A 72,089-nucleotide genomic window follows, 5' to 3' on the forward strand; every position below is an offset into this window, starting at 1 on the left:
TCGCCTCCAACACTACTGCTGCACGTTTGGCCTCTTCTTTTTGTCTGACTTTGGTGCTAAAAAATCAATTTTGCTCCTTTCAAAATAATTTTTTTAATAAAGTACAAGGTAGCTATAGAAATGAGTGATGACAAACTATTTAAAGATCTTTTTTTGTGTGCATATAATACTAGACAGAAATCTAGAATTACTCTGTCTTTTAAAAAAAATTTACTGGAAATTGTTGATTTACCATGTTATGTTAGTTTCAGGTGTACAGCAAAGTGAATCTGTTACAGACGTATATAGACAAATTTTTATTGCAAAAAAATTTAAGGCCTGGAAGAAACTCAAAATGCATTTGGTAAGGGCTGGGCTAGCCTGACTTTTGATAGTTATTTAAGACTAGACTATTCACTCAGTTGTGTCCGACTCTTTGCGACCCCGTGGACTGTAGCCCACCAGGCTCCTCCATCCGTGGGATTCTCCAGGCAAGAATACTGGAATTGGTTGCCATTTCCTTCTCCAGGGGATCTTCCCAACCCAGGGATAGAACCCAGGTCTCCCGCATTGCAGGCAGATGCTTTAACCTCTGAGCCACAGATAAATAGTGGGAAAGTACTTGTCATAATATAAAAGGGACTATTTTGCTATGTGTTTAACTCAACAGCTGCCTGTTCATACGCAACTAGTCCATCCAGATGATTCCACTTGGTTTTTCAGTTTGTTAAGTTTGTCTCTGTTACCTGTAGAGATTATAATTCTTACAAAAAAACAGATGCAGGCTAAGCACATAGTCTAAACCTTGCTCTGTCCAGTATAGACAGACGTAGGTGCTAACAAAAATGGGAAATCAAATGCTCTAGGAAAACATTGTTCCAGCCCATCACTTCAAGAGATTCTAGCATCTTACTTTCTTGCAGAATCTGTCTGGATCTGGTGGAAAATCAGGCAGTGAGCGATGAATGTGTCAGTTCCACCAGTCTGCTAGTTCTCAGTCCCTAGTCTCTCTCTAGCTCTCCATCTGATGAGGAACTGTTACTTTTCATGTCGCTAAGTATAACATAGATAACTAGTGAGAACATGCTGTATAGCACACTGGGAGCTCTGCTTAATGCGCTGTGGTGACCTGAATGGGAAGGACATCCAAAGGGAGGCGATATATGTATATGCAGGGCTTCCAAGGTGGCACTAGTGGTCAAGAATCCACCTGCCAATGCAGGAGAAGTAAGAGACATGGGTTTGATGCAGGTGACTTAAGAGATGTATATTCAGTCCCTGAGTTAGGAAGATCCCTTAGAGGAGGACATGGTAACCCACTCCAGTATTCTTGCCTGGAGAATTCCTTGGGTCACAAAGAGTTGGATATGACTGAAGTAACTTTGCATGTACACATGCATTTGTATATGTATGGCTGCTTCATTTTGCTCTACAGTAGAAACTAGCACAACACTGTAAAGCAAAGCCAATACAAGCTAATTAAAAAAAAGTGTTCTGTTTCAGCATTAAAAATGGATATGTCAGGGGAGTGTGTAATTTCCTCGGTTCTGTCTCGCTGCAGCAAATATTTTAAATAGTGTACCAGTGTTACAGCTCAGTTACACCTCAGGGTTTTATTCGGCACGCAAAGGAAAGTACATCCTTGAGGCGTGAGGGCGGGCCGGCTCCAAAGGAGAGGCCTCAATGTGTCTTGACTTCCTCTTTTATATGTTTTGTCTCCTTCCCGCTAAGCCTGCCTTATACAAATTGGGCTAGCCAAGAAGGGGCGTGTTTGTTTCACCCGAAGTTCTCTCTCAGGTCCTCGGATTTTCTTTTCTTCCGTTTTCACGGGCTTTTTCCCTTCTTTGTCATTTAGCCACTGTCATTTTGGACTCCTTTTTCCTATTCTAACTACCTAACAATTACATAATGTAAATACAGCTGGATTAAATGTTTATATAGATGTACAAAAATATTAAATATAGCAATAAATATCAAAAAGTTTTCTTTAAAAAAAAACCCTGTCTATGTTGTTGATGTGTTATTGCTCTTGTAATCTCATGTTCTTCTTCCATTATTCTTTATAAATGAATGACATGATGGTTTACCGTAGATATAAACTTCTAGGCAGGATAATGCCTACCTAATCATTTATACTCAGTGTCAATCCAAGCATCACAAAAACTTATACGCTAAAAGAAAAAAATCACTTTTTCCTGCTGCTGCTGGATGAGAGGAGCTTCAAACTGCAGCAGAAGGAACATCTCTTTTTTAAAACTGACATCTGTGAAATGGTCATGTCCATGGAAAAAGTTTAAATATTTTGCAGATGCAGAGTAAGGAAAATAAAGGCAGGAATCTGGTGTTTAGTAAATAGTGCAGCTCCTTCTGCAAACACGCTGAGCCTGGAAAAGGTAGAGTTTTATATGTAACCAAGCAGGACCCTAAGGAGCCTTCCCAAGATAGGCCTTCCCTCATACCCTCTGCTTCAGCTCCTCTCTGAAGTACCCAGATAATAGTATCTGATTCACACTTCCTGAGTTGTTTTACAGATATGAACCCTGCCCCCGGCCCCCTGCCGCGCCCCACCCCCCCCCTCCCGCCCCCCGCACCATGCTCAGATAAAGATGTTAACTACTTGATGATGAAGAACACATAGCCCCAGGTCCCCTGGAGCCTAAGGACTGATAATGTTAAGCTCTGTCACACCACCATGCAACCTCATCACCACCCAGATAATTGTGCCTGAGCTGATCAGACACCCTGTGACCTCCCATCCCCTACCCCACCCTCACACCAACCTGGCTTTTAAAAGCACTTTGCTGAAACACTTCAGGGAGCTCAAGGCTTTTGAGGTCATGAGCCACCAAGTCTCCTTGCATGACCTTGCAATAACCTTTCTCTGCTTCAAACTCTGACATTGCATTTTGTTTGGCCTCACTGTGAGTTGGGCACATGAACATGCATTAACAAAAGAGGAGAGGCAAATACCAGAAAGTGGGGCTCCTGCCTTCATTCCCTTTGAAGTTACTTTCCTGTCAAGGAGTAATTCAGGGCTGTATATTGTCACTCTGCTTATATAACTTATATGCAGAGTACATCAGGAGAAATGCCAGACTGGATGAAGCACAAGCTGGAATCAAGATAAATGGGAGAGTTTTTATCATAAATGGATGTTGAATTTTGTCAAAGGCCTTCTCTGCATCTATTGAGATAATCATATGGTTTTTATTTTTCAATTTGTTAATGTGGTAAATTACATTGATTGATTTGCGGATATTGAAGAATCCTTGCATCCCTGGGATAAAGCCCACTTGGTCATGGTGTATGATCTTTTTAATGTGTTGTTGGATTCTGATTGCTAGAATTTTGTTGAGGATTTTTGCATCTATGTTCATCAGTGATATTGGCCTGTAGTTTTCTTTTTTTGTGACATCTTTGTCAGGTTTTGGTATTAGGGTGATGGTGGCCTCATAGAATGAGTTTGGAAGTTTACCTTCCTCTGCAATTTTCTGGAAGAGTTTGAGGAGGATAGGTGTTAGCTCTTCTCGAAATTTTTGGTAGAATTCAGCTGTGAAGCCGTCTGGACCTGGGCTTTTGTTTGCTGGAAGATTTCTGATTACAGTTTCAATTTCCGTGCTTGTGATGGGTCTGCACTTTCACCGCTACTATTCAACATAGTTCTGGAAGTTTTGGCCACAGCAATCAGAGCAGAAAAAGAAATAAAAGGAATCCAAATTGGAAAAGAAGTAAAACTCTCACTGTTTGCAGATGACATGATCCTCTACATGGAAAACCCTAAAGACTCCACCAGAAAATTACTAGAGCTCATCAATGAATATAGTCAAGTTGCAGGATATAAAATCAACACACAGAAATCCCTTGCATTCCTATACACTAATAATGAGAAAGTAGAAAAAGAAATTAAGGAAACAATTCCATTCACCATTGCAATGAAAAGAATAAAATACTTAGGAATATATCTACCTAAAGAAACTAAAGACCTATATATAGAAAACTATAAAACACTGATGAAAGAAATCAAAGAGGACACTAATAGATGGAGAAATATACCATGTTCATGGATCGGAAGAATCAATATAGTGAAAATGAGTATACTACCCAAAGCAATTTACAAATTCAATGCAATCCCTATCAAGCTACCAGCCATATTTTTCACAGAACTAGAACAAATAATTTCAAGATTTGTATGGAAATACAAAAAACCTCGAATTGCCAAAGCAATCTTGAGAAATAAGAATGGAACTGGAGGAATCAACTTGCCTGACTTCAGGCTCTACTACAAAGCCACAGTCATCAAGACAGTATGGTACTGGCACAAAGACAGACATATAGATCAATGGAACAAAATAGAAAGCCCAGAGATAAATCCACACACATATGGACACCTAATCTTTGACAAAGGAGGCAAGAATATACAATGGAATAAAGACAATCTCTTTAACAAGTGGTGCTGGGAAAACTGGTCAACCACTTGTAAAAGAATGAAACTAGATCACTTTCTAACACCCCACACAAAAATAAACTCAAAATGGATTAAAGATTTAAATGTAAGATCAGAAACTATAAAACTCCTAGAGGAGAACATAGGCAAAACACTCTCAGACATAAATCACAGCAGGATCCTCTATGATCCACCTCCCAGAATTCTGGAAATAAAAGCAAAAATAAACAAATGGAATCTAATTAAAATTAAAAGCTTCTGCACAACAAAGGAAAATATAAGCAAGGTGAAAAGACAGCCTTCTGAATGGGAGAAAATAATAGCAAATGAAACAACTGACAAACAACTCATCTCAAAAATATACAAGCAACTTATGCAGCTCAATTCCAGAAAAATAAACAACCCAATCAAAAAATGGGCCAAAGAACTAAATAGACATTTCTCCAAAGAAGACATACGGATGGCTAACAAACACATGAAAAGATGCTCAACATCACTCATTATTAGAGAAATGCAAATCAAAACCACAATGAGGTACCACTTCACACCAGTCAGAATGGCTGTGATCCAAAAATCTGCAAGCAATAAATGCTGGAGAGGGTGTGGAGAAAAGGGAACCCTCCTACACTGTTGGTGGGAATGCAAACTAGTACAGCCACTATGGAGAACAGCGTGGAGATTCCTTAAAAAATTGCAAATAGAACTACCTTATGACCCAGCAATCCCACTTCTGGGCATACACACCGAGGAAACCAGAATTGAAAGAGACACATGTACCCCAATGTTCATTGCAGCACTGTTTATAATAGCCAGGACATGGAAACAACCTAGATGTCCATCAGCAGATGAATGGATAAGAAAGCTGTGGTACATATACACAATGGAGTATTACTCAGCCATTAAAAAGAATTCATTTGAATCCGTTCTGATGAGATGGATGAAACTGGAGCCGATTATACAGAGTGAAGTAAGCCAGAAAGAAAAACACCAATACAGTATACTAACACATATATATGGAATTTAGAAAGATGGCAATGACGACCCTGTATGCAAGACAGGAAAAAAGACACAGATGTGTATAATGGACTTTTGGACTCAGAGGGAGAGGGAGAGGGTGGGATGATTTGGGAGAATGACATTCTAACATGTATACCATCATGTAAGAATTGAATCGCCAGTCTATGTCTGAAGGAGGATACAGCATACTTGGGGCTGATGCATGGGGATGACCCACAGAGATGTTATGGGGAGGGCGGTGGGAGGGGGGTTCATGTTTGGGAACGCATTTAAGAATTAAAGATTTTAAAATAAAAAAAAAAAGATAAATGGGAGAAACGTCAGTAACCTCAGATATGCAGATGACGCCATCCTTATGGGAGAAAACAAAGAACTAAAGAGCCTCTTGATGAAAGTGAAAGAGAGTGAAAAAGTTGGCATAAAACTCAACATTCAGAAAACTAAGATCATGGCATCTGGTCCCAATGCTTCATGGCAAATAGATGGGGAAGCAATGAAACAGTGAAACTTCATTTTTTGGGCTCCCAAATCACTGCAGATGGTGACTGCAGCCATGAAATTAAAAGATGCTTGCTCCTTGGAAGAAAAGTTATAATCAACCTAGACAGCATATTAAAAAGCAGAGACACTACATTGTCAACAAGGGTCTGTCTAGTCAAGGCTATGGTTTTTCCAGTAGTCATGTATGGATGTGTAAGTTGGACTATAAAGAAAGCTGAGCACCAAAAATTGATGTTTTTGAACTGTGGTGTTGGAAAAAACTCTTGAGAGTCCCTTGGACTGCAAGGAGATCCAAGTAGTCCATCCTAAAGAAGGTCAGTCCTGAATATTCATTGGAAGGACTGATGCTGTAGCTGAAACTCCAATACTTTTACCACCTGATGAGAAGGACTGACTCATTGGAAAAGACCCTGATGCTGGGAAAGATTGAAGGCCAGAGTAGAAGGGGACGACAGAGGATGAGATGGTTGGATGGCATCACTCGCTCAATGGACATGAGTTTGAGCAAGCTTCAGGAGTTGGTAATGGACAGGGAGGCCTGGCATGCTGCAGTCCATGGGGTCACAAAGAGTTGGACACAACTGAGAGACTGAACTGAACTGAACTGAAGTAATCCGAAAATCTAATATTTGTAATCTGAACTCTTTGGTTTACCATGGTGTGTATTACTCTGTATTTCATTTTCACTGTATCATTATAAAACTGATATCATGTGTTGGTTTTTTCAAATTGTGAATATGATATAGGGGTTAAAAATGAAAACTGAACTAAAATGTTTTTAAAATAATTCAGATCCACATTTTTATGTTTTGTGAAGCACTCCAAGTTTTTCTCTTTTCAGTTCAGTTCAGTCTTCCTCCTTGGACGTCAATGAACCCAAGTTTTGGAAACTAGCAGACAACTCCCACTTTGGGATTAATAAAATAAGTGAAAATGAATGTTCTTGCTACTCCGTTTACGAAAATAAGTGTTACATTGGATCTTGCCTTATTATTCTGTTTTTAGACTTTTTCCTATTTTTTAAAATTTCCTTCTATAGTTCCAAGAACACATTCCAAGTGGCCAAATTGTTATTTTTGAAATTGTTTTGGCTTAATAGACATGTTTAGATGTTTATTCTTTCTAGAGATGAGGCAGCCTAAGATCTTGGAACTGACTTGTTAGGAGAGAAGTAGAAATGAGTGATCACGGCCAGAGCTGCCTCTGCTCCACAGTGAAGCCAAGAGGGCCTGTGTCCGGGGGCATCTGGTGATCAGTTGCAGACCCTGTGAAAGGGAGATATGAGCGGTTATCCTAAAAGGGATCTCACTGAAGAGTGCTGATTGGAGGGGAGCTGTGACCCCAAGATGCAGTCATGGCCAGAGCCCAGCTCCTGAGAAAGCAGAAAGCTGCCATTGCAGACACATCACCCTGAGGAGGATAACACCTCGCCCCTGACCAGCAGCTGTCTGTGCTTAGTCGCTCAGTCTTGTCTGACTCCCATTAGTGTCTGCAGTGGTGGCTTTCTGCTTCTTTGTTCCAAGCTTATTTTCATCTCCTCAGCCTCAATCATATGGTTCTACTGTTTGCATTGGGGAAACTGAGTTGTCAGGGCAAAAGTAGCATCTTGTAAAGTTTGTGGAATTGTGTCTAAGGGCTGGTGGCCTCTCAAGTCTTTCTTTGATGGGATATTCTTACAAGTTTATACAAAATACTTTGAGACACTGACTAATTTTGATGTTCAAATGTTTTTTAATCTCGACTATCAGTGAGAACTATGTTAAACTGCATGGATCTGTTTATTCAGCATTGAATTTTTGCAATACCAACAATCAACTAGTCACTGAAGATACAGAAAGTATAAAGAAAATTATTATAGAAAAATTATTTTTGCAAAGGAGTAGTAAAGCTGATGATTGCAATGCTTTTAAAACTATTCTGGAAATGGAAAAAATAATGAATATTTAAAATATTTCTGTATAATTAGAAAACATTGCTACTAAAGCCCAATAAAAAGACAACCCAAACAGAAGTAGAGTCCAGTTTCCTTATACATATTAATGTAAAAACTCTAAGTATTTGCAAACAATTCATCAACATATTAAAAGAATTTTACAGCATGAATAGGTCCATTATAGAACTGATAAGAAGGTTTGATATCAAAAATAAATTTTAAAATGTCATATTAATTGATATGGAAATATGGAAATATCTGTTAGAGAATAAACATCTATTAGGAAAAACAGAGATATATAAAATTTGTTAGAATTGGAATGCTTATTAACATGATTATTCATGCTTTATTTAATTTATTGAAATTGTGCATGCATGCGTGTATGTTTGTATGTGTGCATATATTGATCTATCTAAATTTATACTTGTTTTGTGGTTTACTGAATAGACTAAACTCAAAGAGATACAAATAGGAAATGTGTTTCTCTCTTGATCTTCAAACAAACATGTTCCATTACATCTTCTTTCCTCATTTTTTAATAATTCAGGCAGGTCCATCCACTTTCAGGTATTAAGGATTCCAATCAAATTTGAATGTTAAAAGTTCAGTCTTGCATACAGTGCAAAAACTTCCCCTTTCTTTCCAGCTCACACCCACCTATCACTCTCAGGCCTGCAAGAAAAAGGTAAGGAGGAAGCTGGTTTGTTCTTTCACTCTTTTTTCAATTTCACTTCTGCTTTCTTATCACTTTGATGCTTCTGAGTTTTCCTTTTTTTCTTAGTTAACATCAGTTCCCCAGATTCAGGGCATGCAAATTGATCTCTCTTAAGAACTTTTAACAATTTGATTTTGGTGCACTGGCATGAGGCTAAACTTTTCAGCAAATCAGTAAGTATCAAAGCTAGGGACTGAGGGGCCCATCTACCTTTCCTGCAGAAAACTTATGTCTTTGCAAGTGCATCTCTTGGAATGTCACTCTCTCACCACTCACTGGGCAATATTTATCCCCTTATCTTCTATCTGAGGCTGATACGAGTTGGAAAGGATGACAACCAGTTGCCATCCCCGGGCAATCCCTAGAGAAAGAGGTCTGGCAGCTTCTTGACCGTTTTGTTTAGAATGCAATGGTGGTGGTTAAGTCGCTAAGTCCTGTCCGACTCTTTTGACACTATAGACTATAGCCCTCCAGAGCCTTCCTCTGTCCATGGGATTCTCCAGGCAAGAATACTGGAGTGCGTTGCCATCTCCTTCTCCAGGGGATCTTCCCAACCCACGAACTGAACCCAGGTCTCCTACATTGCAGGCAGATTTTTTATCGACTGAGTTTACAAGGGATGCAGAGTTCTTGTCTGCTGTCCTCTGCTTTGAGGCCTTTCATCAAAATTCTAGGAACAAGAAGAGTCTCATTCTCTATCTTGTTATGTAAATGTGTTCCTAGCTTTTCCAGACTTTGGCCACCTGATACGAAGAACTGACTCATTGGAAAAGACCCTAACGCCGGGAAAGACTGAAGGCAGGAGGAGAAGGGGATGACAGAGGATGAGATGGTTGGGTGGCATCACCGACTCCATGGACATGAGTTTGAGCAAACTCCGGGAGTTGGTGATGGACAGGGAAACATGGTGTGCTGCAGTCCATGGGGTTGAAAAGAGTCGGACACAACTGAGCGACGGAACTGAACTGACTGAAACAGATATCAGCTTTATCTTTCTTTTTTTTCAAACTGGATCTGTGAGTTATTTCTTTTCTAGATCATGGGAAAATGCTTAGGCAGGAGGTCTCATGGGTTTTCCTGTCATTTTAAGATGACTCTCCTCCCCCCGCCCCGGTTTAATAATTACTTATTACTTATTTACTTAAATATTACTTATTTCTTATTACTTATTACTTATTTCTTATTTCTCATAGTTCGAACGTTATCCCATTTACAACTTCCTTTAGCCAGAGCATGAGCAGATTTAGAGCTCAAACATGCATGGCATTCAAAATGATGGGGCGGGGGAGGGGGGAGGGCATCCACTGCTATAGGCCCCATCTCCTCATTCTGCTGAAGCAGGTTGCTTCAGTCAAAGAGCAGGTGGATGGCATGGAAGGTAATGATCTTTGAGAAGCCCCACAAGAAAGGCAACCTGCTGGGAGGACCTCTAACACTAAGATGATATGGGTTGGACTGCCAGAGCCTTGAACTTGGGGGCCAGCTACAGGAGCACAGTGCCTCACATCAGGGATCTCTGCCGGGCAGAGATAGTTTGAAGAGGTCTTCAGGAATTCAAATTCAGTTGTAAACCACTAACAAAAATTACTGCTCACTGCCAGGCATTTGGAAGTTAAACAAATAAAACCAGTCATAGAAATACTTTCAGAATTTAGAAAATATACGGAACTAAATATAGCAAAACATTGTGTATCAAAACTTATGGATGTAGTTAAAACAATACAGGAAAATTTATAGTCTTAAATATTTATTTTAGAAAAGTCTTCTTAAGGACAGATGGAGTGCATAAAGAATAACGATACTAAACTTATAGTTGAGAGAACCAAAAAAATAAAAATAAAAAAGCAAAAGAGTCTTAAAGAAAAGCAGATTTAACAAACTTTTGGCAAGATTGATCAAAATAACAAGAGAAAAGTAAGAAATATTTTTTAAAAGAATGATAAAAGGGTCATTAGTTTAGATGCAGGGCATATTAAAAGATAACATAGGATGTCATAATAACTTTATTGCTGAAAATGGAAAATTTAGAGTAAGTAAACATATATTGGGAAAAACTGCTGCCAAAACTGATTCAGGAGGAAAAAGAAAGCTAAATATTTTTTATAATATTAAAGAAACTTAATTATTATTTAAATGTTTACAATTATGTGTAAATATTTGGGTGTTCATTTGAACATGGAATGATGTATACCGTTTGTTATCCTTAGTTAGCTGAGGGCTCTAAGGCTTGAGGGGGCTCCAAACTTGACTCTTCTCTTAGTTTATCATTAGAGTTACCTTCCTTTTATCCTCAGCATGTAAATAAAGACCAGAATTGCACATAAATTTATTTCCAAGCTTATATTCTCTGAGCCTGCATAAGATGCAAATACGATTTTTTACAGCCTTGAGGAAGAAACCACTAGTATTTTTTTACACTCCCCCACACAAATTTTTAAAAATTAATTCGTATTGGCAATGTAGTTACATTACAATGTTGCATTAGTATCTGCTGTGCAGTAAAGTGAATCAGCTACACATATACATATATCCCCTTTGCTTTGGATTTCCTTCCCATTTAGGTCACCACAGAGTGCTGAGTGGAGAAAGCAATGGCACCCCGCTCCTGTACTCTTGCCTGGAAAATCCCATGGACGGAGGTGCCTGGTAGGCTGCAGTCCATGGGGTCGCTGAGAGTCGGACATGACTGACCGGCTTCACTTTCATGCATTGGAGAAGGAAATGGCAGCCCACTTCAGCGTTCTTGCCTGGAGAATCCCAGGGCTGAGGGAGCCTGGTGGGCTGCCATCTCTGGGATCGTACAGAGTCGGACATGACTGAAGCGACTTAGCAGAGCGCTGAGTGGGCATCCCTGGTGGCTCAGCTGTAAAGAATCCACCCACAATGCGGGAGACTCAGGGAACTTGGGTTCAATCCCTAAGTCGGGAAGATCCCCTGGAAGAGGAAATGGCAACCCACTCCAGGATTCTTGCCTGGAGAATCCCATGAACAGAGGAGCATGATAAGCCACAATCCATGAGGTCACAGAGTCGGATACACCTGAAGCGACTTAGCACCATACAATAGGGCACAGCAGAGCACTGAGTAGAGTCCCCTGTGCTATACAGTAGGTTCTTGTTGTCTATTTTACATATAGTATCGGTAGTGTATGTATGTCCATGTCAATCTCCCAATTCATCCTGCCCTCTCTTCCCTGCCCTGGTGTCCATATGTTTGCTATCTATGTCTGTGCCTCTATTTCTGTTTTGCAAATAAGATCATCTATATGTGGAATATACCCCCAATTTTTTCTTACCTTCTTCTTTGCTAATGTAATTTAATAAAGGTATGAAAAGGTACCACCAAATAATATATTTTGTTTCCTTTCCCTTATAGCTAGATAGTAGCCTTTTAACTAATTCTTGGTAAATGAGAGGCAAGTGAAAGTATCACAGGGCTAGCACTGCCCCTCTTTCCTCGCCTTCATTCTGCTGCTTTGAACAAGGAAAAGGCTGAGACATCCTTCTGAAGGTCATTGTAGAACAACCAACACTAGTACTGCCTAATTTTGGACCTTTTTCATATCAGCTAGAAATAAAACTATATTTTCTGTAAGCCCATATTATATTCTTGAAATTTTTATTGTATGTAATCAAACCTTCCCCTAACACAAGGCAGACAACATGCAGTTGGTTCTTCCCAGTGGAACAGGAAACCAGAATGCTGTCTCCCAGGTCACTGGCATTCAACTTCTAAGTTTAGTGTCTCTATGGCAGTATTAGCCCAGTCATAGTCTATTTCAGCAAGACAGATCTTAGCAGCAAGTCAACCCTGTGGCTTGCAAAAAGAACCTTGTTTTTAGTTCCAGTGGTCATGTGTGGATGTGAGAGTTGGACTGTGAAGAAAGCTGAGCACCAAAGAATTGATGCTTTTGAACTGTGGTGTTGGAGAAGACTCTTGAGAGTCCCTTGGACTGCAAGGAGACCCAACCAGTCCATTCTAAAGGAGATCAGTCCTGGGTGTTCTTTGGAAGGACTGATGCTAAAGCTGAAACTCCAGTACTTTGGTCACCTCATGTGAAGAGTTGACTCATTGGAAAAGACTCTGATGCTGGGAGGGATTGGGGGCAGGAGGAGAAGGGGATGACAGAGGATGAGATGGCTGGATGGCATCACGGACTCAATGGACATGAGTTTGCGTGAACTCTGGGTGTTGGTGATGGACAGGGAGGCCTGGCGTGCTGTGATTCATGAGGCTGCAAAGAGTTGGACACAACTGAGTGACTGAACTGAACTGAACTGAAGAGGCTATGTCCACAAGAATATATTGCATGGAGCCAGGCAGAAACTGTACCAGCCCTGAGAAGTCTGGCATCTTTGTAAGAAATTTGGTGTCAACTTAAGAATCCAGTTCTTGGTCATATTCACTGGGAAATTTCAAGCATTTTCTTAATTTAGTCAGTTGACATAACATTGTACAAGTCTGGTTTTCTGCCTGGAACATCCAGTACCAAACCATGCATTCTCCTCAAATTGAAATTCCAATCTAGTGTGGTCGCTACAAGATCTCTTTTACTTTCTGGGGGTAGTCCAAAAACCATCTCTGCTTCTGCTTTGTTCAGATTTTCCCTCTCCTCCTGTCTTTGGAATCTAGGCAGACAACAAGACTGCACATGCGACTCAGGTGAAGATTTAAGTCTGAAATCCAGCTGGTACAACACCTTGGCTTTAAAACTCCATTTTTACTCCTGTCACTACTATCAACTACAACACTTTAAAACATTGACCTGGGTGACTCAACCCCACCATTAGAAGAAAAATGTCCTGGAAAGCAAGAGTAATTCCAAAATGATGCACAAAGGAACAATCAGTCCCCCCGAAACTTGAACTCTGTGTTTCCCATTTACCAAAGCAGCTTGCATTCCCAGTGTGCCCCAGACGACAGTTTTTTTCTGTAGGTGTCACCTTTGTACGTCTTGTTTCCTTAGACCCTCTTGCCTGTCTCCATTTCTCTCAAAGGAAGCCAAAATATTTGGGCTAATAAGAAAGCTCTTCCATAGAACAACAGGGGTAAAAAGAGGAAAAGAAGGCTGGAACACTTGTAGGTCTTATAGGTTTATCTTGACTTAGAACCAACTGAATATTTATTTTTCTCATGTTAGATTGAGAGTATATTTAGCTGATCAATTTTGAAGTCTGTGGATTTGAAGGCACTAGCAGATTCCTTGATTATCTAACCATCTATGACAATTATTTACCTAAATTACAGGCATCATGTTTCTATATACCAGAAAGGGAAAAAAATCCCCACATTTCTCCTACAGAGAAGCTAGAGTCAGGGTGATAGCTATACAGCTATAAATATTTATTACCCATGTTCCTTCTTTAATGCCTGTGATGAATAGACTCAGAAACTTCACTTTCCACTGACACAGTGTAGGTGGTGACAGGAAAAAAATACTTTACATCAGATATAAAATCAGCAGATAAAAATGGATAGGCCAGGAAAGTTCATGGAGGAGGTATTGTCTGCTTTTTTCTTTTCTTGTGTACTTTTTTGAAAAGAAAAATGACTGAATTGTTTATGCATTCAAGAGTAAACTCCAATGATCATAATCAGATGATAAAATACTAGAAACCGTTGGATTCCTTTTCAGTCTTTCAGTTTCACTCTCAATGGAAGTAAAAAACTGAAAGTTCCATTAGAATCAGTGTACATCATCCAGACCTCCAGGCTGGGGGATGAGAGGGGGACTATGAAAGCAACCAGATGAACAGTGAAGGGACTGGGGATAATACATAGAACTTTTATTTTGTAACTTAGCAGCTTTCCATATGATAAAAGATAAAGCAATAAGTTGGACTGGCTGTGGGTAAAACTGGGTCTTGCTCTAATGAGCAGGGCCGTACTCAGTTCAGTTTAGTTGCTCAGTGGTTTTTGACTCTTTGCAACCCCATGGACAGCAGGACACCTTTTATTTTTCTCTCTCTGTTTTGTTTTCTGCAGTTTCATCAAAAATTTCAGTCCAGTTCAGTTGCTCAGTCATGTCCGATTCTTTGCGACCCCATGGACTGCAGCACATCAGGCTTCCCTGTCCATCACTAACTCCTGGAGCTTGCTCAGACTCATGTCCATCAAGTCCGTGATGCCATCCAACCATCTCATCCTCTGTCATCCCCTTCTCCTCCCACCTTCAATCTTTCCCAGCATCAGGGTCTTTTTCCAGTGAGTCAGTTCTTCCCATCAGGTGGCCAAAGGATTGGAATTTAAGCTTCAGTAACAGTCCTTCCAATGAGTATTCAGGACTGATTTCCTTTAGGATGGATTGGTTTGATCACCTTGCAGGCCGAGGGACTCTCAAGAGTCTTCTCCAACACCACTGATCAAAAGCATCAATTCTTTCGTGCTCAGCTTTCTTTATGGTCCCGCTTTCACATCCATGCTGGAAAAACCATTTTGCATGATGTACTCTGCATATAAGTTAAATAAACATGATGAAAATATACAGCCTTGACGTACTCCTTTCCCAATTTGGAACCAGTCCATGCCCAGTGCAGATTGCTGCTTCTTGACCTGCACATAGATTTCCAGGAGGCAGATAAGGTGGTCTGGTATTCCCATATCTTTCAGAATTTTCCACAGTTTGTTGTGATCCACACCATCAAAGGCTTTGGCTGTAGTCAATAAGGCAGAAGTAGATGTTTTTCTGGAATTCTCTTGCATTTTCTATGATCCAACAGATGTTGGCAATTGGATCTCTTGTTCCTCTGCCTTTTTAAATCCAGCTTGAATATCTGTAAGTTCTCCGTTCATGTACTATTGAAGACTAGCTTGGAGAATTTTGAGCATTGCTTTGCTAGCATGTGAGATGAATGCAATTGTGTGGTAGTTTGAACATTCTTTGGCATTGCCTTTCTTTGGGATTGGAATGAAAACTGACCTTTTCCAGTCCTGTGGCCACTGTTGAGTTTTCCAAATTTGCTGGCATATTGAGTGCAGAACTTTAACAGCATTCTCTTTTTGTATTTAAAACAGCTCAGCTGGAATTCCATCACCTCCACTAGCTTTGTTCCTAGTGATGCCCTAAGGCCCACTTGGCTTCGCATTTCAGAATGTCTGGCTCTAGGTGAGTGATCACACCATAGTGGTTATCTGAGTCATTAGCATCTTTTTTCTACAGTTCTTCTGTGTATTCTTGCCACTTGTTCTTAGTATCTTCTGCTACTGTTAGGTCCATACCATTTTTGTCCTTTATTGTGCCTATCTTTGCATGAAATATTTCCTTGCTATCTCTAATTTTCTTGAAGAGATCTCTAGTCTTTCCCATTCTATTGTTTTCCTCTATTTCTTTGCATTGATCACTTTGGAAGACTTTCTTATCTCTCCTTGCTATTATTTGGAACTCTGCATTTATTCAGATGGGTATATCTTTCCTTTTCTCCTTTGCCTTTCACTTCTTATGGACCATTTACTGGGCCATTCTCAGTAAATGACATTTGGTCCCATCGCTTCAAGACAAATAGATGGGGAAACAAGGGAAACAATGAGAGACTTTATTTTGGGGGGCTCCAAAATCACTGCAGATGGTGACTGCAGCCATGAAATTAAAAGACGCTTGCACTTCAGAAGAAAAGCTATGACCAACCTAGACAGCATATTAAGAAGCAGAGACATTACTTTGCCAACAAAGGTCCATCTAGTCAAAGCTATGGTTTTTCCAGTAGTCATGTATGGATGTGAAAGTTGGACTATAAAGAAAGCTGAGTGCCAAAGAATTGATGCTTTTGAACTGTGGTGTTGGAGAAGACTCTTGAGAGTCCCTTGGACTTCAGGGAGATCCAACCAGTCAATCCCGAAGGAAATCAGTCCTGATTACTCATTGGAAGGACTGATGCTGAAGCTGAAACTCCAATCCTTTGGCAACCTGATGTGAAGAACTGATTGGGAAAGACCCTGGTGCTACGGAAAGATTGAAGGTGGGAGAAGGGGATGACAGAGGATGAGATGTTTGGATGGCATCACTAACTTGACGGACATGAGTTTGAGCAAGCTCCGGGAGTGGGTGATGGACAGGAAAGCCTGGCGTGCTACAGTCCAAGGGGTCGCAAAGAGTGGAACAGGACTAAGTGACAAAACTGAACTGAACTCTCAGTAAATCTTTAATCCAATTTTCTCCTGATGGGTGGGGCTGTGTTCCCTCCCTGAAGGTTAGCCTGAGCCTAAACCATGGTAGGGGTAATGGCTGCAATGGCAATCTCTTTCAAAAGGACTCCTTCAAAGGCAACCTATTTCAAAAGGCCTGACTCCCAGGACTGTTGTAATTAGTGTCCCTGACCCAGCGCCAGGCCACTGTCAACCCATACCTCCACCAGAGACTCTGGGACACTCACAGGCAAGTCTGGCTCAGTCACATTGGTATCTCTGCTCCTTTCTCCTGGGTCCTGGTGCACACAAAAGTTTTGTTGTGGCCTCCAAGCATCTATTTCCCTGGAGATTCTCGGTCCTTTTACCGGATCCCCAGACTGGGAAATCTGTTGTGGGCCCTAGAATTTTTGCATCAGTGCGAGAACTTCATCAGTGTAATTGTTCTCCAGTTTGTGGGTTGTCTGCTCAGTGGCTCTATAGGGGGGCTGAAGGTGCCCTCTGCCAGGAGGACTTATCCCACGAGCTGTACCTCCCTGGTCTGCTGCAACCAAAGCCTGTGTCCCCACGGCAGGTCAGTGCTGGCCCATGCCTCTGTAGGAAACACTCATGCAGGTCTGCCTCTGTCTCTTGTGGGAGTCACTGCTCCTTTCCCTTGGTCCTGGTGTGCACAAGGTTTTGTTTTATGCACTGAAGCTCCAATACTTTGGCCATTTAATGCAAAAAGCCAACTCATTAGAAAAGACCCTGATGCTGGGAAAGATTGCAGGCAGGAGGAGAAGGGGACGACAGAGGATCAGATGATTGGATGGCATCACTAACTCAATGAACATGAGTTTGAGCAAGCTCAGGGAAATGGTGATAGACAGGGAAGCCTGGCATGCTGCAGTCCATTGGGTGATAAAGATCTGGGCATGACCGACTGACTGAACAATAAAAAGGCTGCAGTAAAACCAACCAAGAAGATATAATAGAGAGATTCTGTAAAATGGAAGATAACGATTACAGCAGAAAAATGATATTTTTACAAAAAAACTTAAGGAATACAATTTAAAAGGTGCCTTTTCCCCCTCAGAAACACATAAACTATACAAAATTAGAAATAAAAAACAAGATAATGAAACAACACAAGAAGGAGCTGTTCAGTTCAGTTCAGTTCGGTTGCTCAGTCGTGTCTGACTCTTTGTGACCCCATGAATTGCAGCATGCCAGGCCTCCCTGTCCATCACCATCTCCCAGAGTTCACTCAGACTCATGTCCATCGAGTCCGTGATGCCATCCAGCCATCTCATCCTGGGTCGTCCCCTTCTCCTCCTGCCCCCAGTCTCTCCCAGCATCAGAGTCTTTTCCAATGAGTCAACTCTTCGCATGAGGTAGCCAAAGTATTGGAGTTTCAGCTTTAGCATCATTCCTTCCAAAGAGCACCCAGGAGCTGAGGCACATATAAATTTAAAAAGAGAAAAGTCAGCTGAGGTGAACAAATATTTCTATTTAATCTAATATACTCACAGAGTTTACATAAGCACCTTGTAATGGACTGAGTTGTGCCCTCTCAAAATCCTTACATTGAATCCATAACCTTTGGGGTGACTGTATTTGGTGATGAAGACTTTCAGGAGGTAAATAAGGCTACATGAGATGACAAGGGTTGGGCCCTGATACAACTGGTGTCCTAATCAGAGGAAAAGATAGCAAGAGTGTGTGTGCACAGAAGAACGTGAGGTCACAGTGGAAAGGCAGCTGTCTGCAAGCCAGGTAGAAATTTACAAATATTTGGAGAGTACATCTAAGTGGTAACTTTTACTGATAAAAAATTGTTTCACATAAACAAAATTATTTAATTATGAGACTAAATCTTTCATTTAATATCATAATATTGGATAATTTCAAGATTAAAGAAAAAAATCTTTTAACCCCAGGTTTCCCAAACTTTGTTCTGAGATGCATTTGGGCATGACCATAAGCTCACAATGGGCTATTCTCCATTTTGTAGGGGAAACACAGGCAGATATTTGGATATCTTTCAGATGGTGTATCTGTAGCTTAATAATTCATAATTTCAATGTTAGATTGCACTACATTCCTTTCTATAATGTCATAACTATGGGAAACTGAGTTTTTTGGTAGGTGCTTTGATAAAAACATGTAAAAGTCAAGGTGGAATGAGAAATGAGGTTGCAAGTGTGCAATCTGATTCCAGGGTTTGAGAAGGGGTGCTGTGATCAACGGGAACACACACATTCCCTTATTACATCATTTTGTGATAATTAAATGATTGAAGGGGTAATTGAGAAATAGTAAATTACTTAAGGGTGCCATGAACCACAAAGCTTTGGGAACCTTAAATCAATCAGAAAGGCATTTGAGCAGGAAAAGCAAGAGAAGGAAACATTATTTTTATTATAAAAATAATGCGAATTACCTTGTCTCAGATTCTCTCATAAAAGTAAACTTCAACTGGCTCAAACTCCTTTTAGCTTAGCCCGAAAGATATATATTCAAATCTTTTTGTGAGGATATGCACATTATGCATATTTTATTAGCTCTTAAATGTTTTCTATTGTCATTTAAATGAAAGGAGTTCCTACAAGATACTAAACATGGGAATGATAAACAAGAATGTACTTAACACTAAACATGAGACAAATAAAAATTACTAAGCAGTAGGGGATTTCATGATATAAATGTACTGAAAACCAGTACTTTTAATAAAGTACAATTATTTGTACATATGGCTTCAAATCAATTTAAAGAACAAGAAATTATTTTTTTAAAGAAAAAAATTTAAAATACATTAAGAAATAAAAATCTACAACTAAAATCCTACATTTTTGGTTAAGAAACACTAATGCAATTAATACTAATATTTTATTTAATTAAATGTTTTTTAGAATCTATTTTTCATGCTTTGTTGAGAGAATTCCATGTGCCAATTGCTTCTGAGGTTTTGACCCAGTTTCCCAGTATGTAAAGATTTCCTGTGATATTTTATTTACACTCTAGGTTATTTAGAGAATGAATCTTTAGAACTTACATAAAAATAATTTTCAGTGACATAATATGATTAATCATAAATTGAAGGGAAAATAATCAAATAAATGTGATTTTGAGTTTTGAGATTCCAAAGCCAGTATTAGCAGAAAAGCAAATGAACACTTTATTTTCATTCTTTTAGTGTTGATTTTAGTAACAGAATTTATGGAGTAAAGATATTAACAAAAATGCAAGCAAAAATGAATATACTTCCCAGCTACTTCAAAAATGCTACATTTATCTACATATATTTATAACATGATTTTAATGGTTTTATAATAGAAACTATAACTGGTTAGGCATATACGCTTGGTCTTTATTATAGAATTCACTTTTTTGTTTTTTAATTTCTAGGTAATTCCTATCCATGCTTCAGTGAAATAGTACTATGAGCTAAACAAATTAATCCCAATTGTACACATTTGTTATACAAATGCTAAAATTTATTTACTTTGGCCATCTGATTCAAAGAGCTGACTCATTGGGAAAAACTCTGATGCTGGGGAAGATTGATGGCAAGAGGAGAAGGGGGTGAAGAGGATGAGATGGTTGGATGGCATCATCAGCTGGATGGACATGAGTTTGAGCAAACTCGAGGAGACAGTGAAGGACAAGGAAGCCTGGAATACTGTAGTCCATGGGGTGGCAAATTTGGACACTACTGAAGCGATTGAGCACGCATGCACGCAGTAATGATTACTTTGAGTTTTTCTTAATTATAAGCTAAAAAATTTTACATTTTATGATCTAATTCAAGAAGCATTATTCATGTTTGGGAACGCATGTAAGAAGAAAAAAAAAAAAAAAATGTTCAATTTAAATCCAAACAGCTTATTAGAGAAAGCTAAGAAATGATCTTCCTAGCACGATGGTGGCTATATTATCATTATTATGCTTATTTTACATGGTGAAAGTGAAAGTGTTAGTCGCTCAGTTATGTCCAATTCTTTGCAACCCTGTGGACTGTAGCCCGCCTGACTCCTCTGTCCATGGGATTTTCCAGGCAAGAATACTGGAGTCAGTTGCCATTCCCTTCTCCAGGGGATCTTCCCAACTCAGGGATTGAACTCAAGTCTCCTGCATTGCAGACAGATTCTTTACCACATGAGCCACCAGGGAAGAAGTATTTTACATGGTAAAGGTAAATTATTTTACTTGTGAAAGAGAACATAATGTCTAGGGATATTAAACTTTTTCATATTTCTTAAATTTAACAGCTGGATTATAGACTGGGTGCTGTCTTAAATTATTTTCTTTCTGAAGCATGTTCAGTTCAGTTCAGTTCAGTTCAGTCGCTCAGTCGTGTCTGACTCTTTGCGACCCCATGAATCGAAGCACGCCAGGCCTCCCTGTCCATCACCATCTCCCGAAGTTCACTCAGACTCACGTCCATCGAGTCCGTGATGCCATCCAGCCATCTCATCCTGGGTCGTCCCCTTCTCCTCCTGCCCCCAATCTCTCCCAGCATCAGAGTCTTTTCCAATGAGTCAACTCTTTGCATGAGGTGTCCAAAGTACTAGAGCTTCAGCTTTAACATCATTCCTTCCAAAGAAGTCCCAGGGTTGATCTCCTTCAAAATGGACTGGACTGGTTGTATCTCCTTGCAGTCCAAGGGACCCTCAAGAGTCTTCTCCGTTTGGATAATTCTTCCATTATGGAGAGTTTTAAATGTTTTAAAATATTTTCCAGGAGAAATTGGTTTGCTGTGTCTTTCTCTCTGTGTAGGACTTAAATTTTTACAGAGGAAGAGATGGTCCTAATGATACATGAGAAGTATGGATCAGTGGCTCTTTGGGGAGTTTTTAAGACTATTCCTTAGCAAATGGAAAAACTCATTTGCTAAATGGGCCCTTACTGTACTAGGAAATGTTGACTTTGCTCTTTTATGTCAGCTCAGCTTGTTTAGTTCCAGTATTAACCTGATTTTAATAATTTCTGCTAATCTCTCTTTTCATAGCATAAAAATATTTATTCAGGATTCTGCAAAAACACAGCTCAAACTACTTTCAAGGTATTGTTATTTTAGTATTTTATTTTAAAATCTGATCTGCTGAGAGTCTTTTTTCTTATCTGTGAAATAGGAGTTACTCTGTGGAAAAATAATTTTTAAAAAATGAGTGAAGTAGTTCCCGCCACCTTCCTCCCCTTATTATTTATGGTTAATTTTTTTCTTATACAATTCAAAATATAAAAGAAACTCAGATAAATTGGGATTTTCTCTATATTGACTTAACTAGTGTATTTATAGAGAGAGCATGCTCTTTCCTGTTATTCAAAATCTTTTCTCTTGAGAAATAATGACATCTAATAGAAATAAAATCATGCAGAATTTAAAAGGCTGAAATGGTATTTTCTTTCAACAATTGATAAATACACCTTTACATTGAGATAGTTTTGTCAACTTCAGTAGAAAATGCCTGGTAAACATGAGGAAGATCAGTACATGTAGCATATTAAAATGGTGTAAATTATGCCAACTGCGTTTCTAGGCATCAACACCAGAAGGCACTAAAACACTGCAGTTAGTGGTCTGCTGCCGGTCGAGGTGGTGTTCACGGCGTATTCTGCACGTAGGGATAAACTGAAGCATTGGCAGTGAGGGGCACGTTGTGACTACATGGGATTTTAGGTAATATTTAAATGCAGGGTGTTTTCTGTTTTCTTTCTGTACATGAGTGCTCAAGAATGCATTTCATTCCCCTTTGTCTCTTTCATTTTGATGGCAAAAATTAGTGTGTCAGTCCCTGGGATGAAAGGAAAGACCTAGCTGGCTGTGTCTGTTTAAATTTACCAGTGGTCACGAACACTAGCGACAGGAGGGAAAAGATCCTTAGGCAGAAGCTCAAGGATAATTTATAAAGGATTAGAAGTGTATTCGCTGTCAGGCAAAAAAACAGAGCATTTCTGTTGGAAACCATGTGAAAATCTCTATCTGGTCATAAGCAGTAACAGAGTTATTTTGCTTCTGATATCAAATGATGCCCTATCATTGGAAATTTTTCAAAAGACATCAGTGGCCATAGATCATTGGTGTTAGTGGGCTAGGCTCAGGTCATGAGTAGAGTTGGACTCCCCATTCTCTGAGGTTTTCTAGAATTCTGTGATCATATAATTCCATGACAGTGAAAATCGTTTGACAGCAGTAGTGGAGATGCCATCAGGAATATTGATTCATTTCATTGTGTGAAGATGTGAACACCTGTAGCTTTGTCTGTTAATGACCATACTGAGGGCAGGAGAAGAAGGGGGCAACAGAGGTTGAGATGTTTGGATAGCATCACTGACTCAATGAACATGAATTTGAGCAAACTCTGGGAGATGGTGAAGGACAGGGAAGCCTGGCATGCTGCAGTCCATGGAGTCACAATGAGTCGGACACGACTTAGCGACTGAACAACAAAAATGAGCATATTGTATTGAACATTCTCAGAAAAAGTTTGTTAAAGAATAAGGTAAAGCACAAGATCTCAAAAGTGAATTTACTGTTCTATTTCCTGGTCATTAAATAAAATAAGAGAAAATGAAACAATAAATTTTGACCACAAAATTAAATTAGTGGATTTAATGAAGTGATTTATTCTTTAAGAAATGTGACAGTTGAGGATCCCTAAAGAAAACTACATATAATAGATAATATATTTTGAATTTCTTTTGGAGAAGATTCTAATGCCTATTACTTCTAAGTTTATTGTGTATGATTTTATTCACACTTATCTCTAATAATCTGAAAAAGAAAATATTTTGGAGTCTCTCTCTGTATTTCTACAAATAATAACAGAAAAAATAAATATTTAATTAAGAATAGAAAAACATATTGTTGTGGTTAGGCAATACAAGCTCTGTAGATTTTCTTGAGAAGGTAGTTGCACTGCAATTACTTTTATTAAGATTAAAACAACACAATTGCTACTTGATGGTGAAGAGATATTCAAATTTATTTCTCAGTTCTTTTTTCTGAAAATTAAAAGTTCATAACCACTTAATCTGTCAATTTTCAAGAGATAAAATTCAATAAAATCTTTAGTATGCCACTGATAAAAAGAAAAAAAAATCATTATTAATATTTTTAAATCTTTTTTTGGCTGATTTCTAATGAAAAGGCTTTGAAAAGACCAAGACTTTTTGAAATGGTTTCAAGCTCATTAACTTGTAGTTATTCTTGTAAACAGAAATAAAAATGTGAAAATAATGAGCTTTAACAGTCAAGCTAGATTGCACAATTACAACTTATTCTTTTTATACTGTACATAGTTTTAGTGGTTTTATATATAGTTAATAGTTTTATATATAGTCTCATTAGTTTTATGAGTATATAAATTATGGAAAATATCTTCTATTTTAATAAATCATGGATGGACTTTTGGGCCAAGTAAAAGATACCAAAGGTAAACATTTGTTATATTTTATTTTTCATTACTATTGTTGCATATCATGGTTTCAAGATTTGAACTATCTTGTTATTTTATACCTTTATCAGAACAAAAAGTAATGTGAGCTTTATATACATTTAACCTTAAATTTTCGTGCTCAGATAAGGGAGACACTGATGAGTATCTGAGGTTGTCTGGTTCTTAAAATATCTAGAAGGTTATGAGTTTTGAGAATATGACAATGAAACTTATACATGTGGAATTATAAGGAGGGAAATTGAAATGGTAATTATTAAATGGAAGGCTAAAACAATCTGACCCCAGAGAGTTTAAGTATCTTTGTATTAAGACTCTCCTTAGTTTGAGTAAGTGATTTAAGAATAGCTTGTGAACTACAAAGATGGATGTTAATAGAAAAAGATTCTTCAGAAAAGATGCATAATATAACACAATGAAAATCTGGAAAACAAGCTAAGATTTATGATAGAATCCTAATGCACTGAGCTTCCCAGGTGGGCTGAAACTGTTCAATCTGAGATTCATTTTTGCTAACTCTGCTAACACTGTGAAGCAAATATACATGTTAATGACAAGATCACAAAAAGTAATACTAAAAGTAGTAACATATCTTTAATAACCTCTTATAAGAAATGATAGATTACATTCTTTTTAAACCAAATTTAGTAACTACTGTTTGTGAAGATGCCCTTTAGTGAAAGCTTGACCACAAAATTAAAAGAAAAATGGTAGAAACCACAAGTAAAAACTACACATTGAAATACTTCCTGATTTTCAATACTGCCAGTGTTTTATATTATTAATTTTTTTTGACAAACCACAAAAGCACAATCTCTAGAGCAGGGACAGAATGAAATTTATAGTTTTGATAGACTGCTAATATTTTCAATTCTAGCTTTCTGTTTATGTGAAGAAATCTCATCAAAGTCTATGACAGGGACTTCCCTGGTGGTCCAGTGGCTAAGACTCTGCATTCCCAATGCAGGGGATCCAAGTTTGATCCCTGGTCAGTGAACTAGATCCCATATACTGCACCTAAAAGATCCCACATGCTACAACTAAGACTTACAGCCAAATACACAAATAAATAAAAATAAATATTAAAAAAGCCTATGGCAGCATAGGATTTTGATAAGGGGATGACAGAGGGTGAGATGGCTGGATGGCATCACCGACTAGATAGACTTGAGTCTGAGTGAACTCTGGGAGTTGGTGATGGACAGGGAGGCCTGGCATGCTGTGATTCATGGGGTCACAAAGAGTTGGACATGACTGAGCAACTGAACTGAACTGAACTGATAGAAGGGTCATTTCAAGTCATCATGCTTCCTTTCAGATATTACCACAAGTAATTTAAAATTGTAAAATTATTACTATTATATGTGTTATCATAAAGTAACAAGTCAGATTTCCATAATTACATAAGTTCAGTAATGAACTGATATTAAATATTATGCAATTTTTACTCACCTATGCGAAAATGTACTTAATGTATCCTTTGATAAATTTTAAGTGGGTTGCAAGCTTTAACACATTACCTTTTTAATTGAAATTCATTTAATACTTCCTTCAGTTGCAACATTCATAGCAACTAGCTATGCAACACTCAAAATCATTCATTCTTAGGGGTGGAGTTAATCAATACTATCTTAATAATAATCTTTAGATTCTTATCATTAACAAAGAGGAAAAGAGCATCTGTCTTAGAATTTGAAGTAGGAAGAGATATAGTTTGAAAGGCTAAGATTAATAATCTCTGTATAATGGGGCTTATTCTGTAAGTAGAGAAGTTGGAATATTTCTGAGTTTTTCCTCAGTTGGCTTACATTCTAATCTCAAATAACCTTTGCTTTTTAAAAGGAAGGCAATGATTTCTTATAAGAGATTTTTTGAGATATGGTGATATTTCAGCTTTATGGTTTTGTTAGCTTTTCATCAATATATAAATTGGCTTCTCACTTGTTAGCAGAGTTAGCAAAAATGGATCTCAGATCAAACAATTCCTCATTGTGAAACCCCCAAGAGACATCCCATTCACTCAGAGTAAAATCCAAAGCTCTCACAGTTGCCTTTCAGACACGACAGGGTCTCTGAATATGCTCTGATGTCTAATCTCTTTCACGCTCATGTCACCCCTCCCACACTGCTCACCTTGCCTGTGGTCTTGTGCCCAGGACACTCTCCTTTGCATTGATTGGCTATTACAATGGGGAGCTTTAGACAGCAAAGGATTGGTTAAAAGTAGTTATCTTATACCATTTTTGGGAAAATGACAAGTTATTTTTTATGATTATCAGAGGCATTTATAAGAAATAACCTGCTTTGCTAATGTTCATGAAATAAACTAGATTTAGTTTTTGCTTAGGTGGCTTACATGATTTTTGCCTGTTTGGAGGGTTTTCAAGCCAAGTCTCCCCTTTATTTTAACATTCAGTGTAGTTTCTTTGCTGAGACATCCTTCATTTTCCTTTGTTTCAAGAGTTTTGTGATTCATCATTGAACTTTTTAAAAATCATGGTGGCTTTAAAATTCTTGTGATGTAATTCTAGTATCTCTGCCATCTCAGTACTGGCTTCTATTGGTTGTCTTTTTTTCCATTCAGTTTAGGACCTTCCTGGTTCTCGATATGATGGAAATTTATAGTTGATACCTGAGCATTTTTGTATTGTGTTATGAGCCTTTGGATCTTATTTAATCATTCTGTTTTAACTCTGCTTTCCTGGCACTGCTCAGGCACCTGCTAACACATGTGGTAGGACGTACTCCTTTGTTACTGCAGGGTGGCGTGGGTGTTCCCACTCCCCAGGTCATCTTCACTGACACTGTGGAAAGGTAGCCTAGCTACCACCAGAAGTGGCTATCATTCTGACTCTCTCTAGGCTTTCTCTGACAAGTCACCAGCAGACAGACCTTCATCGCTTCCAGGTGAAGGTGAGTCCAGGCTTGCCGTTTGTTCTGTGCTAACACCGAGCAGACAGCCCCCTAACCAGCCAGTAGAATAGATGGTCCCAGCTCTCTACTTGGCCTTCTTTGACACCATGGTGGCAAGGTGATCTTCTTTACAGCTTCATAAGGATGGATGTCTAGCTTCTTCTCGGTCTTGGCTGCCTGAGTTGGTGAAGGCATGGATTTTTCTGGATTGCTTGGTTAAATAGAGTGGTTGTTGTCCGCAAGGTTTCTGTCTTTGTAGGCTGCCCCCTTTCCTGGTTCTTTGGCTGAGAAAGTAGGCATTTTATTGATGTCTGTATGTTTTTCCTTTGTACCTCTTGGCATTTCCAGGTTGTTTGGTTCCTTCAGTTTCAATTCTGAGATATAAGAAGCTAAAAGAAAACCCATGGAGGTCACAGCTGGGTCATGTATTGAGTCCTGAGATCTCTGGTCCATTGTCTCTCCACCTTTCAGAGTCTTCTTTCCAGGGTTTTTAGCTGCACTAAGCAGGAAGAAGAGGAGGAAGTAGGTCTACGGAATGTTCCCAGAAGTGTGAGTCTATCTCAAGCATGCTTTTGTTTTTCTGTGTAACGGCTGTATTAGGGGGAATTTGGGGTCCATCATCTTCAGTTGTTTACTTTCCCCTGGCAGAAACTGCTTATAGGTAAAATATTTTTGCATTTCATCAAAGCAATCAAACTAACACAAATGATAGCATAAACTCATACTTCCTGAAACTACCTGTGTTTTCATTTGTCTTGCACATGTTCTTTCTAAGTGCACAGCCCTTTTCAAAACCTCATTTGCATCCAGGAAAAAGTGTGCTCATTTGTGTTTAGAGGCTGTTGATGCCTCTCAAATCACAGGCTACAACTGTTAATCTCAATTCTCCAGTCAAGATGTACAGTGAAGACAGTCACAGTGTGGTTCTTAACTGAAGGTTGTTTTGCCCCAACAGGGGGCGTTTGGAAATGCCTAGGGAGATTTTTGGCATTAGCAGCTGAGAAAGGACGTTCTCATAATGCCTCATGATTAGACTGCAGAGATGCTGCGAAAAATCCTAGTGTGCACAGGACACACCCTCCCAATAAAGAATTTTCCAGTTCAAAAATGCCGATAGTGATGAGTTCAAGAAATCCTCATCACTATTGACATTATTATTGAGGTGGTGTAATGGTAAAGAATCCTCCTGCCAATGTAGGAGACACAGGAGATGTGGGCTTGACCCCTGGGTAGGCAAGATCCCCTGGAGGAGGAAACATACTCCAGTATTCTTGCCTGGGAAATCCCATGGACAGAGGAGCCTGGTGAGCTACAGGCTGTGGGGTCAAAAAAAGTCAGACACGACTGAGGACGCCCCCACTCATGAACAGTAAACTCTGTTCTTACGTGCTCCCTCCTTAGATAGACTAGTACTTATTATTCAGCAAGAAATAGGTGGGAATTGCCTTCTGAGAGAGCAACCATGGGAGACAGAGTAGCTTTCAGTTCAGCACAGAGGGTCAACATAAGCACTATAGTCTTAGAAAATTAGAATTGAAAATATAATTGTATGAGAGAAAGCAATAGTCTAATCATGTGGATCATATAAACAAATAATCTGCACCATGAATGAAGCTAGGTAGCAAAGAGGATTCTCATACATTGATGGAGGGAGTGTAAATTGACACAAATACTTCAGAAGATTGCCTACCAGTATCTAATAAAGTCAGTGATGCAGGTATGCTCTGACCTAGAATTCAAGGTCTAGGAATAAAGCCTGGAAACTCTTCCATGCTGGTACCAGGAGACCCATAAATAACGCACATAGCAGTACTTTTCACAGTCATCAGGGAACTGGGAACAATGAAATTTCCCTCAATAATAGAATGTACACAAGTTATGGCCTCTTCACATAAAGAAAATAAATGATTTATAGCTATATGTATTGCCACTGAAAATTTCACAAGCTCTACAGCTGGAGAAGGAAGCCTGTTATCAAAAACTACATACAACAGGATTCTATTCATAGGACATTTAAAAACTAAAATACATTTTATAGTAGGAAGCATGGGTCTGATAAAATTAAAAAAATAAAATCATTACATAATTGTCACAGAAGTTAGGGTAGTGGTTTCTTAAGAGACAAGGAGATGGATACAGGAGAGAGGGAGGTAGAGGTCATTTAGGGCACAGGCAATGCTTGTTTCTTAATCTGTGTGTTGTTTACAAGATTATATACTTCATTCTTTTTATTACCACAAAATTATATGCATGCATTTGGTATACTCCATGTATGATATATTTAGAGGTATTAAAGAGCTATTTAGAGATATTAAATAAAAAATATCTAAATAGCTATTAAATGCAAAATATGGGGCTTCCCTGATGGCTCAGATGGTAAAGAATCTGTCTGCAATGCAGGAGACCTGGGTTTGATCCCTGGGTCAGGACGATCCCCTGGAGGAGAAAATGGCAACCCACTCCAGTATTCTTGTTTGGGAAATCTAATGGACAGAGGAATCTGGTGGGCTGTAGTTCATGGGATTGCAAGGAGTCAGACACGACTGAGTGACTAACACTTTCAAATAGAAAACAATGTAAACAAAATCAGTTCTTCATGACATATATTTTAAAAAAGATACTAAACGAAAAATTTTTTATAAGTAAATAGTAACATCCAAGGCAGAAAGAAGTCTAATCAGTTGGACAAGAGATTATAAAAACAACAGTATATCTGTTATTTTATCTTGGGTGAAATAAACCCTGCTTCTTCCTGACCCTTCAACTCCCTAACCCAGCTGTCCATCTATGTCTCTTTGTTCTGAATTAGATTTAAAAGTTGAATTCTGATTACAACTTCAATTGATATTACAAGTTGATGATAAGAGTAGTCTGGTTATCAGAAGACAACTGAAGTATTCTGGTTTATAGATCAGTCATGCCAATCTCTAAGACACCACTAGCTTGCTATAGCTTCCCAGACCAGCAAAGCTCAAGGCCCTTCATGAACATGGCGAGCCCACTTTTACTATTTTCCTCATTCTATCTCTTAAGCTTTGTTGTCATCTCTATTATTATGGTGTTCTGCAAAATATTATACTTAACGTTAGCATAAATTTTTAATGTTTGCCAAGAGTTTTTCATATGTATTTTCATATTGAAACTTCATAATCACACAGTGAGATGAGCAGAAGAGTTTCTATTATCTACTTTCATCAGTTGAAGAATAACAAGCCAAGGGGCCAATATAAAAGATTATTTGTAAACTAGCTGTGTAGATGGCAATATAGATAGATTTTTAAAATACAGGGTGAAAAAAAGAGGAAAATAGAATGAAAGTTGTGAGAACAGCACAATGTGTTTAAGATAACACATGTGTCCAAAATAACTTCACATGTTTTAGAGGGAGGTGCATCAATAGATGTATGTAAATAAAAGATACTAAAATGGTTGCCTAGGATGGGAGGAGAATAATAGGGATTGGAAATAGGAGAAAAATGAGAATAAATAAACAACAGAAGTTTCTAGTATAGACAAAATTAAAGTGATTTGGAATGAAATTTTGAAACTAAAAACTCACTAGCTGCATTATTAAAATATCCAGTATTAGAAACCAGGTGGCCAGAATAAAATAAAGATATTTTTTCCTCTAGCTGATACTTGTAACCATGTATAAAGCAATGCAGTAATAATAGTGGAGGGACTATAATTCCAAAACATAATTTTTACCCTTGAAGAACTTAGAGCAAATTTGAGATAAAATATATAATTATAGGAAATATTCACAAAATATAAACACAGATTGAAATTATAGTTTATATTAACTATAGAATTGATGTCTCAATGCCATGCTTGCATAATTGCCAAGTAGCTGACTTAGGCTAACAAAAATTGCTATGTGTCATTCATACAAATATTATGTATTAAATATCAACTCTGTGCCAAATTTGAGATTTATCAACTAAAGAAATAGACAAAAATTCTTAACCACATGAAGCTGATATTCTATCTGGGGCTGTGAGACTATAAACAACAAACATAATGAATATGTAAAGTACTGTACCTAAAGGCTTAAAGTTAAATATTAGAAAAACTAAGATCATGGCATCTGGCCCCATTACTTCATGGCAAATAGAGGGGGAAGGTGGAAGTAGTGACAGATTTCTTCTTCCTGGGCTCTAAAATCACTGTGGATGGTGACTGCAGCCCTGAAATCAGAAGATGTATGATTCTTTGCAGGAAAGCTATGACAAACCTAGACAGTGTGTTGAAAACCAGAGACACTACTCTGCTGACAAAGGTATGTATAGTCATGGCTATGGTTTTCCCAGTGGTCAGGTATAGTTGTGAGAGCTGGACCATAAAGAAGGTGGAACACCAAAGAATTGATACCTTCTAACTATGGTGCTGAAGAAGACTCCTGAGAGTCCCTTGGATAACAAAGAGATCAAACTAGTCAATCTTAAGTGAAATCAACCCTGAACACTTGTTGGAAGGACTATGCTGAAACTGAAACTCCAGTATTTTTGTCATCTGATGCAAACAACTGACTCACTGGAAAACTTCCTGATTTTGGGAAAGATTGAGGGCACCAGGAAAAGAGGGCATCAGAGGATGAGATGGCTGGATGGCATCCCCATGCAATGGACATGAACTTGGGTAAACTTTGGGAGATGGTGAGGGACAGAGAAGCCTGGAGTGCTGCAGTCTATGGGCTCACAAAGAATCAGACATGACTGGCCAATCAGCAACAACAAAGTACTGAGTATAAAGCCTCAGAACACAGGAGATGCTTAGGGGAAAACAGCCATGAAAGGGGTTAATAGTGCTGAATGTGAAGGTTTAGGATGCAAAATTTTATACTAGACTAATTGTTAGAGATGCTGGGCCAGAGGAAGCACAAACTAGAATCAAGATTGCTGGGAGAAACATCAATAACCTCAGATATGCAGATGACACCACCCTTATGGCAGAAAGTGAAGAAGAACTAAAGAGCCTCTTAATGAAAGTGAAAGAGGAAGGTGAAAAAGTTGGCTTAAAGCTCAACATTAAGAAAACTAGGATTATGGCATCCAGCCCCATCACTTCATGGCAAATAGATGGGGAAACAGTGGAAACAGTGGCTGACTTTATTTTTCTGGGGTCCAAAATCACTGCAGATGGTGACTGCAGCCATGAAATTAAAAGATGCTTACTCCTTGGAAGGAAAGTTAGGACCAATCTAGACAGCATATTGAAAAGCAGAAACATTACTTTGTCAACAAAGGTCCATCTAGTCAAGGCTATGGTTTTTCCAGTAGTCATGTATGGATGTGAGAGTTGGACTGTGAAGAAAGCTGAGCGCTGAAGAACTGATGCTTTTGAACTGTGGTGTTGGAGAAGGCTCTTGAGAGTTCCTTGGACTGAAAGGAGATCCAACCAGTCCGTCCTAAAGGAGATCAGTCATGGGTGTTCATTGGTAGAACTGATGTTGAAGCTGAAACTCCAATCCTTTGGCCACCTGATGTGAAGAGCTGACTCATTTGAAAAGACCTTGATGCTGGGAAAGATTGAGGGCAGGAGGAGAAGGGGATGACAGAGGATGAGATGGTTGGATGGCATCACCGACTCAATGGACATGGGTTTGGGTGAACTCCAGGAGTTTTTTATGGACAGGGAGGCCTGGCATGCTGTGGTTCATGGGGTTGCAAAGAGTCAGACACGACTGTGCAACTGAACTGACTGAATTGTTAGAGTAGAGCTCACTGAGAAAGTGCCATTTAAACAAAGATCTGAAGAAGATGAAGTAGTCAGCTCTGTGGTTATCTGTGAAGAGTATTCGGTGTAAACTGCAGGTGACATCTTTTCGGAGAAGAGATTAGATGTTCAGTTTTGCATAAGTTTGAGATGTTTGTTGGACAGTCAAGTACAGATGTGGCATGGGCAGTGTGCATATGAGGCTGGAGTTCAGGAGAGATGCCTCAGTGAGGAATAGTATTTAGGAGTCATTGACACACTATTTTTAAAGCTGTTCTGCTGTGTGAGCTATCTAATGGAGTGTGTGTAGCTAAGGTGAAACAAAACAAATGCAGAAACCTGGAGATCAAGTGAAAAATGTTGGAAGGAGGGAGTGATTAATGAAGTCAAATGCTGCTGAGCCAGAAATGACAAAACACGAGACTTTTTTTTTTTGTATATATATTTTTTGGCTTCTTAAGGATGTAATCTTAAAAAACATTTGGCAGACAATTTTCTAGAGCAACTTTAAGTTCTAAGTTCACAGCAAAATTGAGAGGCAGGTTCATAGATTTCCCCTTTTGCTTCGCAGGTGGCCCAGTGGTAAAGAATCTGCATGCAATGCAGGAGACCTGGGTTTGATCCGTAGGTCAGGAAAAAGGAAGGGGCAATCCATGCCAGTATTCTTGCTTGGAAAATCCCACTAACAGAGAAACCTGGCAGGCTACAGTCCATGGGATCACAAAGACACAACTGAATGACTGAGCACACACACAGATTTCTCACATACTCCCTTCCCTCTGTTCATTCCTTACAACAGGATGAACCTACATTGGTTACAACTGATGAACCTGCATTGATGTATCACAATGACCCAAGGTGACAGTTTACATTGATGTTCATTCTTGGTATTATATATTGGATTTGACGAATATAAGACACATATCTATCTTTATAGGATCAAACAGAGTATTTTTGTTACCCTAAAAGTCCTAAAAAAACTTAAAAAATAAAATGAATAAAAAAGTAAAAAGATGTTACAAATGTGCTCACAGATTTGAAGGAAAACTTGAACATATGAGGTGAGAAAGAGAGACATAAAACTATGTCAAGTAGAATTTATAGAGATGAAAAGTTCAGTTTATCTTTAAAAATGCATTGCATGGGATCCACAACAGATAACAAACTTTCCAAAATAGAAGGTCACTGGACTTGAATACACAAAAATATGACTATCCAAACCAAAACAAGAAAATGTCAATAGGAAAAAATTGAGACAATATCAAATGGGCTAACATATATGCAACTGGAGTCTGAGAAAGCAGGAAGAGAGTAGATAGTTTCTCTGGTGCCCCATCATAGTGAGAGGTTCTTGCTGAAGGGTTGTCTGTGGGGTTATTTTCAGTAACAAACTAGATACCAGTCTGCTGTGTCCCTTGAACTTTAGAAAATCAAATTAGCCTTCATAAGTGTCTCCTTGAAAGCCCTGTCGCCAGGTCTGAGATGATGAGAGTGAGGCATATACACTGCAAATTCTCCCCAAAGAAATTCTTTCTCTTGACTTCTTCATCTCAACATTTTTATTGTCTTCAGGGTGGCTTGAAAGTTGTGCAACCTATTCTTTTAATATAAATTTATTTATTTTAATTGGAGGTTAATTACTTTAATAACCCTGTATGCTGCTGCTGCTAAGTCACTTCAGTCGTGTCCAACTCTGTGCGACCCCATAGACAGCAGCCCACCAGGCTCCCCCAATCCCTGGGATTCTCCAGGCAAGAACACTGGAGTGGGTTGCCATTGCCTTCTCCAATGCATGAAAATGCAAAGTGAAAGTGAAGTTGCTCAGTGGTATCCGACTCTCAGTGACCCTATATGTGAGACAGCAAAAGAGACACAGATGTGCAACCTATTTGTAACCTCTTCATTCACAATTCCAACAGAGGTGGGCCAGCACTTCTTTTGGAATATGAGAGTATTTACACTCATTATTTTGTTCTAAGCTTTTTGAGACTCTTTCCAAAATTTTAACATTATACTGCATTCTGGTAAATTTTGAACATTTCTTCATCCTCAGATTAAGAATATTGCTAACATTAAATCAGAACTTTTAAGTTTCTAGGTTACCATTATTAATGCTGTAAATGTGCTTTGAGATTTTCACAAAATGAAATGTGATATAAATACATAGAGAAAATAATAGTTAAGCATAGGTTTCATATAAACTACACAAATAACTGAATTGACTAATCTCTCTGAATATAATGTTGCTGTTTTAGAGGTTTTAAAAAGCTAAACTTACCTGTAACCTTTGATTTCAATTTTCATCACAGGAAAATTGTTCTTAGACCACTTCTTTGCCTGGAATGACTTTCCTCAATTTTATTTTCCCAAATGGTCAACTATTGCCCCTTCAAATTTACATTTCAGTTTCATCAACCCCATTACAAATTTCTAGATTTCTCTATCTACAATTTTCTTTTTTCTCTTAATTGCTATAAAAATTCTAGTGTGAAATCTGTGACTTAGCCCTTACTATGAATTATAATGTATTGTTATGCATCTTGGGTTTAACTATATGGAGGTTGCAGAGGGGTGGGCACACAGTATAGAATAACAGATTGTGGTCTCCTGGGCTGATGGGCAATAGACTCAGAGACCTTCTACAGGATGGCATTCTTATTTCAGTGAATTCAGCACTGTCCAGTGTCATCTCCTTAAACACACAACTCCTCAACAACTCTCATTTTGCAGTATTAGAAGCTTAGCATATATATATTTAAGCTTATATATATATATATAATATAACATTTATATATAAACATCAAGAATGGATCCATCTGTCAAGAATAACTTCAAATTACATAAGATTTCAAAGACTGATGCATGAACCAAAATACTTATAAAGAATTAGAAAACTCAAGAAGGTTGGAAAATTATGTTTTCTGAATTATGCATTCTTTCCTTGAAAAGATGTGTGAGAAGCCAAGTTAGAATTACACTTGATGAATATGAGATTCAAATGAGTTAGGCAGATTTATACAATTTTAATATTTTGTAGTATTGGGCTAGGACAGTCTGATACATCTGTTTCTACAACTATAAGTTGCCAACTCTGCCAGGATTCTGTTGTTTTGGGGCCAAAACTATCTCTTTCCTGGACAATTAAGATAGTACTGTTAGGTTTTCTCTTTGGTAATATTCCTTTTTATATCATGTCAGAGCAGAGATATTACTTTAGATTATATGTTCAAATAGGTAGCAACCACGTTTTGCAGTCCTTGGAGATATCCACTATTTCTAACATGAGTCCACGTATCCCTGACCCATTTTGTATTGAATTGAGAGTTTAATTACTTCCCTTATTTATAAAATTTTGGGTATATATTGCTCTTTATGACAACAAGTTCTTCAATATTATTTTTTTGAGGGATTATAGATAACTAGGTGTAGAACAACATCTGATATGTCTTGGATCTCTCTTAAATACCTAGCACAGTTTAGGTGCTTTAATAATCAACTAACACATATACATTTGGTTAACAGTTAAAAATATTGCCCAAATATATTTTTAGTTTGATTGGATGTCTGTTCTATACAGAATTAGTCTCAAGTCACATGCATGATTGAATCTTCAACCTTCTTAATTACTCACAGAATTTTCCTTCTAAACACCCACAGTCATGTTTCTCGTTTAATGTAGGAATTACTCTTATTGTTGTTAGTCACTGTTTCTAGAATTGTATTCTTGCTCTAAACTTTTCTCATTTTCTACCTCCTGATGGCACTCAATTTTGTGTATTCAGTTTCTTTCAAATCCTACTTTATGAAGGAAATCTTTCCAGTATATATGGTGAATAGAAAGATTTTAATTTCTTCTCTTTCTTGACCATGTTCCATTTCATTTATATTAGGGAGAAAAGTAATTTGAAAAAAAGAAAGCAAAAATAAAAACTGAAAATAAAAATATTTGTAATGTTTGCTCTCTCTCTTTCTCTGCTTATATGAGCACACGTGTAAGCTAAGTTACATGTATATGAGAAGAGTCAAAAAATTCAGTGTAGACTATAAACTTTATAATTGATGATTGTGCAGAAACAAACGTATATGTACATAAAGTTCGGTGAGATTTGCGAGTCACCATACATCTTTACAAAAATTATTTTTATAGCTAATATATGCTATATAATAAAACCTATAATTGCAGATAAATACAGAGCTGTTAGAAAATATGAGTAGCACAAGAAAATGCAGTGTACAAGCTGTAAGATTTTCTTCTTTCCCTTTCCATTCCCTTCTCACAATATCCTCCTCACAGAAAACCACAGTTAATAACTTCTTGATACCTTAAAAAAACTCTATGTACTATTCAGAAACTTGCCTCTAATTGTTTAATTTGTGGTATTGTAGCTGTATGAATGTTTCCCCTGGGGTAACTTGGGAGGCTTATAGTTTGTTTTTCATTCTTCTAGGGGTTGCCTGTATGCCGTTGTTGAATATGTGTAAATACTGTTATTGCTTTCACTACTGTAGATGGTCTCTACTACCTCCCTGCTGGAAAAATGGAACAATTATTAAACTATGTCTTTTCTTTAGTTTCTTTTTCTTTTTTGCTTTTCACTCATTTTATGATTGCTGTAGTCTTTTTAGGTTAATTCCATAATGTCAGCCCATTTATTGCTCTAAATAATATGTGTAAGCTTCCATTTCTTGATTACACAACTTTAATGCTACCTGTTGACTCTGTGAAAAGGAAGTTGAGGAAATGAAAACACTTTAAAATTATTTCTTTTTTATTTTTTCTTCACTATCAAAATATGATTATTTATTTTTATGTTTTCAAGTTTACTTTTAACTTGTTAATTCATATCTGACACAGTTTTTTAAGTACACTGTTTTAAAAAATTAAACTTCAGCATTTCCCATTGTAATTTTTAGCATAGTTTGTTCTTTCATATTTTTAGTTGCCTCATTTCCAATATAGAGTTATTAAGATTTGAACTGTACTTGCTCTATTCCCTGGATCTTTCATATTTGAGAATGTTTGCCTGTCAGCTTTTTTATTAAATGACTAGTTATATAATATTGAGTCAAACTTTATGTCGACACTCTGGATATTGTTTCATTTTCTCTTGGTTCTGGATGCTTCTGTGAAGAGCTCATAAATCTGTCTGACCTCTTTTTCCATGTAAGAAATCTTTCCCTCTTGCCAAGATGCTCAAAAGATTATTTACCTTTCCTTTAAATTTAATAATAATCTGGAGATAGCTGGGTGTCAAATCACTATGTCCTCGTTTTCTCAAACTTGAAGCCTCTTTTAATCTGAAGATTCAGTTCTTTTAAATTTAAAATAGATTTCTTTTTATATTTTAAAATATATTTTCTGTTTTGTTAGTGTCATATATTTTATAAAGTATAGTTATAACACTTTATAAGATATAATTTACCAAGTGATTTAATTTTTATCTGATCTTTGTTTCTATTGTGGGGTATGAAAAATAAATTCAACCCTCCTTGGTTCTTCTGGCTGCTCTAAGCATTAAATTGATGAGACAGATTAAGAGAAGAAAAGGAAAGAAATTTCAATAACATGCATACTTTTTGCATACATGGGGGAGACCCAGAAAAACTGAATCACTCCTTAAATGGCTGAAGCCCTTATTTTAAATTTCATATTCAGCAAACACAAAAGAGGATATTGGGAATAATGCTTTGGGACTGCAAAGAGAAGAAAGACAATCCCCAGAAAGATGTAAAGGGCAAATGTTTGGTGAGCAAGTATTTGCTGAGCCATAGAAAACAATAGGACATAGAGAGAAATTTTAACAAACAGACTTTGCTAGGCTCCTCCTTGACTACCATACCTAGCTAGTTCATGCTATCCTATAGCTATCTGTGATGGTAATTTCATTCCTGGGACAGTTCTTCTGCCTAAATTCTTTTAGGCAATTAGGGAAAAGTCAAAGATTCGTCCCATGTCTTCTGCTTCTATAAAATAACCAGTCTAAAATAATCCTCATGATAAAGGACTACATCTTACGGTGATAAATTTTGCTTCCTTACACTTTAATCTTCTAATAATTATTTTGTTTCTTTTTCATCTATGTTCACTATAATTGCTTCAGGCGCTAATAGTATTCAATGACTTATTTTCAGCTTTGTTTCTTGCTATTTCTGTTTTATTTTTTAAATTGAGATATGATTGGTATAACATTATATTAGTTTCTGGTGTATAACATAATGACCTGATATTTGTATATATCGCAAAATAATCACTTTCATAAGTTCAGTTAACATCCATCATCACACATAATTTAAAAACTTTTTTCTTGTGATGAGAATTTTTAAGATGTCTTCTCCTAGCTACTTTCAATTATGCAATACATTAAAAGGATCATACACCATGATTAAATGGGATATATACTAAGGATACAAAGATGGTTCAATACATGAAAATTAATCAACATGACACATCACGTTAACAAGATGAATGGCAAAATCATGCAATCATCTCAATAGATGCACCAAAAACTTTTGACAAAATTAAACATATATCTATGATAAAAGCTCTCAACAAATTTGGTATAATGGGAGCACATCTCAACACAATAAAGGCCATTTATGACAAATTCATAGTTAACATCGTACTCAATGGTGAAATTTTTTCCTCTAAGATCAGGAATAAGACAAGAATGTCCACTTTTACCACTTTCATTCAACATAGAATTGAAGTCCTTGCAACAGAAATCAGATAATAAAAAGAAAGAAAAGCATCCAACTTGGAAAGGAAGGAGTAAAACTGTCACTGTTTGCAGGTAGCACGATAGTATGTATTGAAAATTCTAAAAGCTCCACCACAAAATCTGTTATAACTAATAAATTAATTCAATAAAGATGCAGATACAAAGTTAATATACAGAACTCTGTTGCATTTCCATACACTAATGACAAACTATCAGAAAGAAAAAAAGTAATTCTGTTACAGTTACATCAAAAAAATATAGCAATAAATTTAATCAAAAGGGGAGGACTCGTACTCTGAAAACTATAAGATATTGATAAGAGAAGTTAAGGATGACACAAAGAGATGGAAAGATATACCAAGTTCATGGATTGGAAGAATTAAAATTCTTAAACTGTCCATTCCATCCAAAGCAATTTGCAGACTCAGTGCAGTCCCTATCAAAATCCCAGAGACATTTTAAAAAGACCTAGAACAAATAATTCTAAAACTTAATGGAATCACAAAACAATCTTGAAAATAAAAACAAAGTCAGAGGTCATGTTCCTTGATTTCAAACTACTACAAAGATATGGTAATCAAAACAGTATTTTACCAATAGACACAGACACACACAGACACATACACACACGACTCACAGATCAATGGGAAATAATTGAAAATTCAGAAATAAGGAGACAAGTATATAAAGTGGGAAAAAGATACTCTCTTCAGTAACTGAGGTTTGGAAAAGTGGGCAAATATATGCAAAATAATAAAATTGAACCACTTTCTTACACCATATTAAAATAAGCTAAAAGTGAATTAGAAAATTAAATATGACATGAAACCATAAATTCTTAGAAGAAAATGTAGGCAGTGCATTCTTTGACATCAGTATTAGCAATATCTTTTGGATATATCTCCTCAGGCAAGGGCAAAAACAGCAAAAATAAACAAATGAGACTACATCAAATGTAAAGATTTTACACAATGAAGAAAACCATCAGCAAAACATAAAGGTAACCGATTGAATGAGAAAATATATTTGCGAGTGATATATTTGATAAGAGGCTAATATCCAAAATAGACAAAAAGCTCATACAACTTAATAGTAAATTATTGCCTCTGTACTAATTCATCACTCTTCTCCAGTAGCATATTTGGCATCTACCAACCCAGGGAATTCATCTTTCAGTGTTATATCTTTATGCCTTGTCATACTATGGATGAGGTTCTCAAGGCAAGAATGCTGAAGTAGTTTTCCATCCCCTTCTCCAGTGGACCACATTTTGTCAGAACTCTCCACCATGACCTGTCCATCTTGGGTGGCCCTACATGGCATGGCTCATTGTTTCATTGAGTTAGACAAGGCTGTGATCTATGTGATCAGTTTTGTTAGTTTTCTGTGATTATAATTTTCATTCTGTCTGCCCTTTGATGGATAAGGATAAGGAAGAGGATGAGATGGTTGGATGGCATCACTGACTCAATGGACATGCATTTGATCAAACTCTGGGAGTTGGTGATGGACATGGAAGCCTGGTGTGCTACAGTCCATGGGGTCTCAAAGAGTTGAACATGACTGAGTGACTGAACTGAACTGTACTAGGTCTCAGTGTGAGATTTTGTCTGTGCCCTTTCAGAGTGGAGTTCCTGTTTTGCACAGCCCTCCAGCTCACTCCCATAAACAAGCCTACTGGCCTTCAAAGTCAGACATTCTGGGGGCTTATCTTCCAGTGCAGGAATCCAGGACTGAGGATCCCAGTGTGTAGACTGAACCCCTCATTCTTGGGGGAAGACTTATGCAATTGTGATTATCCTTTTGTATGTGGTTAGCCTACCCTGTGTCACCCCACTCCAGTACTCTTGCCTGGAAAATCCCATGGATGGAGGAGCCTGGTAGGCTGCAGTCCATGTGGTCACCAAGAGTCGGACACGACTGAGTGATTTCACTTTCACTTCACTTTCATGCATTGAAGAAGGAAATGGCAACCCACTCCAGTGTTCTTGCCTGGAGAATCCCAGGGATGGGGGAGCCTGGTGGGCTGCTATCTATGGGGTCGCAGAGAGTCGGACATGACTGAAGTGACTTAGCAGCAGCAGCAGGAGCCTACCCTGGTGTGTGTCTTGACTATACTGCATTGTTAAACTTTCTATCCTTCTCTTGTGATTCCTTCTTAATGTCTATAGTTGTGGAACACTTTTTCTGCTGATCTTCATATTGATAGATCTTGCTGATAGTTGCTTTGTAAATAGTTGTATCGTTGGCATCCTCAGTTCATGAGAGGAGGTGAGTTCAGTATCTTCCTACTCTGTCATCTTGACCACCCCTCTACATTATTATACAAGCAGCATTTGACACTTAATCTAGGTTAAGGTGACTGGAAAGCACATTGAAAGAAAAAATATATATCTTAATATTAGCCAAGAAGCTTTCAAAACGTATCACGGTGGTAATACTCATTTAACATCTTATTTTCAATTTATGTAATAGGAGGTCTACAAATATTAGCTATCTTTTTACTCATTTCTTCCTTTTCTTTTATGATTTTCACTTTTACAATGTCGTAATAATTTTGTCTGGCTATAGTTGAAGCATGTGATGAAGTTCTATGTAGCCTAAAATATTCTGGGTGGGTCTAGGGAGATGCCATGTAGGATCTCTTTCTGATAAAGCCACTGGTTGAGTGGACCATGATAGAATAAAAAAGGTGACAGTTCAAAATATATTATTCCAATAAATAAATCTATTTATTTAAAATTGAATAACTTTTATTAAATGATCTGTATATATTTGTAATAGATCAAATTGCCAACATCCACTGGATAGTTGAAAAAGCAGGAGAGTTTCAGAAAAAACATCTATTTCTGCTTTCTTGACTATGCCAAAGCCTTTGACTGTGTGGATCACAATAAACTGTGGACAATTCTGAAAGAGATGGGAATACCAGACCACCTGACCTGCCTCTTGAGAAACCTATATGCAGGTCAGGAAGCAACAGTTAGAACTGGACATGGAACAACAGACTGGTTCCAAATAGGAAAAGGAGTACGTCAAGGCTGTATATTGTCACCCTGCTTATTTAACTTCTATGCAGAGTACATCATGAGAAACGCTGGGCTGGAAGAAGCACAAGCTGGAACCAAGATTGCTGGGAGAAATATCAATCACCTCAGATATGCAGATGACACCACCCTTATGGCAGAAAGTGAAGCGGAACTAAAAAGCCTCTTGATGAAAGTGAAAGTGGAGAGTGAAAAAGTTGGCTTAAAGCTCAACATTCAGAAAATGAAGATCATGGCATCTGGTCCCATCACTTCATGGGAAATAGATGGGGAAACAGTGGAAACAGTGTCTGACTTTATTTTTTTGGGCTCCAAAATCACTGCAGATGTTGACTGCAGCCATGAAATTGAAAGACGCTTACTCCTTGGAAGGAAAGTTATGACCAACATAGATAGCATATTCAGAAGCAGAGACATTACTTTGTCAACAAAGGTCCGTCTAGTCAAGGCTATGGTTTTTCCAGTGGTCATGTATGGATATGAGTGTTGGACTGTGAAGAAACCTGAGCACTGAAGAACTGATGCTTTTGAACTGTGGTGTTAGAGAAGACTCTTGAGAGTCCCTTGAACTGCAAGGAGATCCAACCAGTCCATCCTAAAGGAGATCAGTCCTGGCTGTTCATTGGAAGGACTGATGCTGAAGCTGAAACTCCAATACTTTGGCCACCTCATGCGAAGAGTTGACTCATTGGAAAAGACCCTGATGCTGGGAAGGATTGAGGGCAGGAGGAGAAGGGGATGACAGAGGATGAGCTGGCTGGATGGAATCACCGACTCGATGCACATGAGTTTGGGTAAACTCCAGGAGTTGGTGATGGACAGAGAGGCCTGGCGTACTGCTATTCATGGAGTCGCAAAGAGTCGGACAGGACTGAGAGACTGAACTGAACTGAACTGATATATGCGTAACAATTATATATATGTATTTTGCTCACTGAAATATATAAATGTATAATACCTTTAATATCCAACAATTTGCAATGTATATGAATTATATTTTTTAACTTCTTTTAATCCTAGATGAAAAAAATATTACCCAGCAAAATATTCTTATTTTTGCCATCTAGGTAAGTATAGTAGCAAACTATCCTAGTAAGAATCAATAACAGATTGAGGGAAGAATTAAGACCTTGAAAATTAGTTTATAGTTGAAATTGCATTATAATGAATTATTTTCTGTCACTGTCTAAATTATGGACTGCTTAATGTTTATTCTAATGAATCAGTAAATGTTTCACATGATTGATTAATGTCCATATAAAGCATATAAACAGCCTAATAATAAGTTGTAAAGTCAGTAAGCACATGGAAGATTAATAATATTATTTTATTGCCAAGTGGGTACACTGGTCCACTTAAAATGAATCATTTATTCTTTAAATCAACAAACAGCCAAAACACAGAATGTAAAGATTGTTCCAAGTACTAAAATCAATGAAGTTTGTTTAAAAAAAAAAAAGAACACTTCTGCCAAATTGGCAGAAAAAAAGTGAATTTAAAACAATCAAGCTACCAAACTCTTTATTGATTTAACTATGAGTTTAAAAAACAAGATATTAAGAAAATACAGAGTTAAAAAAATTGTGACCATGTTTTATTGACTTGATTGTTTTTAAAGTACTGCTTTTCTCAGCTCAACATAATGGATGTCTCAATAGATTACTTAGAAAGCATAAAGAAATATAACCAGCTGAAGGCAGTTGGTACTTGCCCAAGATAAAAAAATATGATTGAGCATCAACAGACATTTAATTTTAGATCATCAGAAAGACAATTGCTATCTCTCAATCTAAACTTCTTGGTTATATGGATGTTATTATATCTATAAATTATTGTTGTTGTTGTTCAGTTGCTAAGTCATGCTCAACTCTTTGCAACTCTCGTGCACTGCACCATGCCAGGTTTCCCTGTCCTTCACTATCTCTCGGAATTTGCTCAAACTCGTGTCCACTGAGTCAATGATGCTGTCCAAACATTTCATCCTCTGTTGCTCCCTTCTCCTCCTGCCCTCAATCTTTCCTAACATCTGAGTCTTTTCCAATGATTGGCTTTTTGTATGGCCCAAGGATTGGAGCTTCAGCTTTAGCATCAGTCCTTCCAATGAATATTGAGGGCTGATTTCCTTTAGGATTGACTTGTTTGATCTCTTTGCTGTCCAAGAGACTCTTAAGAGCCTTCTCCAGAACTGTAATTCAAAAGCATCAATTCTTTGGCCCTCAGCCTTTTTTATGGTCCATTTCTCACATCCATACATGACTACTGGAAAAACCTAGCTTTGACTATATGGACCTTTGTCGGCAAAGTGATGTCTCTGCTTTTTAACATGATGTCTAGGTTTGTCATAGCTTTTTTTCCAAGGAACATGCATCTTTTAACTTCATGAATTATTAGTATGTTAAATAAATCAACTCTATTTTAAATACATATTGCTTAAATAATGTTATAATAATTGGCCTATTTAAATCATCAAGTTGGGAACTCATTCTCACCAGGAAAAATATGAGAGATTAATTAGAAACACTGGAAATAGAAAATTTTAAAACATTACAATATAAAATGAGGAGTCACTGATCAATATATTAATTGGTAAATTTCAGAAAGTAGTCACTACATGGTCCTTTCTGAGAAAGTTTTCACACAATCTATATTATAGATTTAATTGCTTTGGTATGTTTGATCACTGCTGCCTCCTTGAGAAAGCTTTTTTCTTCTTTTCACCTGATCATACTGGTTTCTTCTCTTGGACTCCCCCTCATCACCAACCCAGCCTCAACAGCTTAGAAATCACCTGGATTCAGTTTGGTTTTCACATCTTTTCTAAGGACGTGTATTCCCAAAGTGAAGGCATATAGTTTTCAGTGTTTCGTACTTAACTCTTAAAACTTTTAAATATGCAATTGAATCCCAGGTTTTCATCTCCATCTTGACTCTCTGAAGCTTTGGACTGGTATTACTATATCCCACAGTCCATTTCATATCTTTGATGTCAATTTTCTATATTAATATTTTTATCTTTTGTTTTTTCCTATTAAATATAAACCTTGTGAACGCAAGGATTTTGTCCTTTGGTTTTACTATGTTGATAAGCATCTGATGGTCACAGTGGAGGCTCACAAAATATGACTTAACAGATTGACTAAATGGGTGTGTATTTTTATATCCGTAGAATGCAAATGAAGCAACAAAAAATGAAAAGCCTATGGTTTTGCATAAAGAGAGAATACTGCTTTGTAGGAGGAAGTGTTTTGGTGACAGTTGCTTTCTATGCCAGAAAACATGGGCCCTTCCTTATTTCTTCTTAGGTCTTATAGAATAGCTGCATATTTATATTACTTTGATAGACTCTAGAGTGTTTGAAACATTATGCAAATATTTGAGAAATAATATGGCTACTAACTGATAAAATGACCATGCTTTTGAATAACAGTGTTTGAAATAAGTAGACTTCCCTATGGTAATTTCTTCAGCAGCACTGAAACCTATAACAATTAAGAACAGAGAACAGGAATAACTACTTTTCATTTCTTTGCTCACAAAAATGCTGATTATCCTACAAATTTTATTCTGGATCCCTTACCATCTATAGTTGTAAAATTATCTGTCAATGACATTAGTGCAATTAGGCATAGCATAGTGAATAACTCCTTTTGCAAAATAAAATAAAATAATATAAAAATCCATTTCCCAGAAGCAAAGAGAATAAAAAACTCTGTGGTTGGCAACTCTTCAGTACTAAACTAGGTGGTATAATTCCTTTCCTGTATGTTCCAAACTATTTTTTCTCCAGTAAATAGTTATCTCTTTGATTCAGTACCCTTCTACTCTCTATATAATGATTAAAGGTCTGGTTCCCTACCTTGACATTCACAACTTCCTGCAGACAAAAGAACTTTATCTTCAAAGACCAGGGATTTCTTGACTGGAGTGTTCACATCTGAGAAACATTTTGGACATTTTGTAATAAGAGCAAAGTAATAACTGCCACTTACTGAAGACGTATCAAGTGCCAGGTAGTATGCTAATTATGTTATAAACATTCCCTAATTAACTTCTCACAATAACCTTAGGATATTGGTAATACTTTGAGCTTTTTATAGGGAGGAAGCTGGAATTAATATATGCATAACTTGCCTTGGGTCAATAGTAAGTAAAAGAGGTAGAAATTTGAACTCATGTTGGTGATTCCTGGAACCCCTGCCCATAAACGGTGTGCCTAGCACACCATATATTTATTTATAATACATCAGTGCAACAGATAAATGGATTTCTCCTGAATTCTTATTCTCTATTTACTGGTCACTGTTAGCATGCTGGCTTTGTAGCTTCTTTCTACTGTAGTAATTATAGTCAATTAGAGAGATGTTATGGGGAGGGAGGTGGGAGGGGGGTTCATGTTTGGGAAAGCATGTAAGAATTAAAGATTTTAAAATTTAAAAAAAAATAAAAAATAAAACATTTTAAATCTTAAAAAAAAAAAAAGTATAATTGTAATTCGAAAAAAAAAAAATGATGGCAGTGCCTTCCAATGCTTTAAATATGGGAATTTTTTTATCATCCATTTTACAAACTCTCTCTGTATTTTTTCACACCTGGATTTAATTTTTTTTCTTTTTCATTTTTAGCTTTCTGTATTTTGAAAATGATGTGCCTAGGTGCGGTTTTGCTTTGTTTGCTTGGCATTTATCCTACTTGGTGTTCTGTGAACTTCCTGATCTATGGTTTGGTGTCTGACTAATTCAGAGAAACTCTGAGTCATTATTGCTTCAAATATTTCTTCTGTTCCTTTCTCACTTCTTCTAGGATTCACATTATGCATATATCTCACCTTTTATAGTTGTCCAACAGTTATTTGATATTACAGGGTTCTTTTTTTTTTTTTCAAGCTTTCTTCTCTACTTTTCCAATCTGGAAAACATCCTCAAGGTCAGAGATTCTTTCCCCAGCCATGCAGTCTGCTAATGAACCCATCAAAGGCATTCTTTATTTCTGTTACAGTGTTTTTGATCTCTAGCATTTCTTTCTGATTCTTTCTCAGAATTTCCATCTGTCCATTTACATGGGCCATCTGTTTTTCATGCTACCTACTTTATCTACTGAGAGTCATTAGCATATTACTCATAGTTTTTTAAAAAATTAATTCATGGTCTGAAAATTCTTATATCTACATATCTGAGTCTGGTTCTGATACTTGCTCTATCTTTTTAAACTATGTTTTCTGCTTTTTAATATACCTTGTAATTTTTTCTTGACAGTCAAACCTCAGTAAGTAGATCTTTAGTAATGTGGTAGTAACGGACTGGGGAAAGGAAGCATTCTATAATCTTATACTTAGGTCTTGGTCTTTTATTGAGCCTGTGCTTATGAACTATGAAATGTCACAAGTCCTTTCCCCACTTAGGTGGGACAAAATGGCTGGAGGGGTATTTACAGCCCAGGGTATTCCCAAATCCAGAGAGTATGGGTATTTCCCTTCCTCCCGCTCAGTTCAGAGCTGAGAAATCACCAATAACAAAGCCTCCAGTAAAATAGTTCCCCCTGAGGGCAAGTCTTGTTAAAAAAAGCAGGAATGGAAGGAACATACCTCAACATAATAAAAGCTATATATGACAAACCCACAGCAAACATTATCCTCAATGGTGAAAAACTGAAAGCATTTCCCCTAAAGTCAGGAACAAGACAAGGGTGCCCACTTTCACTGCTACCGTTCAACATAGTTCTGGAAGTTTTGGCCACAGCAATCAGAGCAGAAAAAGAAATAAAAGGAATCCAAATTGGAAAAGAAGAAGTAAAACTCTCACTGTTTGCAGATGACATGATCCTCTACATAGGAAATCCTAAAGACTCCACCAGAAAATTACTGGAGCTAATCAATGAATATAGTAAACTTGCAAGATATAAAATCAACACTCAGAAATCCCTTGCATTCCTATACACTAATAATGAGAAAGTAGAAAAAGAAATTAAGGAAACAATTCCATTCACCATTGCAACGAAAAGAATAAAATACTTAGGAGAAGGCAATGGCACCCCACTCTAGTACTCTTGCCTGGAGTATCCCATGGACGGAGGAGCCTGGTGCGCTGCAGTTCATGGGGTCTCTAAGAGTCAGACACGACTGAGCGACTTCACTTTCTCTTTTCACTTTCACCCATTGGAGAAGGTAATGGCAACCCACTCCAGTGTTCTTGCCTGGAGAATCCCATGGGTGGGGGAGCCTGGTGGGCTGCTGTCTGTGGGGTCGCACAGAGTCAGACACGACTGAAGCGACTTAGCAGGAGCAGCAGCATACCTACCTAAAGAAACTAAAGACCTATATATAGAAAACTATAAAACACTGATGAAAAAAATCAAAGAGGACACTAATAGATGGATAAATGTACCATTTTCATGGATCAGAAGAATCAATATGGTGAAAATGAGTATACTACCCAAAGCAATCTACAGATTCAATGCAATCCCTATCAAGCTACCAGCGGTATTTTTCACAGAACTAGAACAAATAATTTCAAGATTTGCATGGAAATACAAAAAACCTCGAATAGCCAAAGCAATCTTGAGAAAGAAGAATGGAACTGGAGGAATGAACCTGCCTGACTTCAGGCTCTACTACAAAGCCACAGTCATCAAGACAGTATGGTACTGGCACAAAGACAGAAATATAGATCAATGGAACAAAACAGAAAGCCCAGAGATAAATCCACACACATATGGACACCTTATCTTTGACCAAGGGGGCAAGAATATAGAATGGAGTATAGGCAATCTCTTTAACAAGTGGTGCTGGGAAAACTGGTCAACCACTTGTAAAAGAATGAAACTAGATCACTTTCTAACATCCCACACAAAAATAAACTCAAAATGGATTAAAGATTTAAATGTAAGATCAGAAACTATAAAACTCCTAGAGGAGAACATAGGCAAAACACTCTCCGACATAAATCACAGCAGGATCCTTTATGATCCACCTTCCAGAATATTGGAAATAAAAGCAAAAATAAACAAATGGGATCTAATTAAAATTAAAAGCTTCTGCACAACAAAGGAAAATATAAGCAAGGTGAAAAGACCGCCTTCTGAATGGGAGAAAACAATAGCAAATGAAGCAACTGACAAACAACTAATCTCAAAAATATGCAAGCAACTTATGCAGCTCAATTCCAGAAAAATAAACGACCCAATCAAAAAATGGGCCAAAGAACTAAATAGGCATTTCTCCAAAGAAGACATACGGATGGCTAACAAACACAGGAAAAGATGCTCAACATCACTCATTATTAGAGAAATGCAAATCAAAACCACAATGAGGTACCATTTCACAACAGTCAGAATGGCTGTGATCCAAAGTCTACAAGCAATAAATGCTGGAGAGGATGTGGAGAAAAGGGAATCCTCTTACACTGTTGGTAAGAATGCAAACTAGTACAGCCACTATGGAAAACAGTGTGGAGATTCCTTAAAAAATTGCAAATAGAACTGCCATATGACCCAGCAATCCCACTTCTGGGCATACACACCGAGGAAACCAGAATTGAAAGAGACACATGTACCCCAATGTTCATTGCAGCACTGTTTATAATAGCCAGGACATGGAGACAACCTAGATGTCCATCAGCAGATGAATGGATAAGAAAGCTGTGGTACATATACACTATGGAGTATTACTCAGCCATTAAAAAGAATAAATTTGAATCAGTTCTAATGAGATGGATGAAACTGGAGCCGATTATACAGAGTGAAGTAAGCCAGAAAGAAAAACACCAGTACAGTATACTGACACATATGCATGGAATTTAGAAAGATAGTAATGATGACCCTGTATGCGAGACAGCAAAAGAGACACAGATGTATAGAACGGACCTTTGGACTGTGAGGGAGAGGGAGAGGGTGGGATGATTTGGGAGAATGGCATTGAAACATGTATACTATCATGTAAGAAACGAAGTTTCTTACCAGTCTATGTTCGATACAGGATACAGGATGCTTGGGACTGGTGCATGGGGATCATCCAGAGAGATGATATGGGGTGGGAGATGGGAGGGGGATTCAGGATTGGGGGCTCGTATACACCCGTGGCGGATTCATGTCTATGTTTGGCAAAACCAATACAGTATTATAAAGTAAAATAAAGTAAAAAAAAAAAAAATTAAAAAGAAAAGAAAAGAATGCTCTAGAGCTCGAAGTGCTTCCTTTTGCTCTCTCTGCCAGAAAAATGAGGGACTTTTTCTTCAATATTTACTGAAAATCTGATTTAGCTTCTGGAGGTTAAACTCACAGAAGTATGGATCCCACTCCCCTCCATGTCTAGACCTCCCTGGAGATTTTAACTCTCCGGGTTGTTGATTTTAAGCCTCCAGCAATTTGTGAATTGCAATACAGATTTCCCCGCCCCACACTGGTTCTTGCAGAAAGTTTTGATTTGGATCCCTCAGGGGTTTCTGCTTGGAGGTTTTGCTCTGGTAAGTTGCAATCTCTGTATTCAACTATCTCTGTTCAATTTTAATAAAACAGTTTGCTCTCTGATCTCACTTCTCTGATGGATCTGAGAAAAATATCGATTCTTCAGTTTGTTCAGATTCTTACTTGCCTTCAAATGGAATGGTAATTTCTAAACTCCTCATATGTTGGATTAAAAACTCAAAATGTTTACATTTCACAACGGTGAAGTGAAAGTGTTTGTCACTCAGTTGTGTCCAATGCCTTGCAAGTTTGTGGACTGTAGCCCACGAGGCTCCTCTGCCCATGGAATTTTCCAAGCAAGAATACTGGCGTGGGTAGCTAGTCACTTCTTCAGGAGTCTTTTCAACCCAAGGACTGAACCCTGGTCTCCTGCATTGCAGGCAGATTCTTTACTGTCTGAGACACCAGGGATGCCCTTTCACAATGGTATGGCTTATCAGTTTCCAAACTGCTATATTTATATTCTTAGCTTACAAACAAATCAATATTCATTTGAAAATGAGACCTAGATGTTTAAATATTGGAGAGAAGCTTAAAGTAAGGAAAGGGAAAAGTTAGAATAAATTTTATGGTATTGGATTAGAACTGTAAGTCTCTGTGAATTTAGTATGTATGTGTATGCACAAATACATATATCTAGATCTATATAAGGAAATAGAAGATGTGTTAGCATATATACACATATTTCTTAGGTGTTTCCTTTGAGAAGGCCTAGTACTTACAACATCCCAACATTAGGGAGCCTGGCAAGATACTGTTTTCTATACACCAACTTTCAATAAAGAGGAATATGAACTCCTTGGGCTTCCCTGGTAGCTCAGCTGGTAAAGAATATGCCTGCAATGCAGGAGACCTTGGTTTGATTCCTGGATCGGGAAGATCTGCTGGAGAAGGGATAGCCTACCCACTCCAGTTTTCTAGCCTGGAGAATCCTATGGACTGTATAGTCCATGGGTTCTCAAACAGTTGAACACGACTGAGCGACTTTCATTTTCTTTCAAGAACTCCTTGGAGAAATGACTGATTTCAATGCCTAGACAGTGCTATTGGTTGAATTGTGTCCTTTCTAAACTCATATGTTGAAAATCGAATGCCTAGAATCTCAGCGCATTTCCTTGTTTGGAAATAAGGCCATTGTAGTAGTAACTGCTGAAGATGAAGTCAGTAGAGTGGATACTAATTCAGTATGATTTGTGTTATTATAAAATGGGAGAACATCATATGAAGATACAGAGACAAGCATAGAAGAAAGTTGGTTCAAAGATACAAGGGGGTAAAGTGGATTTCTATAAGCCAAGGAAACAGGCCTGGAACAGACCCTTCCCTCACATTATTCAGACAGAACCTGCCCTGCCTACACCTTAATTGTGGAGTTTAACCTACAGAACCATAAAATAATCAATGTTTGTTATTTAAGCTATTTAGTCTGTTTTTTTTTTTGTTGTTGTTGTTGTTGTTTTTGGTTACAGCATCCTGAACAAACTAATACAGGCAGAAAGAGTCTAAAATGAGCCTGGAATATTTTTGATTACAGAAAATAGAATTAAAAAAAAAGAGATATGTCAAAAAGATGCCGAGACCATCATGAATACGGGACAAACTGAACTACAACAAAAACTAACGAGTAAAAAATTATAATCATTGAATATTTAAAAAATCCAATGTATTTATATTTAAGTGGACAAATCAATGACTAAATAAAGGGAAAGTTCTTCTCTGTATGAAACTGAAACTAAAACTGTTAGTTGTTCAGTCATGTCCAACTCTTTGCAACCTCATAAACTGTAGCCTACCAGGCTCCTCTGTCCATGGAATTCTCTAGGGAAGGATACTAGAGTGGGTAGCCATTCCCTTCTCCAGGGAATCTTCCTGACCCGGGGATCAAACACAGCTCTCCTGCAATACAAGTGGCTTCTTTACCATCTGAGCCACTAGGAAGCTCCTTCTCTATAGAAAGCTTCCAACTAAAAATGTAGAAGAAATGATGGTATTAGGAAATCACTGTTTGCCTAAAATTGCAGTAATAATAATCAGTGGATATTAAAAAGAGAGGGGTATGATATAGAAAGTATATTTGCACAGATACAAAGTAGATTGATGCAAGAAACTTATAATAGTGACATTATGGTGGAGAAATCTGGAGAACATTGCCTGAAGTAAGAAATGGAGATTAACCTCACCAATAAGGGGACAAATTGATATGATGTACCTCCTGTCATTAAAGGTATTCTAATAGACGAACTTCTTTCAGGTTGTTAGTATATATTTAGGCTACATACGTGCTAAGTTGTTTCAGTTGTTTCTGACTCTTTGCAACCCTATGGACTGTAGCCTATCAGGCTGCTTGGTCCATGGGACACTGGAAGCAAAATTACTGGAGTGGGTTGTCATGCTCTCTTCAGGGTGTCATCCAGACCCAGGGATCAAACCCATGTCTCTTATGTCTCCTGTGTTGGCAGGCAGGTCCTTTGCTACTAGCGCCACCTGGGAAACCATATTTCGGCTAAAGAAACCAAATCCAAGTGCAATTAATCATGATTCAGTTTTGAAGTGTCTTTATTTACAAAACACTTGTTAGACATCATGAGTTCAGTTCAGTTGATCAGCCATGTCCGACTCTTTGCGACCCCATGGACTGCAGCTTGCCAGGCTTTTCTGTCCTTCAAATCTCCCGGAGCTTGCTCAAACTCACGTCCATTGTCAGTCATGCCAACCAACCATCTCGTACTCTATCCTCCCCTTCTCCTCCCGCCTTCAATCTTTCCCAGCATCAGGGTCTTTTCCCATGAGTCAGTTCCTTCCACCAGGTGGCCAAAGTAATGGAACTTCAGCTTCAGCATCAGTTCTTCCAGTGAATATTCAGGATTACCGACTGGTTTGATATCCTTTCAGTCCAAAGGACACTTAAGAGTCTTCTCCAACACCGCAGTCCAAAAGCATTAATTCTTCAGCTCTCAGCTTTCTTTATGGTGCAACCTTCACATCTATACATGACTACTGGAAAAACCATAGGTTTCACATATGGACCTTTGTTGGCAAAGTAATGTCTCTGCTTTTTAATATGCTGTCTAGGTTGGTCATAGCTTTTCTTCCAAAGCGCAAGCGTCTTTTAATTTCATGGCTGCAGTCAGCATCTGCAGTGATTTTGGAGCCCAAGAAAATAAAGTCTGTCACTATTTCCATATTTTCCCCAATCTATTTGCCATGTAGTGATGAGACAAGATGCCATGATCTTAGGTTTTTGAATGCTGAGTTTTAAGCTATCTTTTTCACTCCCCTCTTTCACTTTCATCAAGAGGCTCTTCAGTTCCTCTTTGCTTTCTGACATAAGAGTGGTGTCATCTGCATATCTGAAGTTACTGAATTTCTCCCTACAACTTGAATCCAGCTTGTGCTTCACCCAGTTTTGCATTTCACATGATGTGCTCTGCATATAGGTTAAATAAGCAGGGAGACAATATACAGCCTTGACATACTCCTTTCCCAATTTGGAACCAGTCTGTTGTTCCATGTCTAGCTCTAACTGTTGCTTGCTTCTTGACGTGCATAAAGATTTCTCAGGAGGCAAGTAAGATGGTCTGGTATGCCTCCTGTTTAAGAATTTTCTAATCTTTGTTGTGATCCACACAGTTAAAGACTTTAGCATAATCAATGAAGCAGAATTAGTTGTTTTTAGTGAATCTCTTGCTTTTTCTGTGATCTGACAAGTTTTGTCAATTCAAACACTGGTTCCTCTGCCTTTTCTAAATCTACCTTGAATATCTGGAAGTTCTTGGTTCATGCACTGTTGAAGCCTGGCTTGGAGAATTTTGAGCATGCTATGCTAGCATATGAGATGAGTGCAATTGTGTGGTAGTTAAAACATTCTTCGGCATTGCCTTTCTTTGGAATTGGAATGAAAACTCACCTTTTCTGGTCCTTTGGCCACTGGTGAGTTTTGCAAATTTGCTGGCATATTGAGTACAGCACTTTCACAGCATCATCTTTTACAATTTGAAATAACTCACCTGGAATTCCATCCCTCCACTAGCTTTGTTCATAGTGAGGCTTCCTAAGACCCACTTGACTTCATACTCCAGGATGTCTGGCTGTAGGTGGAGTGACTACACCATTGCGGTTGTCTGGGTCATGATCTTTTTTGAATAGTTCTTCTGTGTATTCTTGCCACCTCTTCTTAATATCTTCTGCTTCTGTTAATTTCACACCATTTCTGTCCTTTATTGTGCCCATTTTTGCATGAAATGTTCACTTGGTATCTCTAATTTTCTTAAAAAGAGATCTCTAGTCTTTCCCATTCTATTGTTTTTCTCTATTTCTTTGCATTGATCATTGAGGAAGACTATCTTATCTCTCCTTGCTATTCTTTGGAACTCTTCATTTAAATGGATATCTCTTTCCTTTTCTCCTTTGCCTTTAGCTTCTCTTCTTTGCTAAGCTATTTGTAAGGCCTCCTCAGACAACCATTTTGCCTTTTTGCGTTTGTTCTTCTTGGGTATGGTTTTGATCACCACCTCTTGTACAATGTTATGAACCTCTGTCCACAGGTCTTCAGACATTCTATCAGATCTAATCCCTTGAACAATTTGTTACTTCCATTGTATACTCATAAAGGATTTGATTTAGGTCATACCTGGATAGTCTAGTGATTTTCCCTACTTTCTTCAATTTAAGTCTGAATTTGGCAATAAGGAGTTCATAATCTGAGCCACAGTCAGCTCCTGGTCTTGTTTTTGCTGACTGTATAGAGTTTCTCCATCTTTGACTGCAAAGAATATAATTAATCTGATTTTGGTATGGACAATCTGGTGATGTCTATGTGTAGAGTTGTCTCTTATGTTGTTGGAAGAGGGTGTTTGTGATGACTAGTGTATTGGCAAAACTCTGTTAGCCTTTGCCTGTCTTCATTTTGTACTCCAAGGCTGAACTTCCTGTTCTTCCAGGTTTCTCTTGACTTCCTACTTTTGCATTCTAGTTCCCTATGATGAAAAAGCATCTTTTTTTGGCGTTAGTTCTAGAAGGTCTTGTAGGTCTTCATAGAACTGTTCAACTTCAGCTTCTTTGACATTGGTGGTTGGGGCATAGACTTGGATTACTCTAATATTGAATGGTGCATTGGAAATGAACAAAGATCATTCTGTCATTTTTGAGCTTGTACCCAAGTACTGCATTTTGGACTCTTGTTCAGTATTTGACATCATAGACATCGTATACCAGATAAAATTCCAAACCATGAAAAATGGCCATCAGCAGGCTTTCACCAGTGGTGGCAGGTTGAAGATACACTTGAATAATATTTACCCTGCATGGGAACCACCTGGGAGAGAGCCCTCAGGAAGTGTGCTTCTCTGATTCTATCAAAATCAATGGATCATTACATTTTATCATACTGTAAACAGGTGCTTATCATACACTCTTTTAAAATTGTTTTTCTTTCAGTTATCAATATCCGCTATTCACAGAAATTTAGAAAATATCTTGATTTTTTTCTTTTCTCATTGAAAGCTATATTATTGTGCTTCATTAAACACAGCCTAAAATTTCATCCATCCCCTCTTTGCCTGTTCTCTCCACCAAAGTTTTTCTTTAAAAAAATTTTTTTTTAATTGAAGGATAATTGCTTTACAGAATTTTGTTGTTTTCCGTCAAACCTTGACATGAATCAGCCATAGGTATACATATATACTCTTCCTTTTGAACCTCCCTCTCATCTCCCTTCTCATCCTACCACTCTAGGTTGATACAGAGCTCCAGTTTGAGTTTCCTGAGACATACAGCAAATTCTCATTGGCTATCTATTTTACATATGGTAATATAAGCTTCCATATTACTCTTTCCATACATCTCACCCTCTCTTCTCCTCTCCCCATGTCCATAAGTCTATTCTGTATGTCTGTTTCTCCATTAGGACTTCCCTGGTGGCTCAGATGGTAAAGAGTCTGCCTACAATGCAGGAGACCAGGGTTCAATCCCTGCGTTGGGAAGATCTCCTGGAGAAGGAAATGGCAACCCACTCCAGTATTCTTGCCTGGAAAATACCGTGGGTGGAGGTGCTTGGTAGGCTACAGTCCACGGGGTCACAAAGAATCATAACCGACTGAGTGACTTCTCTTTCACTGGCCCCATTGTATATTCTTGCCTCCTTTGTCAAAAATAAGGTACCCATAGATGCATGGGTTTATTTCTGGGCTTTCTATCTTGTTCTATTGGTCTATATTTCTGTTTTTGTGCCAGTAGCATACTGTCTTGATGACTTGATGACTGTAGCTTTGTAGTATAATCTGAAGTCAGGAAGGTTGATTTCTCCAGCTCCATTCTTTTTTCTCAAGACTGCTTTGGCTATTGGGGGTCTTTTGTGTTTCCATATGAATTGTGAGTTTTTATGTTCTAGTTCTGTGAAAAATGCCATTGGTAATTTGATAGGGATCACATTGAATCGGCAAATTGGATTTGATAGTATAGTCATTTTCACAATATTGATTCTTCCTACCCAGGGACATGGAATATCTCTCCATCTATTTATGTCATCTTTGATTTCTTTTATCAGTGTCTTATAATTTTCTGTGTACAGTTTTTTGTCTCCTTAGGTAAGTTTATCCCTAGATATTTAATTATTTTTGTTGCAATGGTGAATGGGATTGATTGCTTAATTTCTCTTTCTGATTTTTCATTGTTAGTATGTAGAAATGCAAGTCAATTCTGTGTATTGATTTTGTACCCTGCAACTTTGCTAAATTCACTGATTAGTTCTAGTAATTTTCTGATACTATCCTTAGGGTTTTCTATGTACAATATCATGTACATCTTTAGGGTTTTCTATGTACAATATCATGTCATCTGCAAACAGTGAGAGCTTTACTTCTTCTTTTCTGATCTAGATTACTTTTATTTCTTTTTCTTCTCTGATTGTTGTAGCTAGGACTTCCAGAACTATGCTGAATAATAATGGTGAAAGTGGACACCCTTGTCTTATTCCTGATCTTAGGGGAAATGCTTTCAGTTTTTCACCATTGAGAATTATGTTTGCTGTAGACTTATCATATATGGCCTTTACTATGTTGAAGTATATTCCTTCTATGCCCATTTTTTGAAGAGTTTTAATCATAAATGGGTGCTGAATTTTGTCAAAGGCTTTTTCTGCATCTATTGAGATTATCTTATGATTTTTATCTTTCAATTTGTTAATATGATATATTACATTGATTGATTTGCGTATATTGAAGAATCCTTGCATTCCTGGAATAAACCCAACTTGATCATGGTGTATGAGCTTTTTGATGTGTTGCTGAATTCCGTTTGGTAAAATTTTGTTGAGGAATTTTGCATCTATGTTTATCAGTGATATTGGCCTTTAGTTTTCTTTTTTGTGTTGTCTTTGCCTGGTTTTGGTATCAGGGTGATGGTGGCCTTGTAGAATAAGTTTGGAAGTGTTCCTTCCTCTGCAATTTTTTGAAAGAGTTTTAGAAGGATAAGCATTAGCTTTGTTTTCAATGTTTGATGGAGTTCTCCTGTGAAGCCATCTGGTTCTGGGGTTTTGTTTTTTTGGGAGATTTTTGATCACAGCTTCAATTTTAGTGCTTATAATTGGGTTGTTCATAATTTCTATTCCTTCCTGGTTCAGTCTTGGAAGATTGAAGTTTTCTAAGAATCTGTCTATTTCTTCCAGGTTATCCATTTTTTTGCCACATAGTTTTCAAAATAGTCTCTTATAAGCCTTTGTACTTTTGCATTGTCTATTGTAACCTCTTCTTTTTCATTTCTAGTTTTATTGATTTAATTCTTCTCTCTATTTTTCTTCATGAGTCTGGAAAAGGGTTTGTCAATTTTGTTTATCTTCTCAAAGAAACAGCTTTTAGTTTTATTAATCTTTATTATTGTTTCTTTCATTTCTTTTTCCTTTATTTCTATTCAGGTCTTTATGATTTCTTTCCTTCTACTAATTTTGGGGTTTTTTGTTCTTCTTTTTCCAGTTGTTTTACATGTAAAGTTAGGTTGTCTATTTTATGTCTTTCTTGTTTCTTGAGGTAAGATTGCATTGCTATAAACGTCCCCCTTAGAACTGCTTTCACTGCATCCCATAGGCTTTGAGTTGTCATGTTTTCATTGTCATTTGTTTCTAGAAAAATTTTGATTTCCCTTTTAATTTGTTCAGTAACCTGTTGGCTATTTAGAAACATGTTGTTTACTCACGATGTGTTTGGGTTTCTTACAGTTTTTTTTCTTGCAGTGGAGAAGATGCTTGACATGATTTAAATTTTCTTAAAATTTACTGAGGTTTGATTTGTGACTGAAGATGTGGTCTATCCTGGAGGATGTTCCATGTGCACTTGAGAAGAAAGTATATTCTTCTGCATTTAGATGGAATGTCCTGAAGATATCAGTGAGATCCATCTCATCTAATGTATCATTTAAGACTTGTGTTTCCTTATTAATTTTCTATTTTGATGATTTGTCCGTTGGTGTGAGTGGGGTATTAAAGTCTCTTACTATTATTGTGTTACTTTCAATTTCTCCTTTTATGTCTGTTAGTGTTTGTCTTATGTATTGAGGTGCTCCTATGTTGGGTACCTGGATATTTGCAATGTTGTGTCTTCCTCTTGGATTGATCCCTTGATCATTATGTAGTATCCTTCCTTATCTCTTGTAATCTCTTTATTTTAAAGTCTATTTTGTCTGATATGAGGATTGCTACTCCAGCTTTCTTTTGCTTCCCATTTGCATGGACTACACTTTTCCATCCTCTCACTTTCAGTCTATGTGTGTCTTTAGGTCTGAAGTGGGTTTCTTGTAGCAGCATATATATGGGTCTTGCTTTTGTATCCATTCAGACAGTCTGTGTCTTTTGGTTGGAGCATTTAATCCTTTTACATTTAGAGTAATTATTGATATATATATTCCTATTGCCATTTTCTTAATTGTTTGGGGTAGATTTTGTAGATCATTTATCTTCTATTTTATTTCTTGACTATATAAGTCCCTTTAACTTTTGTTGTAAAGCTGGTTTGGTGGTACTGAATTCTCTTAACTTTTGCTTGTCTGAAAAGCTTTTGATTTCTCCATCAATTTTGAATGAGATTCTTGCTGGGTACAGTAATCTTGGTTGTAGATTTTCCCCTTTCATTATTTTAAGTATATCTTGCCTTTCCCTTCTGGCCTGCAGAGTTTCTGCTGAAAGATAAGCTGTTAAGCATATGAGGTTTCCCTTGTATGTTACTTGTTACTTCTCCCTTGCTGCTTTTAATGTTCTTTCTTTGTGTTTCAGTTCTGTTCAGTTGCTCAGTCGTGTCCAACTCTTTGTGACCCCGTGGACTGCAACACTCCAGGCCTCCTTGTCCATCACCAACTCCCGGATTTTACTCAAACTTATGTCCATTGAGTCAGTGATGGCATCCAATCATCTCATCCTCTGTCATCCTCTTCTCCTTCCCTCTTCAATCTTTCCCAGCATCAGGGTCTTTTCCAGTGAGTCAGTTCTCCACATCAGGTGGTCATAATATTGGAGTTTCAGCTTTAGCATCAGTCCTTCCAATGAATATTCAGGACTTATTTCCATTAGGATCGACTGGTTGGATCTCTTTGCAGTCCAAGGGACTCTCAAGAGTCTTTTCCAACATCACAGTTCAAAAGCATCAGTTCTTCAGTGTTCAGCTTTCTTTATAATCCAACTCTCACATCCATACATGACTACTGGAAAAACCATAGCCTTGTCTAGATGGAACTTTTTTGGCAAAGTAATTCTATGTTTAATAATCTTTGTGATTAGTCTTTGTTAGTTTGATTAGTATGTATCTTGGCATGTTTCTCCTTGGGTTTATCCTGTATGGGACTCTCTGTGCCTCTTGGACTTGATTGACTATTTCCTTTTCCATGTTGGGCATGTCGGGAAAATTTTCAACTATAATCTCTTCAAAAATTTTCTCATACCCTTTCTTCTTTTCTTCTGGAACCCCTATAATTCGAATGTTGGTGGTTAGATATTGCCCCAGAGATCTCTGAGACTCTCCTCAGTTCTTTTCATTCTTTTTACTTTATTCTGCTCTTCAGAACTTATTTCCACTATTTTATCTTCTAGCTCATAGATTCGTTCTTCTGCTTCAGATATTCTGCTATTGATTCCTTCTAGAGTGTTTTTAATTTCAGTAATTGTGTTGTTTGTCTCTGCATGTTTATTCTTTAATTCTCCTAGGTCTTTGTTAGTTGATTCTTGCATTTTCTCCATTTTGTTTTCAAGGTTTTTGATCATCATTATTATCACTATTCTGAATTCTTTTTCAGGTAGTTTGCCTATTTCCTCTTCGTTTATTTGGACTTGTGTGTTTCTAGTTTGTTCCTTCATTTGTATAGTATTTTTCTGCCTTTTCATTATTTTTTTAAACTTATTTTTAATTTACTGTGTTTGAGATCTCCTTTTCCCAGGCTTCAAGGTTGAATTCTTTCTTCCATTTTGGTTTCCTCCTCAGGTTGGTCTAGTGGTTTGTTTAAGCTTTGTATAGGGTGAGATTTGTGCTGAGTTTTTGTTTGTTTGTTTGTTTTTCCTCTAATGGCAGGGCTGAGTGAGGTGATAATCCTGTGTGCTGATGATTGGATTTCTTTTTTTTTTTTTTTATTGTTTAGATGAGGTGTCCTGGTGGTGCTACTGGTGGTTGGGTGATACCAGGCCTTGTATTCTAATAGTTTCCTTTGTGTGAGTTTTCACTATTTGATATCCCTTAGGGTTAGTTCTCTGGTAGTCTAGGGTCTTGGAGTCAGTGCTCCCCTCCAAAGGTCCTGGGCTTGATCTCTGCCTGTCAAATAACTCCGCAGAGAATATGAGGCTTCTCCCCTGCAAGTCCTTGAGCAGTCACTCCAGTCTCCCCAAGCATCCCAGCTGCTATCTTTCTCTTCATCTGAATAAGTGTTTCTTAGTGGCTATAGATGTATCAAGGCATATTGGAAGTGGTCAAACAGGAAATGGCAAGAGTGAACGTCGACATTCTAGGAATCAGTGAACTAAAACGGACTGGAATGGGTGAATTTAACTCAGATGACCATTATATCTACTACTGTGGGCAGGAATCCCTTAGAAAAAATGGAGTAGCCATCATGGTCAACAAAACAGTCCGAAATGCAGTACTTGGAAGCAATCTCAAAAACGACAGAATGATCTCTGTTCGTTTCCAAGGCAAACCATTCAATATCACAGTAATCCAAGCCTATGCCCCAACCAGTAATGCTGAAGAAGCTGAAGTTGAATGGTTCTATGAAGACTTACAAGACCTGTTAGAACTAACACCCCCAAAAGATGTCCTTTTCATTATAGGGGACTGGAATGCAAAAGTCGGAAGTCAAGAAACACCTGAAGTAACAGGCAAATTTGGCCTTGGAATGTGGAATGAAGCAGGGCAAAGGCTAATAGAGTTTTGCAAAGAGAATGCACTGGTCATAGAAAACATCCTCTTCCAACAACACAAGAGAAGACTCTACACACAGACATCACCAGATGGTCAACACCGAAAACAGATTGATTATATTCTTTGCAGCCAAAGATGGAGAAGTGCCAGGGTCCAGCCCCTGCAGGATCCATGGGAACCTGAAGGAAAAACGGCCTCAGTGGATGATTTAGAGAGATAAGGAAAGAATATTGTAGATAAGAAAATAGAGGAGAGAAAGAGGCTGATATTCCTTGGCTTACGTAGAAAACCAATAAAACTCCAGGACAAGGCATTTGCCCTGTTCATGGAGGCCACAGGTGCCCTTCCAGTCTCCCAGGGAGTGAAGATGTAGAATGACTTCCCATTCAGGTCTTAGAAACCCAGGCAGATAAGTGAATGCAGGGAGCCTCTGTGCTCCAAGGGATCAGCCTGAAAAAAAAAAATAATAAAGAGTAAGTGAGAAAAAAAGGACACAGGGTGACCAAGCTTCTTTGGCAAGCGAGGCCAATTATTTTTATTTTCAAAAGGGTCTTTTATACCTTTACTTGTACATAGAGGGAAATGAAAGATGCAAAGTCATACAGAATCAGCCCAAACATTGCATCTGTTTTGTCTTTATCGAAACCAGGATTTTTTCTGCAAACCTTTTCCATAGAAAATATTGTGTACATTATCTTCTGGCCTTGGAGGCCTGTGGACATTTTATGACCCTCTTTTGATAAAGGCTGCTCAACCAGAAAACTTACTTTCCCTTGAAATGTTTTTTTCTTTATATTTCTAATCTATGTCAGCCTCAGAAAGTATTAAACAAGTTACATTTCTCACGGAGCAAAGTGCAGTGCGTTACAAGAAAGAACCAATTAGCTCAAAAGTCTGATGTGGTTAATTTCAAGGCTATACTTGTTTTTCTTGCATTCCAACGATGTTAACTAATACACTCCCAGGTGCACAGTGGATAAGAGCTATGGGAACTCAGCAACAAGCATTGGCCCAATAATGAAATCCTACACCAGCACTACTCTAATAACTTTTAACTCTTTGAAAGGCTATATGTTTTAGGCTTCTTGTGGCTCTCACAGTTGGGGGGCTGTAACAATCACATGCATAGTTGTAAAAGTCTGGGGAAACCTGCCAAGCAAGCTAGAATGATAACAGAGGAAGTTTGAATTGAAATATTCCTTTCATGTCCAAGAGACCTATTAGCTAGAGCCCTAAGTTGATTTTCTCCAGAGAAAGGTGGTTGGGAATAGCCCCCTGTTAATGTCAGAAGAGTTGGTGAAAGGCACAAAATAGTAAGACAGAGAGATTCTGGTTTTGGGGTAGATGCTCGAGCAGTCTAGGGAGCCCCTTGAGTCCTGAAGCCTTGCTTAACAGTTTTCTTCCACACGACCTTTGCCATGGGTGGGATCTCCCGTGCCGGCTCCCAGCAGAGAAGCTTTATACAGTCAGCAAAAACAAGACCAGGAGCTGACTGTGGATCAGATCATGAACTCATTACCAAATTCAGACTTAAATTGAAGAAAGTAGGGAAAATCACTAGACCATGCAGTTATGACCTAAATCAAATTCCTTATGATTATACAATGGAAGTGAGAAATGGATTTAAGGGAATAGATCTGATAGAGTGCCTGATGAACTATGCACAGAAGTTGGTGACTTTGTACAAGAGACAGGGATCAAGACGATCCCCATGGAAAAGAAATGCAAAAAAGCAAAGTAGTTATTTGAGGAGGCCTTACAAATAGCTGTGAAAAGAAGAGAAGCAAAAAGCAAAGGAGAAAAGGAAAGATATAAGCATCTGAATGCAAACTTCCAAAGAATAGCAAGAAGAGATAAGAAAGCCTTCCTCAGCAATCAATGCAAAGAAATAGAGGAAAACAATAGAATGGGAAAGACTAGAGATCTCTTCAAGAAAATTAGAGACACCAAGGGAACATTTCATGCAAAGATGGGCTCGATAAAGGACAGAAATGGTATGGACCTAACAGAAACAGAGGATATTAAGAAAAGGTGGCAAGAATACACGGAAGAACTATACAAAAAAGATCTTCACGACCCGGATAATCACGATGCTGTGATCACTCATCTAGAGCCAGACATCCTGGAATGTGAAGTCAAGTGGGCCTTAGAAAGTATCACTATGAACAAAGCTAGTGGAGGTGATGGAATTCCAGTGGAGCTATTTCAAATCTTGAAAGATGATGCTGTGAAAGTGCTGCACTCAATATGCCAGCAAATTTGGAAAACTCAGCAGTGGCCACAGGACTGGAAAAGGTCAGTTATCATTCCTATCCCAAAGAAAGGCAATGCCAAAGGATGCTCGAACTACTGCACAATAGCACTCATCTCACACGCTAGTAAACTAATGCTCAAAATTCTCCAAGCCAGGCTTCAGCAATACGTGAACCATGAAATTTCAGATGTTCAAGCTGGTTTTAGAAAAGACAGAGGAACCAGAGATCAAATTGCCAACATCTGCTGGATCATGGAAAAAGCAAGAGAGTTCCAGAAAAACATCTATTTCTGCTTTCTTGACTATGCCAAAGTCTTTGACTGTGTGGATCACAATAAACTGTGGAAAATTCTGAAAGAGATGGGAATACCAGACCACCCAACTTGCCTCTTGAGAAACCTATATGCAGATCAGGAAGCAACAGTTAGAACTGGACATGGAACAACAGACTGGATCTAACAGGAAAAGGAGGACGTCAAGGCTGTATATTGTCACCCTGCTTGTTTAACTTCTATGCAGAGTACATCATGAGAAACGTTGAGCTGGAAGAAGCACAAGCTGGAAATGAGATTGCTGGGAGAAATATCAATAACCTCAGATATGCAGATGACACCACCCTTATGGTAGAAAGTGAAGAAGAACTAAAGAGCCTCTTGATGAAAGTGAAAGAGGAGATTTAAAAGGTTGGTTTAAAGCTCAACATTCAGAAAACAAAGATCATGGCATCTAGGCCCATCATCTCATGGGAAGTAGATGGGGAAACAGTGGAAGCAGTGTCAGACTTTATTTGGGGGGGCTCCAAAACCACTGCAGATGGTGATTGCAGTCATGAAATTAAAAGACGCTTACTCCTTGGATGGAAAGTTATGACCAACCTAGATAGCATATTCAAAAGCAGAGACATTACTTTGCCAACAAAGGTCCATCTAGTGAAGGCTATGGTTTTTCAAGTGGTCATGTATGGATGTGAGAGTTGAATGAGGAAAGCTGAGCACCGAAGAATTGATGATTTTTCACTTTGGTATTGGAGAAGACTCTTGAGAGTCCCTTGGACTGCAAGGAGATCCAACTAGCCATTCTAAAGGAGATCAGTCCTGGGTGTTTATTGGAATGACTGATGCTGAAGCTGAAACTCCAATACTTTGGCCACCTCATGTGAAGAGTTGACTCATTGGAAAAGACTCTGATGCTGGGAGGGACTGGGGGCAGGAGGAGAAGGGGACGACAGAGGATGAGATGGCTGGATGGCATCACTGACTCGATGGACGTTAGTCTGAGTGAACTCCCGGAGTTGGTGATGGACAGGGAGGGCTGGCGTGCTGCGATTCATGGCGTTGCAAAGAGTCAGACATGACTGAGCGACTGAAATGAACTGAACTCAACTGATGTCTATAGATAAAGGGATAAGTGTGTGAATATCCAGGCGTTCCAGGTGGTGCTGGTAAAGAATCCTCCTGCCAATGCAAGAGACACGAAAGATTCAGGTTCTATCTCTGGCTCAGGAACAACCATATTTCTGATTGGCATTCAGAAGCTTACACCCAACCTGTCTTTCAGTTCAGTTCAGTTCAGTTCAGTCGCTCAGTCGTGTTTGACTCTTTGCAACCCCATGAATCACAGCACACCAGGCCTCCCTGTCCATCACCAACTCCCGGAGTTCACTCGGACTCACATCCATCGAGTCGGTGATGCCATCCAGTCATCTCATCCTCTGTCATCCCCTTCTCCTCCTGCCCTCAATCCCTCCCAGCATCAGTCTTTTCCAATGAGTCAACTCTTTGCATGAGGTGGCCAAAGTACTGGAGTTTCAGCTTCAGCATCATTCCCCCCAAAGAAATCCCAGGGTTGATCTCCTTCAGAATGGACTGGTTGGATCTCCTTGCATTCCAAGGGACTCTCAAGAGTCTTCTCCAACACCACAGTCCAAAAGTATCAATTCTTCGGCGCTCAGCCTTCTTCGCAGTCCAACTCTCACATCCATACATGACCACTTGTAAAACCATAGCCTTGACTAGACGGACCTGTTGGCACAGTAATATCTCTGCTTTTCAATATGCTAGCTAGGTTGGTCATAAGTTTTCTTCCAAGGAGTAAGTGTCTTTTAATCATGGCTGTAGTCACCATCTGCAGTGATTTGGGAGCCCCCCAAAATAAAGTCTGACACTGTTTCCACTGTTTCCCCATCTATAACCCATGAAGTGATGGGACCAGATGCCATGATCTTCTTTTTTTGAACGTTGAGCTTTAAGCCAACTTTTTTACCCTCCTGTTTCAATGTAATCAAGAGGCATTTTAGTTCCTCTTCACTTTCTGCCATAAGGGTGATGTCATCTGTATATCTGAGGTGATTGATATTTCTCCCAGAAGTCTTGATTTCAGCTTGTGCTTCTTCCAGCCCAGTGTTTGTCATGATGCACTGTGCATATAAGTTAAATAAGCAGGGTGGCAGTATACAGCCTTGACGTACTCCTTTTCCTATTTGGAACCAGTCTGTTGTTCCTGCCTTTTTTGCTGGTCAAACCCACATACATGCTTTGTCTGTTTTCTCTTCTCTTTACTCCATCAACCATGTCAAGAGAGAGCACACAATACATCTATTATAATAAATGCGGTTTCTTTAAGTGCTTCCTTGAACAAAATAGCCATAGCACAATACTCTATATCTGCTCCTGAAAAGTTGCATTAGGGTCCAAAGTTTTCCTTAATATCACAATATAGTTATTTAATATTCTTATTCTTATTTAATCTACAGATATTCCAATTAGATAATTATTTTTTAAGAATTTTATCACAGTGTTGCAGGTGCCAAATACATTATAGACCTCCATTACACTTCTTTCATTGCTCTGTGCCTAGCCTTTTTACATACATGAATTCCTCTGGGGAAGATTCAGCTATGTATTGTGAAACTGGGAAGGTGCTAAGGGAGAAAAGTTTTCTTCTTAACTTCTGTAGTTTATTTGGGAAATTAGCCAGATGGTTTATGAAGCTGTTTTTCCTACTATGTCACTCTGTGACATAAAACACCTTGTGGGATTAGTAAGCATATCCTCAAAACAAAAAAATTGAGTGAAGGGGTATATTGAATTCTCCCCTCTTTTTGGTGTTTTGTTCTAGAGGAGATTGTACAAAAAAGAGCTGAAATAAATTTTCCTCTTCCCTGCTGCCTCTTTCAGAAAGCATTTTGCTATTGACCTGCTGGCTGTACCACCTGGAGCCACAGTTTTGATCTATAAATCGTTTGAAACAGTTCTCAGCTTCTAAAGTTGATTCCCCCTTTCTTTACTTACCCTTCTAATAAGTGAATTTAGCCAAGGAGTGTCTTATAATAACCATACGCTTTACTTTTTAAATTAAAAATACAACAAAACTGGGCAATAGAAACTTTTAGAGACACCACTGATTCTTATAATAACACTAATAATCATGTTGCTTAATCATAGTCAATCATTCCTTACATATTGGCTTCTAAGATCATCTCTGCTTATTTGTTGCAATGTTTGACATAGATTACTTACAGTTTGGTATCAAAATAAGTGTCCACGCTACCCAGACCTCATCCTTTACTCTTTCCTTTGCTCATATTATTTTGTTGGATTCTTATATTGTTTTGACCTGTGAGAAAGACGAAACTCAGAAAGTTGTGAGCTTCTCAGTGGGAATGAACCCACTAAGAAGATGATGCAGGTTTAGAGACTATTAGAAACTGCTGTCTTCCTTGGTCCCCGATGTCCTGCTATCTTGAGCATTTAGGTCAGTTTCTGGTACACAGCTCTACTGTGGTTCGGGAATGAGAGTCTGTTCTGAGTCTCTTTGGAATTAACAGCTCTGTGGATCAGGAGATTTGGTTTCCTCTTCCTGATGTTACAGAACCAATGTTATCATGTTAGCTTTTTGTCTCCTTGTTTTTCAAGTGGGAAAATATTTGTTTTTTGAGCATATGCTTAGCGATGTTAATGAGAGATAAAAAGTATTCCATTCCATGTTCTTACCTCCTGGAGTTTGTAATATCTCAAGGAAAAATGAAATGCATAAAGTAATAGGCTAACATCACTATTATTAGTAGCATTGCCCACAGTAAGACTGCACCAGTTTTTCCTTTGACTCCCTGGATTACATAGAGAAGACAGAGGGTAATTTAATTCATAAGACAGTAGCATTTTTAAAAATTTCAAGTTATTATCAGATCAGATTCAGCTGACCTTATTTATCCATGCCAAAAAAAAAAAAAGGCAAATTATATACAGATTTTTAAAATAGATGAGGCCCTTCCCATATCATATCTTCTGTAATCTCCTAATTGGCTTCCTTTTCTAGTCACAGAAACAGGCTGTTTCTATAATGAAAGATTTATTGATAACAGAGTTTGTCTATTAAAGAATTCCTCTTATTCTCCATTCTTTTCACTGATTGTTAGCTTTGGATATTGAGCCTTTTAAATACTAGACTTCCTTAACCATTCTGCACCATTTGGTACATGTTATGATATCTTGATACCCTATATTTTTCCTTTAAGATCTACAGTGATATGGCCTTCAGACACAGAGACAACAGAAACTATGTCCTTATCAAAAGGAAAAAATGAGTGTGTAGTGGATCGAATGTGCTCCCCAAAGATCTGTCTACATCTCAACTTTCAGAACCCACAAATATGACCTTATATGGAAAAAGGGTCTTTGCAGATGTAATTAATTTAAAGAATTTGAAATGAGATTATTCTGAATTATGAGCCATAAATTTAATTACATGCGTCCTTAAGGAAGACACAGACACAAGAGGAAAGAACCAGAGAAGAATGTCATGTGAAGACAGAGATAGCCTTGCACAGCTACTATTTATTTCTGCTTGCATGCTCAGTTGCTAAGTCCTGTCTGACTCTTTGCAACCATATGGACTGTAGCCCACCAGGCTCCTCTGTCCATGGGATTTTACAGGCAAAAATACTGGAGTGGGTTGCCATTTCCTTCTCCAGGTGATCTGACTGACCCAGGGATCGAACCTGCATCTCCTGTGTCTGCTGCATTGGCAGGCAGATTCTTTTTACCACTGAGTCACCTTCTACCCTAATGTAAAATCTCCCACCTATATACAAGGAGGCAACCTGTTCTTTTTATAATAGAGTAATATGGACTTTTTAAGCTTTAATATGCATTGTTAGATTGCTTTGAAAAATTTAAACTCTCTGGTAATGTACCTTCTACTATTAAAAAAGTAGCTGTAAAAATATAGAATGATAGCATTTAAGAAGAAACAACAAATCAGCTACATATTTTATTTTAGTACATGCATTTATGTTTCAATGCATAGAAGAGTTCTAAAAGAAAAGGTTATTAATATTAACCAATAACATTATTAATGGTTAAATAAGATAACCACTATTAGCACTGGGGAAGGGGGCTGAGAATGGTTAACTGTACTCAGTTTTTGAAGAAAAGCATATTCATGCATTACTTGTAACACTAAAAAGTATTTCAAGTCTAAAAGCACATTGATTATCAGATGGCCTGTATTTTATATGCTATTAGAAACAAATAATGCCAATTAAAAGGTAATACAATGCTTAATTTTCTCCTTTCATCTTATGTCTTATAAACAAGCTTTTTAAAAGAGTTTGGACAAAGATTTTTACACTACACTGCAATTTTATTTCATACTACTGCTTTTGTGGTTTTCTATGAAGAATGAGTCATTTCAATTTAATGTATAATTGTAATGCAATCCTTTTAAAGACAGTAAACAAAAGAACACATTGTATCAGTGATGAACATCTTTGAATCCGTATCTGGCAGATAAACATGCCATAGTGGTCACCTGTCATCTGGCTGACCATGATAGTAAGATGCATTTGTTTAATGAAACTAACAATAGCTACAGCATTTATAAATGCTGTAGTAATAGTAATTTTAAGACTCTTTCATGACCCAGTTCTTCCTTCTAACCTGGTCTTTTCATTCTATAGACAAACTTACTGAAACAGCTGTCTATTCTTGCTGGCTCTATGTTCCCATTTCCCCAAATCACTTGTTTATCAGCCCACAGCAATATGACTCTACACCTAACACTGTATTGAAGCTGCTCTTTCCAGAGTTACCAATGACCTCTTTGTCACAAAACACTGGGCAATATTTCAGTCCTCTTCTTGCCTAACTTCATTAGTGTGTGAGGTTGGTTGATCTCTGCCATGAAACTGCACATTTTTGTTTCTCCTACTCTTTTTCTGACTGTTCCTTTACTATTTCTATTCAGATTTCTCTTTCTTTTTCTTTTTGAGATGTTGATGTTTGCAAGATCATATTTAAAGATGTATACATCTTACCACACTACATACACCAATCAAGATACAAGCAAATAATGCACATGTCTGAAATGGACTAGTAGAAGAGTGACAGTAAGATGATTTGTACTCCGATAGAGAGTACATGACCTGATCGCGGACATTCAATTTCAATAAGTGGAAACCAAAGGAAAAAGTAAACTGTAAGTCAAAGGAAACAAATCTGCTCTTCTGGATGAGTCTGCTGTTGAGTGCCTTGCAGTCTCTCTTTTCTCTGCCATCCCATCCATTCTCATGGTTTCCATTATCATCCATACTCATCCTGCTGCTGCTGCTGAGTAGCTTCAGTCATGTCTGACTCTGTGCAACCCCATAGACGGCAGCCCACCAGGCTCCTCCATCCTGGGATTCTCCAGGCAAGAACACTGGAGTGGGTCGCCATTTCCTTCTCCAGTGCATGAAAGTGAAACATGAAAGTGAGGTCGCTCAGTTGTGTCCGACTTTTAGTGACCCCATGGTTAGTGACCAGGCTCCTCTGTCCATGGGATTTTCCAGGCAAGAGTGCTAGAGTAGGATGCCATTGCCTTCTCTGATACTCATCCTAATTATTCTCAAATCTATATTTCAAATTCTTTTTCCCTATTGAAACTTTTAAGCAACTGATTATTGGGCATTATCATTTTAAGCTCCACAGGGAGCCATTCATTTCTGTAACTCACTGATGAGCTGATCCATCAAGTTCTCCCCAGTCACTTCATGTTCTTTTTGGCTGCAACTACTGGAACTCAAGTCACCATCTTTTCTTGTTCTTTCAGTGATAATGTACCAATTACTCCTCTTGAACCTAATCTTTCTTCTTAAAAGTAGTTCTGATGGTCTTTCTTTCTTTCTTTTTTTTTTTAATCAAATCATATTCTTTCACAGCATCCTTGTGCCTATAGTACCCTCATTCTGCTGCCCCTTCTCTGGATTTGCTCTACTTTGCTCTCAGCTTAAATTTTGTTTCCTCTAGGAAGTCTTAATTGACATTTGCCCTACTTCCACCTAATGCCATTCTACATTAGATTTCAGTGTTATATGACCTTTGAGCTCTTTTAGCAGTTTAGTATAAATTCCTAAAAACATATAACCTACCACCACCAAACCATGATGAAATAGAAAATCTGAACAGATT

This window comes from Capra hircus, chromosome 9 (genome assembly GCF_001704415.2).
Source record: "Capra hircus breed San Clemente chromosome 9, ASM170441v1, whole genome shotgun sequence".
Lineage (NCBI taxonomy): Eukaryota > Metazoa > Chordata > Mammalia > Artiodactyla > Bovidae > Capra > Capra hircus.